The sequence below is a fragment of the Ochlerotatus camptorhynchus genome, unplaced genomic scaffold, assembly GCF_037179485.1.
Source record: "Ochlerotatus camptorhynchus isolate MF236.1 unplaced genomic scaffold, CSIRO-AGI_Acam_v1.1 ptg000158l, whole genome shotgun sequence".
Classification (NCBI taxonomy): domain Eukaryota; kingdom Metazoa; phylum Arthropoda; class Insecta; order Diptera; family Culicidae; genus Ochlerotatus; species Ochlerotatus camptorhynchus.
The window spans coordinates 590,877-662,965 of record NW_027040648.1 but is presented as its reverse complement, the minus strand read 5'-3'; the positions used below and the strand labels follow the sequence as shown (position 1 = coordinate 662,965).

General features: G+C 43.3%; 1 protein-coding gene across 1 annotated transcript; it reads right to left on the bottom strand.

The window, feature by feature from the left end:
• Positions 1-51,470: 51,470 nt before the first annotated feature.
• On the bottom strand, positions 51,471-69,450 carry LOC135701375 (protein mab-21-like). Its single transcript, XM_065222151.1, has 2 exons — positions 68,830-69,450; positions 51,471-52,803 (listed from the first exon to the last, which is right to left on the bottom strand). The coding sequence occupies exons 1-2, from the start codon at positions 69,030-69,032 to the stop codon at positions 51,909-51,911; spliced, it is 1,098 nt and encodes a 365-aa protein (XP_065078223.1). The 5' UTR covers positions 69,033-69,450; the 3' UTR covers positions 51,471-51,908.
• Positions 69,451-72,089: the final 2,639 nt, after the last annotated feature.

The following is a 72,089-nucleotide window of genomic DNA, read 5'->3' as shown; positions in this document are numbered from 1 at the left end:
TTTTGCTGTGCACATGTATAGATTTTTCTGTATTTTACAGATTTTCTGGATCATTTCAAGATCAAGAATCTGCATATATGTACAGATATACAGATTATACAGATTTTACTGAATTCCAAATCAATTTCCTGATATTTTTTACATCCTAGTACGATTTAAGTTTTCATTGAGCATACATTTTATTCAGTGTGCACAAAATACATTACCAATTTCAGAAATGTTCTCATGTTCATCCAGTAACGTGTAGCATCACTAGGGGGTTCTGAAAATTTTCTAAGTAATTTAAACAAATATTAGTTTCTGTCAAAAATTTGATGATATCAAAATGTCAGAAAGTGTCAGAAATCCAATCGTTTTGATGTAATAAGTACATTTAACTTGAAATGATTTTTGGTCACCTAGAAGAATGCAGTTATCTAGGTGAAAAGCAAATAGTTTTCAGCTGTGAAGGGATTAGTATTTGAAAAATATTGCCAATTCAGAAATTTATTGCATCTGGTTCAACAACTGCAGCATTTTTGTTGCATAGCAAAAAATAAATTTTAAATTACATCCAAGAGGATGCACTTTAATCATGTCGAAAATATGGTGTAATATTACCTGCCAAAAAGGACAAAATTATCATTAATACAGTGCACTCTATTGGTCCCAAGGAAATCGATTAACGTATACAGCAAAGCAAAAATTTTAGAATTACATTCAAGAGGATGCACTTAAATCACGTTGAAAATCTCATGTAATTTTTATGGCCACAAAAATCAATAAATGCAGTAAAAACAGCGTAATGTCAGTTCTAGTACTACACTCAAAGGGTAATCAAGTCTGCACACTGTGCCTAACCTGCCGAACAGTGTGCCAACAGCATGGCACACTGTTCGGCAGGTTAGGGCACACGTTGACAAGTAGAACAAACAAACAATATTATAAAACGGCATCGCTGTCGAGCGAAGACGTTCTGCCAATCGTTGGTAAGGATGTATACTTTGTTAGCCCAATAAGTTCGAGAATCGTGTCATGTTACATTTAAACAACTCTAAGTATTTTCGGCACCATGAATCCATTCAAACTAATAAAACTCAGTCCATCTTATCCGATTTGCAGTACAAACCCCTTGTGGTTTTGTCCAGAACCAGAAGTTGTTCTCCATAATCTGTAGGGGTGAAACTCCTCTGAACGGTGGCTAAATTGTGACGACTGCAGAAAAAATTTTGAAGAAGTCGATTTTGGTTTTCCACGGTTGTTGAGCAGACTTCCGTAAAGAGTGTCAAAGAGTAGATTCGATTCATTCTTCCGCACAGTCCTTGAAAATGAGGCTTTTCATTGCAGTGAATTTCTCACGAAATTTGATCAAATGTTGGCACAAATCCAGATACAATATGCTGAACCGAATACCACGGGCATGTAGAGAGGTATCAAATCCATAAATGATCCGAGAATGGCCGGAAGAATATCCTGCACCTTGCGATGGACACATTTTCATTTGGAATAAAGGATAGGGCAATTTACATGTTTGTTATGCAGAATAGCCGATAATTGTATATCGGCCTAACTTCTTTCAGGCCTCGTAACGTGGGGAGATCACCTTTTCGTGGTACGTTACGGGATGTAAGATCTAATACCGAGTCCTAGGCCTGACTACTTCAAACTAGGGAAACAGGATTTTTCAGTAATCCAAGAAACACATCTTAGTCCTTGTTACTTTTTATGCCTTGTTGATAGTGACAAGATCTTGAAACAAGGCAAAAAATGAGTTAGTTGTCTTCATCTATGTGATTCCTAATCTTCTATTCGTTGTTACCTAGTTTGAAGTGGTTAAGACTAGGGTTCTGAACATGGTCATTATCGGTGTCATACCTTAATTTTGTTGCCATTCTACGAATCGTGTGATTCTCTGTCACTAGTGAAGTGACAATACCCAATAAACAATGTGAACTGATTAACAGCTGAATAAGCCATTTTTTAGCTGAAGAAGGATATTTTTGCATGAATAGGCTCTTATTCAGCTTTCAATGTTTGTTGGGTAGTCACCTCATGTAACGTGACTCTCCATTTGATTTGCACGGAGGGTCACCTCACATGACATGACTTTTGTCACCTCACTAGTTCAACTTGTTCATCGCAAAAGGCCCGATGCGATGGGTGGCCTACCGATCGGCCCACTGTAAGGCCTTGCTGAATTTAGAAAATTGGACTCTCTGCAGAGTAAGTTTCGGTGCGCTCAGCGGTTTCCGATTGATGACCCTAATGGTCTGTTTACATATGTGCTGGTTCATAATGCTGATTAACAAAAATTGGTGTAAGCCAATCAAATTTGCACCATAAATTGATGCGCCAATCTTCATCAGCACCGAAAAACTGTTTACATCATACTAATAACCATAGGTTTGTGAACGACAGGCTCACTAGCACGTGAATCAGCACATGTATAAATACCCCATAAGCAATTTGCTGATTAGTCAGAGCCTTGCAAGAATCTATGGGCGTGCAGATGAACTAACTACAACTAGAGGGTGCTGGCTACAGTCGAACTACAGCTGCGAAGCATATCTGAATTGCGCTTCCAATATATGACTATATTTGTAATCAGAACCACTAGCAACATCAACACTAAATTATTAACAAGCAGGCGGTAGTATAATTGTGCATGGAGTCGAGTTTCGAACGCCTTTGGATACGGTTGTATCTAAAGTTTGCTCTCTGTTTTGTGCGTGCATTCTCTTTCATAGTTTTCGGCTGCATTTGCCGGATTAGCGCTGGCACTCTGCCTCCCGGAGGGGTATACGTGTGTGAGTGGTAGTTTTCTCGCTTTCCGAGAAGTTTTAGAATCAAGAAAGAAAACATGATTCATCATGTTTGCAAAATTGCAAGCATCAGAAGATTTGGCGCTGCGTGGTTTGATTGTTTCTCCCGGACCAAAAATTTGTGGCATCGCGAGTGAAAATTTTAATTTCTGTTTATTTACGTGGTAATGAGAACGGCGCTGATATATTGTTAGGATTTTGCGAGGTGCATTGCTTTTGTGCACGGAGTGTCTTGAAAAAGAAAAGTGATATTTGGTTGTTGTGTGGTTGGAGTGGAGAGAAAAATATGCGTGGAAACGTCGGGAATGCGCTCCCGGGTGAAGTGATTTGGTGAGTACGTTCCAGTTGAAGATTGTTGACAAGTGTATTTGTGGTGATGCAAATTATGGTTTAGATGACGCATGGCTTCAAACATTTTGTGTATCCAAATAAAACATATTACATACTAAATACGCACAGGGCATCGTCTGCTGACCATTGCCGCGGGTATATCGTGGGAGTCCCAGGTACCCGGTTCAAGCTTTAGTTGGCGGCGGTGGCTCTTCTTGACCTTCTACCCCCTGAGTAGTTAGTGTGAATAAGGGCGTCTATGTGATGTTTTGCTGTACCTGTTGTGGACAACTACCCAACAAACAATTTTAGCTACAGACTAGCTTATACAGGCAAAAATTAGCTGTATAAGCCAATTTTTGGTTGTATAAAGGGTGATACGGTCAAAATTTGGTCAAGAGAAAACGCGTGTAAATCGGTGAAATCGTTTATTTAAAAAATCAAATTAAATTTCTTTTTCAAGTTCAATTAGTATAAAATTCAGGAAAAATATTCAGTTAGGCTTCCGCTTTTCCAAATCCGAATTGCCGGGCCTTACGCTTGACCCCTGCCATCAGATTTTGTACAGCCTCCTTGTCCACCTTCTTCGCCGCAGAAAGCCAGTTTGCCTTGAACTGCTGCTCGCCCTTAGCAGTTTTTTTGGTCTTCTTTAGGTTCCGCTTGACAATAGCCCAGTATTTCTCAATTGGGCGGAGCTCTGGCGTGTTGGGAGGGTTCTTGTCCTTGGGAACCACCTGCACGTTGTTGGCGGCGTACCACTCCATGGCCTTTTTACCGTAATGGCAAGATGCCAAATCCGGCCAAAACAGTACGGAACAACCGTGTTTCTTCAGGAAAGGCAGCAGACGTTTATTCAAACACTCTTTCACGTAAATTTCTTGGTTGACAGTCCCGGAAGCTATGAAAATGCTGCTTTTCAAGCCACAGGTACAGATGGCTTGCCAAACCAGATATTTCTTTGCGAACTTTGACAGTTTCATGTGTTTGAAAACATCTGCTACCTTTCCCCTTCCTTTTGCCGTATAAAACTCCTGTCCCGGAAGCTGCTTGTAGTCGGCTTTGACGTAGGTTTCGTCGTCCATTACCACGCAGTCAAACTTCGTCAGCATCGTCGTGTACAGCCTCCGGGATCGCGCTTTGGCCGTCGTATTTTGTTTATCATCGCGATTTGGAGTCACTACCTTCTTGTAAGTCGATAGTCCGGCTCGTTTTTTGGCTCGATGCACGGTTATAGACGATACACCCAGCTTATTTGCGGCATCTCGGAGAGAGGTTAGGGTTTCGCTTGAAACTACCGGCAACTCTCTTTGTCGTCTCAGCGGCTTCCGGTTTTCGATTTCCCCCCGATCCAGACTTCCTGGCTGTCGACAAACGTTCCCCAAACACTTTAATTACATTTGTAACGGTTGATTTGGCAACTTTTAGCGATTTTGCCAACTTTGCGTGCGAGTAGCTCGGATTTTCGCGATGCGCGAGCAAAATTTTGATACGCTGCTCTTACGTCAAGTTGATATTGACCAAATTTTGACCGTATCACCCTTTAAGCTAATCTACAGCAAAAATTGTTTGTTGGGTAGTGCATCATGTTCCCTTAACTTGTTGAGGACACACTGTATTGCCTCAAAAGTTACTCTTTTTGAAGTACTAGTCTTCACAACATAAAAGGCACCATTACGGAGCATGAGATTTGATCAAATTATTCGCAGTTCTACTTGTCCAACGCCCCCGGCTGGGTGAGGGATAGAGGATGACACACACACACACAGCAGGCGGTAGTATAATTGTACAACACAAATTTCCGGATTCCAATCCGGCTCATCCAGAGATTACGAGATATCTTCTTGCAGGGATGGCTCTGAGTCCGCACTAGGTACTCGACGCGTCGTTTGGATGATCATCGTTCATTTTTTCGTCCATTCTAGTTCTTTGTTTGATTTAGTTGGAGAGGATTTCAAAGGATGCTGGTGGCATGTTTTGCCTCCATCGATCAGGTTACGACTTCGTTGCTGCACACCTGCGAGGAATCAGTAATTAAAATTGACATCGAGGCAGAATCTTGTGGAACGGTCGAGGTTTGATAACTCCGGAGAACTTCGAGATTAGGGCGTAATTGCTGTTGTAAACAAACACTTTATTTGACGATTTCTCACGAATTATAGCTCAATCTCATAAACTAACAACACAAACAGGTAGATGAATGTTTCCTCTATCATTTGGTATGGTTTGTTCACGAGATTGTTCTTTTATTCGCGAGAAATCAGCGATTGACATGTTTTTTTACAAAAGCAATTACGCCCAAATCTCCGTAACTTCCAGTTTCTCTTTCACCTCCCGCTCCAAAAATGAAAAATTAAACACAAGCACATATGTCATTAAAACTTCACGGTTGCCAAACTCATGGTATATTGACACTTTAATGGGCTCACTTCGGCCTACTTCGGCACGGTTGGCATAGCACTTGGCACAGCTTTCGGCACAGTTAAATCTCTCGTCACAGATTAAGGTGTGCAGAGTTGAATGCCACTTGTCAGTTCGCCATCTGCGAATCAACCGTTACTTTGATTCCTTAATTTGTTTGATACTTTTGTGATTGGGTGCGTTCTTTGGAAGCCTTTCATCAGAGACGTATTTTCTCTAGGATACTTTAAAACTTTTCTCTTTCACCCATTTTCTGGAAGAAAAAAAAACAAACGTTATTTGAACCATGGTCCTATATTACAATTGAAGACCAACAATTGAAATGGCCTTAACTCCATTTTGCAAACAAACCTTGTAAACCCATTTCCCCGCGAACCGAAGTCCGCAAAGGCAAACCAACATAATGAACAGGTAGGGGAAATTATCCTCTACCCGATTGTGGTTTAGGTTTGTGAATGAAGGTTTCGGTTCGCGAGAAAATGGCCTTACAAGGTTTGTTTACAAAATGGAGTTAAGGCCATTTCAATTGTTGGTCTTGAATTGCCATAATTTGGCAATTTTTCTTAATTTAAAATTTTTGCGAAGGGTTTTTTTTTTATTTGGTGTCAGTCATCTGCAGTCTCAATTACGTAGTTGCCAAATCCATATCGTCTATAAAGGGCATGTTTCACGAAAATCTTTACTCATGTAAAGGCTGACTAACAGTAAATTGGTACGCACAAAAAAGTCCTGTTATTTGGGATTCAATAAGTTTAAAAATCCCATTAATGGTGGCTTTATAGTACGTTCAGACTACAGAGTTATAACACCGCTATCCATCATCAAGTTTCTGTGTTACAATTATTTGACAATTGTTATAACATGTTATAACTGCTCAGTCTGGCCAGCGCATTACAGTACTTTTATTAAAGCTTCAAAGTTACAGCATTAGATGATTACATTTCTCCAGTTTGAACGAAATCTCGAACCTTCCTCTTGATGGCGCCCAAACAGTGGAAACGGACACGGAATCAGTGTATTTCTTCCATTTAGCCCGCATTTGCTGGATGTCCTTGACTGTCCCTCTGCTTCGTCGAAGTCGGTGCTTTGAAATTGCCCAGTATTTTTCGATTGGTCGAAATTGGGGGAAATTCGGAGGATTCTTTAGCTTGAGGACAAAACCGATCTTGTTGGCAGTATACCACTCCAGAACCACTTTGTAGTTGTGGCAGCTGGTCAAATCGGGCCAAAAGATGACTTTGCCCCTATGCTTGCGGATGAACGGCAATAAACGCTTTTTCAGGCATTCTACGATGTAAACTTGGGATGTCATCGTCGAGGATGTGACGAATGGTTCCATTTTCAGGCCACAGCTGTAAAACGCTTGGCAAATCATGACCTTCTTCGCGAAATTGTCGGCAAACACGAACTTGAATCTTCCCGGCACATCCCCACGTCCAGTCGCGATGTAAAACTTTTGACCGGGAAGCTGCTTAAAATCGAGTTTGACGTATGTTTCGTCATCGATCAAAGTGCAGCCCTTGTGTTTCGTCAAAACACGGTCTGCTTCATGTGCCGGTTCGGATGTTTACTGGCTTTGTACGACTTGTATCCTTCCCTGGCAAGGATGTTCCGCACCGTTTAAAAGTTGGCGTTGTACCTTCTGGCCACATCTCGGATCGAAAGACCGGGATTGGCTTTAACGCACCTCAACACCTTTCTGCGCAGCTAACGATCCCTGGTTCCAGTTTTTTCGTAGGTCCACTGATTCCTTTCCACACTCAGGGTTTCCTTGTAGGTTTTGAGCACTCGACAAACTGTTGTTTTCGGCATCTTCAGCACTTTAGCCAGCTTGGAACCGGACCACTCCGGATTTTCCAGGTGTTTGTGCACAATATTTTTTGACGTTATTTCTGAACGCGATCGACTACTTTGATCAAACTTGCACCAGTTGTTCTCTATAAAAGTGTAAACAAACCACTGTCAAAGATTTTCGATTCCCAACACTAGAGGCGTGTTAGCAGCCCGCGAGGGGCTTACCAATTTACTTTTAGCCAGCATTTATATTCACCAATGTCTCAAGCTGAAAGTCTCTTTAATAAAGTAACCTATAGCCTAACCTAATTAAAATTAACCAATATCTCAGGGGTAAAATTAACATTCCAGCTGGTTTTATAGCTGTTACAAGCAATGCATAAATCTGAACAATAGAACATTTTACTCAGATTCAACTCATGAATGAACTTTCACAGGAAGCGGTTACCTAACGGTTGTGAGCGGCAGCATCAATATCATCAAATTCTGTCAGACAAACCAGCTCCTGTCATTTCGTAAAATTGACTATTGCAATGTAAACTACCGCTCAAAAGACGGGGAATGTCACGTGCTCACTATAACTGATTAGTTTGAGCAAATACATACATTTGTGGGAGTCTGTCACCCTTCGATCAAAGTCAGTAATCTCTCAGTCCTCAGTCGTGTTCCCATGTTTTGTTCCTCAAGCTTACAATAACCCACTGAGAGCCCAGCTCTCCCACTCTTTTCCTTTCTCGCAAGCCCATAAACTTGTTTAGATGAGCTGTAAATCTCAGCTGAAATTTGATCCGCACAATAATTTTCCCCTCTCCATACTTCTCCCGGGTGTTTCCTGGCTGTGGCACAATACTGAAATTTTGAAACAAAAGCTAGTAGGTTCGCAAGCTACAGCTACACGCGCGCCATAGCGATGTCGTGTTGTTCTCATTATGGGGAACGCAGCAATATATTCGTTTTCGTCTTACTCTTGCTCTCGCTCAAAGTTTTCCAAATTTTTACACCCATTCGTATAAACGGACAGCCCACATTTCATTTCCTTGATCACTCAAAGTATTATTTTCTTCCTTGAATTCCTGTTACTTCACAGCATGTCAGAACTTTATAAAACCAACAACAAACCAAGTCTCACGTCGGAGCAATAAATTCATACTTGAGGATATAGCAGGCGTGAGCATAACCTCAAAAATACAAGAACACGTTGTCGAAGCTCGCTCGTCGTGTTGGTTCCACGCATATCAAATTGCAGTTGGCTGATTCGGAATGAACGGCAGAGCAAATAAACAAAGCCCACAATTATTTTGTGTTCCATCAAAAAAAAGTTCTCAACTATCGTGCCGGGCACGTTTCTATAATCTGACAGCTGGTTAAGGTGCACCTGTAGTAAGGAGGAATTGCACTGCAATCATGGCTGCGGGCATTTACTAGATCGCTTGCTGCGTTATGCTGTCGAAAATCATTTCGTCACTGCTACCGGATTATTGGAAAATTTTCTCCCGCTCGCCTAATCGATGATTGCTATTTGCTTAAGAAATTTTGCCAGCAAACTTCGTGGACGAAACTAAAGCACACGTGAAAGTATTTAGTGGCACGAACAGTTGTATGTGCCTTCCCGTTCCCGTGGTGGTACGACGGGCGATAAAACAAACCTGACGCGATTTTACCCGTCACCTGTCACTATCGTTCTGCTTCCACTCCGTACGATGGGAATGAATGAATGTAAAATTAAAGTTTTTCTTCTGGGTTTCGTCTGAGCCATAACGGAAGCAATAATGTTTGCTTTCCATATATTTTTTTTTTTGGGATGAGTTCTAGATTCGTAAATGCTTCAACTTAAATCACATCATGGTGCAAAATGGCCGCCCCAAACAACGAACAGCCCACAAATTATAATTTCATTAAAATCCATCATTCATTCTGCACTCTAAGGGAATTCGACGGTCGTTCATCATAATCCTCCATTTATTATTTGTGCCCAGAAGAGGAGCAGAGGAAACGAGTATTGACTCATACTTTAACAAGTTAATCTACCGTGTATGAAAGGCTGTGTTTGAACCCCGAAAGGGTGAGACATCTTTCTGACGTTGTTGATGTTGCCGTTGTTGCGCAAGGAAGAAGGCAGGCAAAAAATGCTAATTATTTACAACTCAATGAATTTATGAATGTATAATGTACCTTCGTTTGATAACAGAAATATTAAATAGTGGATTTTTTTTCTTCATCTGCTCATTTGACTTGTTTTTTGAGTTCCGACGACCTCCCGCTGGTAGAGTGAGTTTTCCTGCATTTTGATATCATTATTATTGTAAATATGTGGCGTTAATTAATATCCGTTACGGTTCGCCGAGTTTAGCCCGGTTGGTGGTTATCGGTCTGCTCCGGTAAGAAACGCCAGTTTGCCGGAAAGAAGTGTGCAGATTGCACTAATTAGATCTGCACAGCTAATTTGGAGAACGTTCCGCATTGCGATCTGACGGCAACTTCAGAGATCCACGGATCTTCGTGGAATAAGAGAGAACCTTACGGAATATTTGACGACTTAATAGAAGTTCTCGGAACTTCCGAAACTTTACAGAAATTCACGAAACTTCAGATATTTTTTCGGAACTTCTGGTAAGATCACGGATCTTCATACATTTAGAGATAACCTTATAGAGTTACATAGTTGAAGATGCTAATTTCGAATAACTGACTGAAGTGGTAATTTTTATACGATAGATGAGGAGGAGGTAGGTTTGGAAATTGCAGCTATTGTATCTCCATCGAGATCGTCAAGTCGACGATGACAGGAGCACATACCGTGGTAGGGGTAAACAATAGCTGCAATTTCCAAACCTACGACTGGATGCCTTTCTTCGAATAACAACTGGAGTGCGGTTAAAATCGGTAGAACTGTTTCAAACACATCGTTGGTACATGAGCAGTCGGCGATCATCTCTTTTTGCCAGTGGTGGCGGGGGGGGAAACCCCTCACCATCCCCCAAAGGGGGAGTTTGGTAAAGAGAGATGATAAAACCGATTTGTACCTTGCTTAAAAGTTGTCCTAGCTCGCTATCTACTCTTCTATATGCAATTTTCACACTGCCGTAATCTAAACGGAACTATCAATTCTATACTTTCATCTCCTCCTCATCTATCGTATAAAAATTACCACTTCAGTCAGTTATTCAAAATTAGCATCTTCAACTATGTAAATCGTTGACTTCACGCATAAGTAATGTTAAACATATAATCAAAGTGCTTATAGAGTTGTTTGGAGTATAGTTCACAGAACTTCCGAGAAGTTTATGAAATTTCCGAGAAGTTTACGGAATTCCCCAGAAGTTCATGTCACGGAACATCCGAGAAATATACGAAGTTTCCGAGAAGATCACGGATCTTCAGAGAATTCTAATTTTAGGCAAATTAACAGAAGTTTCCGGATCTTTGACAAAGTTGAAGGAACATCCTAGAAGGATCCCAAGACTAAGCACTTGTTATGTTTTCATACACAAATCAACGTTTCTGTACACACTGGCTTCCGCACCTGAACAGACTGGCAGCACTGAGTGTTTTTGACACATGTACCTCTCTTTACCCTTCAGTTTAAAACATGTGCTTTTATCGAATAAACGTAATTTTCCTAATCAGTAATAAACGTTAGCATTAACATTATTCAATATTTGAAAGTGGTGTCAGAAGTTGGATAAAATGTCCATTCCAGCGGAGGTGCTACAGAGCCTTACTACTGTTTTCACCAATGCGCTAAAAGCAGCAGTTCAGGAAGTTTCAGCAGCAGCAGCCGGCGGTGCCAATGCAGCACAAGAAGGAGGCTCAAAACCAGCAGCTTTCGCAATCGGAGAATTCAAGACATCGGACGGTTCATCAGTGGAGGACTATTTCAAGCGTTTCGACTGGGCGCTCAACCTCAGCAGAATCCGGGAGGCGGACCATGCCGCATATGCTCGCGTTCATATGGGAATTGAACTGAACAACGCACTCAAATTTCTCGTCAGCCCAAGGCAACCGGAGGATTTGACATACGCTGCGATAAAAACAACATTGGTGGAACACTTCGACCGGCCGAAAAATAAGTATGCTGAAAGCATTAAATTTCGCCAACTGCGCCAGGAGCCGGAAGAGAGTATTGCGAGTTTTGCTTTGCGACTACGACAGACTGCTGCTCATTGCGCATACAGAGATTTTTTGGACCGTACACACTAAGATTACTTTACAGATTTCTGTAAAATTTTACCGAAATCTCAACAGCTGAACGTTTGGTAAACAATTTTACAGTTTTCCTGTAATTATTTACAGATATCTGTAGAAAATTCACAGATATTTGTAAAAAATTACAGAAAATCTGCGAAACTGTTTACCGAACGTTCAGCTGTTGAGATTTCGGTAAAATTTTACAGATTTCTGTAAAAATTTCTAAGTGTGTATGCTCATCGAACAGTTACTCTTTGGCTTGGAATCTCGCGGAATGTGCGATGAAATTATTGCGAAAAACCCGGAGACATTTGACGCTGCCTACAAGGTTGCGCACACAATGGAAGCTACACACAAGACATCTGTAGAAGTGACAACGGATCCGGCCGGAACGACAATAACAACAAACAAGTTGGGTTATGTGTCAACGGGTGTAAAGAAAGGAAGCTTTCGTCAAGGCTCGAGCAACCAGGATCGTGCTCCAACATGCCATGGCTGTGGAGGCCGCCATGAGCGAAAATATTGCAAATTCCGGGATGCGGTTTGTTTTGCTTGCAACAGAAAGGGACATTTGTCGAAGGTATGTAGATCGAAGACGGCTCAAGTCAAGGAAGAACTGTCTCCATTATCGGATGAGGGATCCGATTACGCCGATCACACGGAGGCTTTGCAGAAAGTTGATGTCATCTCGTCAGTTGAACCTCTGGAAGATGCTAGAAGTTCAGATTGATGGAAAGGCTGTGAAGATGGAATTAGACACAGGGGCGCCGTGTGCAATCGTGAGCCTGTGTACGCTTCGCAAGATCAAAGCTAGTTTTCACCTGCACAAATCGGAAAGACAGTTTGCCAGTTACACGCGGCATAGAATCCACTGCATCGGCCGCTTGCCAGTGAATGTTACGTTGGGTAGGACCTCCCGGCGTCTAAACTTGTACGTCGTAGACGGAGATTTCGATTCACTCTTCGGTAGAGAATGGATTGCGCAATTTGCATACGACATTGACTTTGTGCAGTTGTTTGGCACGGATGAGCAAGTGAACACACTTACCGCAGCGGAACCAGTAATCACCAAGCAACAGCAGCAACGGCTGTCGCATCTCATCTCACGTTTCGATGGTGTATTCGGCGAGACTGCTGGCAAGCTGGCTGGCCCTCCGGCTACTCTACATCTGAAACCAGGAGCATCTCCAGTCTTCTCAAAGGCACGGGAAATTCCATTCGCTTTACGAGATGCGTACGCCAGAGAAATAGACAAGAAAATTTCATCCGGTCTTTACAAGCGTGTGGAATCATCTGAATGGGCACCTACTACTCACGTCGTCGCCAAGAAGAATGGAACGATTCGGATTACAGGTAACTACAAGCCAACTTTGAATGCCCGAATGATAATTGATGAGCATCCAATTCCCCGTGCAGACTATCTTTTTCACAAAATGAAAGGTGCGGCGGTTTTCTGTCATCTCGATATAACCGATGCGTATTCCCATTTGACGGTTGACGATGATTTTGGTCATGCTCTAACGCTGAATACACCTACGCACGGGTTGATTCGACCCACACGAGCTGTATATGGTGCTGCCAATATTCCTGCAATTTGGCAACGGCGAATGGAAACGGTTCTACAAGGACTTTCGAATGTTGTGAATTTCTACGACGACATTTTGATACATGCGGCAAGCTTCGAGGAGATGTTGGATGTGCTAGAGAAAACGTTGGAGCGGCTGAGAACTAATGGACTTCGCCTAAATCGTTCAAAGTGCGTGTTCGGGGCTCCTGCTGTGGAGTTCCTGGGACATAAAATCGACGCTGCAGGAGTACATAAGTCGGACAGGCATATTGAAGCAATACGGGATGCAAAAAAGCCGTCGAGCCCCGCACTGTAACAGGCGAGTACCCATTAATGGGTGAAAAAGTACCCATTTTGTGGTAGTGTATGGACCTGTCAAAAAATGCGTAAATGAAAATTTCAAATAGTGGGTACTTTTTCACCCATTTCCGAAACCTGTTCAGGGATCAAAAATGGGTACATATTTACCCATTATTGGGTGAAAAATATCTTTGTTGCACCATAACGTTGCTGACATACTTGGTTTACATTTTCGAGTGCATTTGTTCCGAAAACTACAAAAAGTGATATATATGAATAGTTTAAAGAATGGTGATCGCTTCAAAAAGCTTCAAGGTAAGAAATGCTATATGATTTGAATGATTTCTTAGCTTATAACGTTGTTAAAAGCATATTTGTTTCATTCCACAAATTTGAGTCCCATAAATACATTTTAAAAAATGGGTACTTTTTTACCCAGTTACGGAAAACAATGCGTTCTGGAAATGGGTAAAAAGTACCCCATGATTTGACGTATAAGCTCTTTACCCATTAGTGGGTAACGACGTTTTACCCATTTTATGAGTTTACCTACTTTACCGCGAAATGGGCACTTTTTCACCCATTAATGGGTACTTTCCAGTTACAGTGCGAAGAACTACAGCTGTTTCTGGGAAAGGCAACTTATTACAGCGCATTTATTCCTAACCTTTCCACACGGGACAGGCCTCTCCGAGATATGTTACTCCACGACAGTTTCAAGTGGACAGCAAGCGCCGAGACAGCGTACGCAGAAATCAAAAGTGCATTGATTTCACCACAGGTGCTAATGCAGTACGATCCGGAGCTTCCATTACTGCTAGCAACGGATGCCAGTAGTACAGGACTGGGGGCGGTGTTGTCGCATCGTCTGAGTGATGGAGTGATAGCTTATGCCAGTCGAACGTTAAGCACGACAGAGCAGCGCTACCCACAAATGGATAAGGAGGCCCTTGCGATAGTTTGGGCTGTGCAGAAATTTTTCATGTACCTGTATGCACACGGAAACCGCAAAATACGCAAAAATGACTATAAAGGACTCAATTTTGACTATAAAGTGTGCATATTCGGCTAAAACGGGACAACACCTAAAATGTGTGTATTTTTTACACATTTTATGAGTATCTGGAACTCATAAATGCATAAAATTTATTCATTTTTGTACTAGTAATTACTCATAAATGTGTAAAATTTTACTCATTTTGTGGGTAGTCCCGTTTTCATTCAAATATGTGTACTTTATAGTCATAAAAGAGTTTTTTGCGATTACCGTGCACATCACTGGACATTAATAACTAACCACAAGCCGCTGTCACAGATACTACATCCAGAAAAATCGCTTCCGACGCTTTGCATTAGCCGTATGGCCAACTACGCCGATTTTCTGGGAAACTTCGATTTAGACGTTGTTTTCAAACGAACGAAGGAAAATGTCAACGCAGACTACTGTTCCCGTGTTGTTCCAGGGTGTGGAGTAAACCTATTGAGAGAGATGACTATCGGACGAGACGAACAGTTCGATGCATTCGATTGTTTTATGTTTTATGTTATCCAACAGCTACCAATCCATGCTCAACGAATCGCCCAGGAAACACGGCGAGATGACGTCTTGGGCAAGATTCTTCGCGCTCTCGAGGAGGGCCAATCTTTGGAACGTGTAGGCTTCAAGTCCCCCGAAATCAACTACAAAACTGCAGCTGGATGTCTAGTATATGAACACAGGGTGGTAGTACCGCGCTCTTTGCAGGAAGCTGTACTGAAGGATTTACACGTCGGACATCTAGGAATAGTGAAGATGAAGGGGCTGGCGCGATCGTTTATTTATTGGCCCGGAATCGATGCGGACATCGAGCGCGCTGCAAAGGAGTGTCATGAATGTGCCAAAAATGCCAACGATCCTCCAAAGTTTCACGATCACGTGTGGGAGTACCCGAAGGCGCCGTGGGAGCGCATTCATCTGGATTATGCTGGGCCGTATCTTGGAGTGATGTTACTCATAATCACGGACGCGTATAGTAAGTGGATCGAGGTGAAGGTTACCATCAGCATGACCGCTAGTGCTACAATTGCTCTCCTAGATGAACTTTTTGCAGCGTATGGAGTACCCACAACTATTGTTTCAGATAATGGAACTAATTTTACATCTACTGAGTTCAAGACTTATCTTCGGATGGTAGGCGTAAGGTATAACAAGTTAACTGCTCCGTACTACCCATCAACCAATGGACAGGCCGAGCGTTGTGTCCAGACAGTGAAGAATGCTTTGAAAGCAATGGATACAACGAGAAGCAACATTCAACTCAATTTGAACGAGTTTCTTCGACAATACAGAAGAGCACCTCATTCTACTACTGGTCAACCGCCATGTCAACTGTTTCTCGGTAGGAACATTCGAACTCGCCTGAATCTACTGCTGCCAGCGGATCTCACTACAAGAATCTGCCAACAACAGAAAAATAAGTTGGATTCATCGTTTCGTGAGTTTGGCGTCTCCCAGCCAGTTTATTTTCGGTCTTTCAACCCACGGATGGATAAATGGGTCTCCGGTGTAATTTCGGCTCGCTTAGGAGACTTGCACTATCAGGTTGACTATAATGGCAAAAAGTGTAAACGGCATATCGATCAGCTCCAGAATCGCGTACCTGGTTTGCCGAGAAATGGCTGTGGTATGAGTGACAAACCAGATCCATATTCTTCACGATTTGCGTTGGAATCAACACCAATCGACGGTTCCACTACAGCCGGTCTTCAGGAACAGCCACCATCACCCCAGGTATCAACAAACAGTGGTGGTGAGCAGTACACCACCCCGAGCATCACCCGCGATGCTAGCGGAGTGGTAACACCTCCAGCAGCTCCACGAAGGTCGACAAGAGCCAGGAAGCCACGAATCATCTTCTCGCCAGATGGCCGTTAAAGGAGGGAAATGTGTTATGTTTTCATACACAAATCAACGTTTCTGTACACACTGGCTTCCGCACCTGAACAGACTGGCAGCACTGAGTGTTTTTGACATATGTGCCTCTCTTTACCCTTCAGTTTAAAACATGTGCTTTTATCGAATAAACGTAATTTTCCTAATCAGTAGTAAACGTTAGCATTACCATTATTCAATATTTGAAAGCACTTAAATCATAAATCAGGTTTTCCAATGTAATTAAACCTGGTTTTAGGCTAACAAAATTAGCACAGTCAATCGCAACTAGCGCTACAGACGGATCTGTCAGATGCATTGATAAGCAACAACAGGAAATGATCTGAAATGATAAGTAATGAAAATGATGAATAATACCAAATTTCATCATCCAAAAGGCGTGCAGATCGGAAAATATAACTCATAGCAAGGGGTATAGAGATTTTCACGTCCGGTTGTATTGGTGCGATATGTGAGAGCGTGTTAGTGAAAATCCGAGGAAAATACATAACAAATCGCTGTCAAACTCATGTTGGCAGATCTAATTTCATACATATTTTAGGTTAGCCAGAGGAAAATAATAAACAAACTTTACACGTCAGTGCACCCACTAGTGTGCGTGCGTTAAACGTCACTAATCTTTATTCAACTCTGCACATCCCAATCTGTGCCGAAAGATAGGTCAAGCGTTTTGCTGAACGTGTCGAACGTGAGATTGTGTGTTTACATTTTCAAGTCAAGAACGAAAAAAGTCGTGATCATATTAAACGAGCAACGAGACCGTGCCGGTCATACGCTTCAACGAAGTGGCACTCGAAGATTAGCCCCTCCGCGAGAAGAAGAAGGGTGACTCATGGCAGAAGCTGTCCATCCAAGAGAAGACAGTTCTCAACCATGCGTTATTCTGGCAGACGTTTTCCAAAACCAAGTACCCAATCGGCAAGTGGAAAATGAATCTTGTCTACAATATCATCATGCTACTCGGGCAATGCTACAATCTGAAAAATAGGAAGGACTCGACCTAAAATGCCCACCGGCCGTAGTAGTACCAGCAATAGACCTACAGTAGCTTCCCAGTGTCACCAGTCGTGGTTAGGTACTAAATTAGTCCATGGTTTATCCAAATGTCGGTCCAGAATCTCGATACTGGTTGCAGTAGATTACCGCCTCATTGTATCTGCCTGTTCTTCCTTCATATTTTCCATCCTTGGTCATGCCGGAATCGCATATGGATCTCCCTGAAACTGCTGCCGGTTCCGATTGCGTTCATTATGACCGCGATTCAGATTGGCTCTGTTACCTTCACAATTCTGTTAGCAGCATCTTTCTTAATGTTGCTGTTGCCATCGGTGATGCGAACAGTTGCGAAAGAGCGTAAAGAGACCTCCACAGTCAATCGAATCCGAGTTCAGTCCATAGAATGAGCTGTACGGCTGACTGATTGGTGAACCATCAATCGTACCGGGGTGTTCTGCGGGAGAAACAGCTGCGATTGCAAATACATCTGAAGAATGGTAGGATCGTTCGGCACCGGGGTGTTGATGACACCGTACATTATCGCTGCAATGCTCTTTATCCATACAATTGACTCTCGGTCCGGATCCTATGGCCATCGAGTTAATACTTAATTCTAGTTAATTCTAGCCTATTCTGCGGGGTTTGGTGACTGACTAGTTTGTTTGGACTTCCCTGAAACCACAGACAAACAGACGTAACTCTTCATTGTGTATCTTCGTTCACGCATTTAAAGGTTGATTTGAATATTATCAGTTCCGCGAACTACTCGCCGCAGCGCTGGCATCGGATCACTTTGACGTTTCTATACATTCTATAGAACTTTTATGCAATATTGTTTGCGAGTTAGCGAGCAAGCTTGTTTTCCGCGAGAAGCCCGAGAGATGTCGTTACTGAGGTCCTATGTTTTGAGAAACTATGTTTTCAAGAAAAACTTTTTCAAAGAGCTACGTCTGTTTGTCTGTGCTGAAACTATGGACATCTCAAAAGCTGAACTTTCTGTAGAGGTTCATCCCCCAGAATGCATAAGGACAAAGAGAGTCTCGTCAATTATACAATCTAAAAAAATCCTTTTCCCCCTTACTTTGAAGAAAATGAAGAAGTAAACCTTGGCAACGATTGGCAAAATGTCAACGCAAAACAGTGATGCCATTTTACATATTATTTTGTGTCGTACTTGTCATCGTGTGCCATGACGCGCCGATCAGTATGCCACGATGTGTTACGGTGGCACGATGTGTGTTGTGCAGAGTTGATTACTCCTTGATTCATAGCTTATTTCTCCGCAGCAAGCACTAACCTAATTTGTTTATTTTTTTATCAGGTGGATCGGATCGGGTAGAGTCTGTCAAGAGAAAAACAGTGGAACTCGCATCACAGTTTTCGAAACATTCCCTTCCCATTTCACTTGGCAACAGAGGACTTCAGCATAAACTTCTAATAACCTAAACTTCAAATGACTTGCATCGAGTAAGTAAATTAGCGGCTGTAGTGAATGGGCATACCTAGCCGAGCAAACAACCCACGCAGGAAGCTGATGGTCGCAGCAGAGGTGGCCACTTGGAGAACAAATCGATAGCGAGCAGAAACTATTCACCTTCGATCAGACCAGCGAAGCTGACGTGGACGCGTTGCCACGGAGCGGTCAGTTTGGGCCACGGCACCAGTGGAGAGTGAGGAGGTGATCTAGCTACGGACGCACACTGTTGGCATGCTTTGACGATGGAATGCCTGAATGACAACGATGGAGTTTGTCGAGGCACCGCTTTGGATGCAGCGACGGAATGATGAGTCGTTCGGCAAATATAATGCACCCATCCACCACGGAGAACGATTTCTGTCTCGATTGGAACCGACGAAGGCCTGACCCCTCGAGTTTAGACTTGGGCCAGCCGTTTTGGACGTAGCGGTGGACTTGGCTTCGCACGACGACTCTGAAATTGAGAGGCAACACTTTAACCACAGACAAACAGGCATAACACTCGCAAGTTGTTCATCGAACAAGCATTTAACGTTTAATTTATAAGTATCGTAGTTGGTAGTACCGCCACCTGTGGCGCGCATAGTCATTTTCCTTGAGTTTGACGTTTACACACTACCGCCATCTGTTCAGTGTACTACCCACCACAGTGTACTCAACAGAGGGCGGTAATGTTTTAGCGACGATGTTTTACATTGAGAAATATTCAATGTGTTATGTCTGTTTGTCTGTGCTTTAACTGTATTAGATATAACTGACCTGCCAGGTTGAGGCTCGCGATGACGTAGTCCTCTTCTGGCTTGACGTGCTGGTTGATCAACCGCGATAGCAGGTCTGCGATGTTGAACTTCTCGGTGGAAACGTACTCGATGTCGAAATCGTAGAGCAGCAAGTTGAGAGCGAAGCGTTGGAGGCGGTTCGCAGTGTACATTGGAATTCCCTTCTTGGAACCAAAGATATGAAGCAGAGGGCGATCGGTCTGAAGCCACAAGTGCCGTCCGAAGAGCATCTTGTGGAACTTCATAACGGCGAAGATGATGGCCAAACCTTCACGGTCGGGCTGAATGTAACCTTGCTCTGCCTTCTTGAGTGCCCTGGATGCGTGTTGGACGACCTTTATGGTAACGTCGGGAAACTTCTTGATGGTTGCCCCGGGTCCAACGGAATCTCCCGCTTCGAATCGTAGGGTGTGAGTAGAAGATCCGAAGAGAGAATCTGTTTAAACTGCTCGAACGCTTTCTGTCACTCTGGATTCCAGTGAAACTTCGTTTTGTGCCTTGAGGAAATTAGTAAGCGGGTAGCGTACCATACGCATGTTGGGAACCAACTTGCCATAGTAGTTGATGGCCCCCAAGAACGATCGCACACCAGATACATCGGTTGGATGCAGCAGCTTGGATAATGCATCGATCTTGGCGGGATCCGTGCCCCGTGGATGTGCCCCAAGTAACGGATTTGCTGTCTTCGAAACGTGCACTTCTCAACTCGGACGTAAATCCGAAATCTTGGATACGCTGTAGAACTTCCCGTAGACTGCGGTCGCGCAACATCGTGTCCGGCTAACATCGTGTCGATGAGTTGCTGAAACGCAACAGGCGCGATCTTCACACCCGACGGGTGGTGGTTTTACAAGTAGAGGCCACGATGAGTGTTGATCGTGACCAAACTACGGTACTGTTCATCGACTTTCACCTGCAAGAAGGCATCGGACAAATCTATCTGGCTGATGATCTTGCAATTAGCCAGCTTGGCGAAGATGTCGTCCGGAAGTGGAAGTGGATACTGCTGTGATTAGAGAGCTGCATTCAGACCCATTGAGTAGTCTCCGCAAATACTGATGGAGCCATTGGTTTTGCGAAATACGACGATCGAAGCGGCCACCTCCAAATAATCGACAGGGGTGATGATCTTCAGCTTCTCCAAAGTCGGTCAAGCTCGCGGTCAACGGTGTCGTACAGTGCGTAAGCTACCGGACGCTTCGGACAGAAGCCGGTTCGAACGCGTTTTTTCAGCTCCTACCTCACTTTCGTTTTGCTACACAAGCCGAGCTGCTCGCTGAAGACCTTCGGAATATTCTTCGGTGATCCTGACACGTGAAAGCATAAGGTGTTCATCGGCACGGACCAAAGATTGAAATTGTCGACCAAATCGGATCCGAGTAACTGCAGTTGCTTCTCGGTGACACGGATGAGTGAAGTCGCACTTGAATTCTCCTTCAAGCAATAGTATGCTGCCAGATGCCGTTTTCACTTTCACCCTTGCCATATGTAACGCAATCTCCCTGATGGTGATGTCGGAGGCGGTGTCAAGTTGCAGGCAAATATTCATTCCGGAAAGACCAACGGAAACAAATCTGCGTAACTGCTGCACACTGCACACGACGACCTCCTTCCAGATTTTCGGGACTTGGCACTGTTGCAGTACCCATCACGATATCCAAACTGGCCAAAGTCGGAACATTTGTGGTTGTTGTAGCTGCAATCCCGAACGTAGTGAAATCAGTGGATTCTTTGCTCGACTGTCGAGCTGTTCAGTCCGTATTTTCGCTCGAGTTCTCGATTCGATTTTGTTTCGTTTTGTGCTGTCGCCGTGGAAGTGTCGCCTCCTTCTCGCGTTCTGGCAAGTTTAATTGAACTTGCAAACACGAAACAGCCTGGAGGAGTACAAACAAATAGGAAGTTTCCTGAAGAACAACAACGTGGACTTCTTCACGCATGATCTGCCATCGAGCAAGCCACTGAAGGTGGTTTTGCGTGGATTACCGTCGTTCGAGGTTGCTGCGGTGAAGTCCGAGCTGGAGCGGTTTGGGCTCAAGCCTGAGGCAGTGTACCCGATGAACCGGCGTCCCAACCACAACACCAGCTTGTAACAAGTGTAAGTGTTGCGTCCAAGATTGGTGAGATTAATCGCGTGTAGTTTTCGTATATTTTGTTGATTTAAATCCAAGAAAAGGTTTAACTGTTTGTAAAAGGCAAAACGTCCCAGAATCCCCACGAACGCAGCCAGTAGGAGACACTTCCCTATAAATTGTAGGACAATGCCACTAGCCACCACCAGAGGACGCTGTGTGAAGTCATGAATGGACGGCCATAGGGGTGGCGTAATGGGGGCCATTGCGTGGAGAATTCGTGGCACGTACGACGGTTCAACGGCCACGGTTCGGGGTCAACGTTCACCAAGAGGCACAGTCATTAGCCTGGTGATCTTTGCTGACGATAGTCGCAAGAAAGCTAAATATAGTAATCAAGTGGAAGTAAACGATAAATAGAGTCAAGTGAGAGTAATCTTCGTGGAGTGGAGTTGTGGAGTTAAACAGAGTAGAGGAAGTTGCCACGTACTGTTACATCCAGGACCTCGCGGTTTTACCGTAATATCTGCGTACTCAACGTATTTCTCCGGAGTCGACCACGCCAATCGCCAAGGTAGTGTGTCCGAATCGCAGTTCGAGAACCTGATCCCACAGCTACAGTGTGCGCCACCAATCCAGGCAAGCCAACTTACCCTTGTGGTTCGTTGAAGCCTCGAGTCCGTCACCATACTCGAGGGGCGTACGGGACAGGTAGAGGCGTCCACCCCTGGACCAAGAAGCTGTTGCGGTACCAGACGAAGGAGAGGAACGACGACGACGGCAGTGGCAGGTGAAGGGGCCCCGAAGACAAACAAAGAGTAGTGCTAGCACAAGGTAGGAGTAGTCATCTAAGGAAGTGGGAGACCGTCCGTGCAGTGAGTGTCAGCGAATAAAGTGGGAGTTTGTCTTGAGTGAACTTTGAGTGTTTTCTTGGTTCGCGGAATTATCACGAGCGTGTGCCGACCCTGAGGCTTGGAGACGGGTGTCTCATCAGTGCTGGGAGTAACACCGCACTGGCACGTTACAAGCTTCCGTGATCAGTTGTTCCTGGTGCATTTCACGAAGTCTTGCGGCTCTGAGATCCAAAATCCGGGACCTGTTTCAGGTCATCATCAGTTGGGAGCATTACAAACCCCAACATCGTGATGTAACGCAGAGTATGAACTGCCTCTCATATGGCCATGGCACCAAAAACTGCCACATGAAGACAAACTGCGGCAAGTGTGCTGGAACTCACTCAACTGGGTCCTGTGAGCAGGTCGATGACATCGAGCCAACGTGTGTCAACTGCGGTGGAAACCACCAAGCCTCCAATCGCGGATGTCCCAAGCGAGTGGAGTTCATTAATATCCGTCGGAAGGCCACAATCAACAACCAGCTCGGTCGCCTTCGTAATCATCGTTCGCCTCCTGTACTAACGGAAGTCCAGTACCCAGCTATCCAGCCCCGTCGACATGTTCCGAACCTAGCCCGCTTACGCTCAACAACCAACAAGCCAATCGTGCGAGTATCCAAATGGTTCCCAACAGTCGGACAGTTCAGCATCGTCTCGCTGTTGCTGCGGCCCAGCCAATTCCAGGTTCATCCACCGCCCCTGGTTTATCATACGCTGGTGCTGTCTCAGGTGAATCTGTCGACGATTCTCCATTCACCTCGGAGGAACTTGTGACGCTTGTGGCCGAGGTCATCATCATCATGCGTACCTGCAAGACTCAATCTGAACAGCTTCATGCTGCCTTGTCACTCGTCACCAAGTATGGACCGTGAAGCTATAAAAATTGCAAATTGGAACGCTTGCTCACTGACGAACAAGCATAGAGAGCTACTCGATTTCCTCAACACCAAGGAGGTCGACATTGCTATCATCACCGAGACGCATTTGAAGCCCGAACTGAACATATTCCTTCCCGACTTTCGGCTCGTCAGACTTGATCGCACCTGCTCTGGAGGTGGAGGAGTGGCCATCGCTGCAAGACGGAACATCAGTTGCCGGCTGCTACCAAACTTCCAGCTGAAAACAATTGAAGCCATCGGAGTGGAGGTGAGCACATCACTTGGCCCCATCACCATCATCGCGGCCTACTGCCCCAAGCAAACCAACATCAGGGACGGGTCGTCAGTGGCCCTCCGGAAAGACATCCTCAAACTCACCCGGAGGAGCGGGAACTTTATCATCGCTGGCGATCTGAACGCAAAACACCAAGCTTGGGGCAACGGTCAGAGCAATAGAAACGGCATCATCCTCAATGAAGACCTGCAAGAGGGCCACTATACCATCTTGGCCCCGGACTCTCCCACCCGGTTCAGTCAGTCTGGGGTCCATGCGACCATCAACATCTTCGTTAGCAACATGGGACACAACATCTCGCAACCTGTGGCATTCCAGGAGCTGAGCTCGGACCACTACCCGGTGGTAGCCGAAGTTGGATCCTCTGTAAACCGATTCGAAGCTTCCCGGCGCAACTACCATCGAGTCAACTGGGCGCAATATCAACACTGCGTCGACACAACCATCGACTACGATGTCCAACCGGGGACGTCCGAAGATGTTGACCGGTGACTACAGGTTTTTCGGGCCAGGGAACAACACGTGCCAGTATCCAGACAGGTGAGTAACACTCTGAGCCTTGACAGCCCTACCAAAGATCTCATAAGACTCCGTAACACCATTCGTAGGCAGTACCAGCGTACTGGCCTGCCGAACTTGAAGACCAATTGTAATCGATTAACAAAGATCATTCAGGCCAGGATAGTGGATCTCAGAAATAACGATTTTGCTAGTAAGATCCGCTCTCTCCCAGATTGTGCTAAGCCCTTCTGGAAACTTACAAAAATTCTTAAAAACAAGCCTAGGCCCATTCCACCACTGACCCCACTTGATCGTCCCGGCGACCCAGTGGTTCATCTGATAACTCCTGAAGAGAAGGCTGCCGCGATAGGTCAACACTTCGTCAGCTCCCATAATCTCGGACAAAACATCGTCAGCCCTCATGAATCTGAGGTTGCTGAAAATGCAACCGATCTTCTTCAGATTCCTAACATTTTTCCAGAGGAATCCGAGGTTACGGCTGACGAACTGTTGGCCTATATAAAATCATCTAAAAACATGAAGGCCTCAAACACTTGAGTTCCAGATTCTACAACCATCTGGCACTGATTTTTAATCTCGACATCTCGAAATCTCGTGTTGGAAGTCAGCTAAAGTCATACCCATCCGGAAACCTGGGAAGGATCCGTCCTCTCCTTCAAGTTATCGACCAATCAGCCTTCTCTCAGGGTTATCAAAACTGTTCGAAAGAGCAGTGTACCACCGGCTCCTAACATCTGCCGATGAAAACAACTTGTTACTTGAGGAACAGTTTGGTTTTCGGAAAGGTCGTTCGACCGTCCACCAGCTGACTCGAGTAAAAAACATTCTCAGACGGAACAAATCTGTTTCGAAAACATCTGCCATGGCATTGTTGGACGTTGAAAAAGCGTTCGACAATGTCTGGCATGATGGCCTGGTGTTCAAATTGCAGCAGTACGGTCTTCCAATCTTCCTAGTAAAGTTAATAAACAACTATCTATCAGACAGGACGTTCCGAGTCTCTCTGAATGGCATCACATCGGATGCTTTCAACATCGGTGCCGGGGTTCCACAAGGAAGCATCCTTGGCCCCATCCTGTTCAACCTGTTCACCTCCGATATGCCGGCTCTCCCTGATGGTGGATCGTTGTCTCTGTTCGCAGATGACACATCCATCGTCTACAAGGGTAGGGTCATCGAAGCTCTGACTGCCAAACTTCAGAGAGGCCTTGACGTCCTGTCTGAATACTTCAACAGCTGGAAGATCCGTATCAACGCGGCAAAGACCCAGGTCATTATCTTTCCACACTCTAAATCTCCCAGACTTGTTCCGTCGGAGAATAACAAGATCTTCCTGAACGACACAGTGGTGGAATGGTCCAAAGAGGTCGTGTACCTCGGGCTAACACTAGACAGCAAGCTTCTTTTCAGGGAGCACGTTGACAAAACGAAAACCAAGTGCAACATCTTGATAAGATCGTTGTATCCACTTATCAACAGGAAGTCAACCCTGTCCCTGAAAAATAAGCTTGCTGTCTACAAACAAATCATCCTTCTTGTAATCGAGTACGGTATGCCAATCTGGGAGAGTTGCACAAAATGCCATCACCTTAAACTCCAAATGATCCAAAACAAGATCCTTAGGATGGTCCTAAACAGTCCCCCGCGGACTAGAAATTCTGAGATCCACCTCCTGGCTGGAATTCAGACATTAGAAGAACGGAGAGTATTCATCCTGGAAAGGTTCAGAGACACCTGTCTGAAATCAAATCATCAGATCATACGTGATTTAGCACGTTAGGTTAAGTTAAACTCGTAGTTAGGTAGGTTATCACTTTTTTCAATTCAAATAAAACTAGTTGAAAAACGCAAATATTAAATTAGAATATCAAATTAAACAAAGATGAAGAGCCAGATAGGCTAATCAATTAATATGATAAATCAATGTACTACCATAATCAACAGAAATAAACATAATTTTACTACTTACTACTACTACTATACGTAGTGAAATGCCCCGTAGAACCAGCAAGGCGAATTTGGTTCCCTGACGGTGTCACGGAAGGAGGTTTCAGTGACTCGTGGTCACGCTTTTTGTACCGCTTTCCATCAAATTTGCGAATCGCTTGTACTTGGTCATACGTGGACGGAGACTCGACGAGGTTGCACTGACATTCCATTGTAAATCTCAACGTCGCTCTCCGATTTTAGGCCACACACGTAGACCAAGCACTTGAATTGTTCCTCTGAGAGCTTGCAAAGCTCAAACCACACGCAAACCTTGTTCACTCTGCAAGCCAACGCCACATGGTACTCTGCAGGGTTCTTCTCTATCTGCAGGCATCGGTAATGTCGACTTATCACCGATTCTTTGGAACCGAACAGACTCTTGAGCTAGGTCACGAAGCTAAAATCTTTCGGAAATTTCGGTTGTATCTTGAGTAACAGGCAGCGAACGTTACGTTGGATTCGGTCTCGAACCGGAATTCCTTGATGTTACTAGCTAGCGAGCCAAGGATTTGTTCCTGATTTGGAACCTGAACGTTGATAGACGACACAATGCTGCGAAGGAAACGTTCCTGCTGTTCGTTAACTTATGTCATGCACTGCGGGATCGGCCGTTGAACCGTTCAGCCACAACGTTCTGTTTCCACCTAAATGACCTTCTTCTAATAGAAAACCTTCTGCATGATACATACCTATGTGTGGTGAATGTTGAACAGACAGCTCAGTAGGCCTAGCATTTACAATATTAAGAACCAGTTAGTCTTTCATAACGTTGCTAAGTAACAGTGTGGCTAACAAAAACGAACCTAAAATAAGCGTCTTTCTCAAAGATCTCCCAAAGTTTGTAAAGGTATTTAAGTAAATTAAATAGGTATTTACCAAATCGATTAATCGTTTTCCACAGACATGGAGGACCAAATACTCAAACTTCCACCGTTTGAATGCGAAAATGTTCCGATGACGGAACTCAGGCAAAGAAGAAGCTAAAGAATATTTTCTTGGCTGTAGCAGGACGTCATCTTCAAAGAGTATATGAAAATCTACCCGAACGTGACGAAAATAATCCTGAAATCGGTGAGGACGGAGAGGACGATTTCAATAAGGTCATTTGTAGACTTGACAGCTACTTTGCTCCTAAGCGCCTATTGCGGGCTAAAATCTTGGCCAATAAGTGCCAATTCGGAACCACGGAGAGAGAAAGTAAGGATGCAGCTGTAATCGACAAAATATTAATGCTTGCACCACCAGAACTCCGGCGGAAGATTCTGGAGAAACCCAACATCAACTTAGACGATCTAACAAACCTCGTCAACACTTATCTATCCGTTCAGCATCAAATCCGTGAACTTAACCAACATCCCCCCGGTACAGAAAATGTCCTGGACGCTAGTCGTGGGAACGTATTCGTGAATAAACTACCCAGCGACAATAGCTCTTGTTGGCCGCAAAATCGTCTGGCAGGCGATTGTGGCAGATGTGGTTACAAGCAGCATAAATCTGAAGAACATTGCCCCGCTAAGAATGTCAAATGTCGCATCTGCAACCATATCGGACATTTCGCCAAGAAATGTAGATCAGTTCTCAAGAAGCAGAATGTAGAAACGCCAGAGTCACATAAGCGGAAGATTGGAATTCCCGCTGATTACCAACATCAACATCGCTCTAAGGTACCAAGAATCAACGCCATCGGGAATCAAGAATCATCCGTGCAGATTTCAGAGAAGTTTCGAGGATCAAGTTTTAGATTCGTTCATCTATGCTATCAGTGACAACCATGACGAAATGATTTGGTGCAAGGCAGGTCATGTACTAATTGAGATGATGATCGACTCAGGAAGCAAGCACAACATCATTGACGAACTAACGTGGGGCTACATGAGGAATAAGAATGCTGCCATCAGAAACGTAAGGCCATCTACAAAACGTCTGTCGGCTTATGCTCAACGTGGCACCTTGGATATTGTGTGCACTTTTGATGCTGAAATCGCAGTTGTAGAAGGCAAGGAGCACAGTTTCGTAACCAGTTTCTACGTAGTCAAAGGTGGAGAGCAAAACTTGCTAGGACGGGACACAGCTAAACAGTTGGGAGTCCTGTTGATCGGGTTGCCAAGCGCCACTTACACGGAATCTGTTCAACATGTCGCCGAGAATGCTGTCGAAAAGTTCCCTGTAATAAAAGGTAGTTAAAAAAAATATAAAAAAATAACATAATAAACATATTGATTAATAATTTACTCATGTCTAGGCGTTAAAATACGCATCAATATAGACGACAGTGTCACACCTGTAGCTCAACACGTCCGCCGCGTTCCCATAGCTCTTCGTCAACAGGTTAAAGACCAACTGAACAAACTTCTGAAGTTAGGCATCATCGAGAGGGTCAATGGACCAAGCTAGTGGGTATCTCCCATTGTAATTGTTATCAAAGATAACGGTGATGTGCGTTTATGCATTGATATGCGACGTCAAACACTGCAATCAGGAGTGAATATCACATGATACCGACGCTTGATGATCTCCTTGCAAGGTTAAACGGTTCCAAATGGTTCTCCCGACTCGACATCAAAGATGCTTACCACCAAGTGGAGTTACATGAATCAAGCTTGTACATAACGACATTTATCATGCATCTTGGAATGTTCAGATATACTCGTCTAATGTTCGGAATCTGCAGTGCCTCAGAGCATTTTCAAAGGAACATTGAACAAATTCTGAGCAGTTGCCCGAACACTTTCAATTACCAAGATGACAACACTAGAATCACACAATGTTGTGCTGAATAGGAAAAAAAAATGCAAATTCAAGGTTACTGAAACTGAATTGTTGGGTCATCACATTTCTGAACATGGTGTCAGACCAATGGATAACAAAGTAACAGCTGTTGAGCAATTCAGATCTCCTAAAAGCGCAGAAGAAGTCCGAAGCTTCCTGGGACTCGTGGGATATGTAGGAAGATTCATTCCAAATTTGCCCACAAAAACCTTCGACCTACGACAGTTGATCATTGGCGGGCAAAAACTCGAATGGACAACAAAGCACGAGGTAGCTTTCAACAATCTGAAGCGAGCTGTTTGTTCCGCGCCAGTGCTTGGGTTTTTCGACAATAGTCGGCGAACTAGAGTGGTTGCAGATGCCTCACCTGTCTTAATTTCGTATGCCAGTAAGAGTCTATCTCCAACAGAAAGTCGTTACTGTCAAACAGAGAAAGAAGCTCTTGCAATTGTTTAGAGCAATGAAAAATTCAGGTTATATCTAATCGGAAGAGATTTCGAGCTCGAAACCGACCGCCGACCGTTAACGGCAATTTTCAAATCAACCTCTCAGCCTCCTGGTCGTATTGAAAGGTGGGTACTCAGATTACAACCATTCAAATTTCGAACCATTTATAAGCCAGGAAAAGAAAATGTAGCAGACCCACTGTCCCGCCTTTCTTTATCTATGGATGATAGAGATGTAGACGATTGTGACGACAAAATTTACATTAGTGCTATCACCGAATCAGTGGCCATTGATGTATCAGAGATAAAAAACGCCCTAAGTACGGATCCTGAATTGCTACTAGTCAAAGATGCATTGGAGACAGTAGACTGGAGCAACGAAACGATTAGGAGCGGTGCTAAAAAGTACATACCTTTCCAAAATGATCTCAGTCTTCTTGAAGGTTACGTCATCCGTGGATGTAGAATCGTTATTCCTCAAAGTCTACGAACAAGAATGTTGCAGCTTGCTCACGAAGGCCATCCAGGCGAAACATTGATAGTTTCCCGTTTACGTGATAGAGTATGATGGTCCGGAATAGATAACGATGCAAGAAAAGCTTTGAAAAACTGTGAAGCATGCCGTTTGGTTAGCAGGCCGTCGCCACCGGAACCAATACGTCGTCGTACAATGCCGAGTGAACCGTGGGTAGACGTAGCTATGGACTGCCTAGGACCTCTTCCATCCAACGAATACTTGCTAGTGATCGTAGACTATTAAAGTCGCTACAAAGAGGTGTGTATTATGAAGAGGATCACATCAGAGGAAACAATCAAGCGAATCGAACCCATTTTCGTGCGGCAAGGATACCCAAGAACAATTACTTTGGACAACGGCCGTCAATTTATCAGCACAGAATTCAATGAATATTGTCGTTTGAAAAACATCACGCTCAACCATACTGCTCCATACTAGCCTCAAGCGAATGGAGAAGTTGAGAGGCAGAACAGTTCACTCCTAAGGCGGCTTAAAATCAGTAATTCAATGAATCGTGAATGGAAGACAGACTTGCTTCAATATCTGTTAATGTTTAATACAACCCCGCATAGTGTCACAGGTAAAGCTCCCTGCAAAACAAGTTAATCCGTTCCAAGATTCCGTCATTAGTAGAAATAGAAACAGCACCGGCAGTGAGTTCCGGTGTTCAAGATAGAGACACTATTCTGAAATACAGAGGAAAAGAAAGAGAAGATTTAAAGCGTCACGCACAGTTTTCAAATATTCAAAAAGGAGACCGTGTCCTGTTGCAAAATCTCGTCTCAACCGGAAAACTTACTCCAACTTTTGGAAGAAAGGAATATAACGTCATAGAAAGCTTCTGCTTACTGAGCAGAAAATCATGGATTTAACCCCAAGCTCTTCCACAGCACAATAAGTCGCCACCATCATTTGTATATTTGATATTGAACATTAATCTCGGAAACTATTTGCATATTAAGCGAAAACGCAGTCCTGTATTGTCGCGAAGCGTTATAGTTCTGAGATGCTCGATGACCCTGGAGGGATCGTTTTTGCTTACTGAGCAGAAAATCATGGGTTTAATCCCAAGCTCTCCGTCATGACTCTTAAAATCCATGATCACTAAACAAAATGAATATGTTCTTTCGATAGCCGGCTATCGAGAGATTAAATAAACAACAAATAAACAATACATCCTTTTGGTTGCATCGCCAACTTGAGGTGAATCCTAACCGAATACCCTACCCAACCCTCCAACTCCGTAGCACTTATGAGGGTGTCGCTAAGTCGGTGGCCTCTCGTTAAGTAAGTACTACATCAACATTTCCTTCCATATCCCTAGTTATGGTAAAGATGGGCGTGGCCGGGAATAGCGACAGTCATGCTTCTGTTACTCTTGTTTAGATTGGAACCAATGTTTACTCCCCAGCATTATTCCTGAAAGTAGTCTAACTGAGGATTTCAGAAGACACGTTAGTGTCGCTAGTATCCAATCTACGAAGTATACCATAACAACGCTAACGCTAAAGGAATATAACGTCATAGAAAGGAATGGAAACCGAGTGAAGATTCAAGATCCTGCGTCGGGCAGTGTTCTAGAAAGGAGCACCGCTCACCTCAAGAAAATCTCCAGTTCTCGTACTATTTCTATAACACCATCGAACTCTGAAGACAATGTCATAAATCCTAATAAACATGCGGAACCATTGCAGCCAGCTCGTCCTTCTCGCTTGGTGCGCAGACCATCATGGCAGCAAGATTATGTTAAAACAGTTGCCCCGTAACGTGGGTAGATCACCTTTTCGTGGTACGTTACAAGATGTAATATCTACCACCGATTTCTAGTCCTGACTACTTCAAACTAGAGGAACAGGATTTTTCAGTAATCAAAGGAACACATCTTAGTCCTTGTTACTTTTTATGCCTTGTTGATAGTGACAAGACTCGGCTTTGTCCACCGAGGATGATCTTGAAACAAGGAAAAAATGAGTTAGTTAGTCTTCATCTATGTGATTCCTAATCTTCTATTCGATTTTCTCTAGTTTGAAGTGGTTAAGACTAGGGTTCTGATGCATGGTCATTATCGGTGTCATTCCTTAATTTTGTTGCTAAGGAATCCAATTTTGACTGACAAAGGGGCGCGCCTTTGGAGGGTGTTCCAACTCCGAAGGGTATAAATAGCGGAACCTTTCAGTTAGAATCGATTCCTTGCGATGAAGGCAAGAATGACAACTGTATCAAAACCGAATACTTCATCATTTCTCAATAGTGATGGAGTAATACGACATGCACTAAACTAAGGACACGGGATATACTACAATAGATCAAATTACTGGTTGCAGTGGTGTTATGTCCCGAACAGAGGAAAAAAAAATCTGTTGGAAAAAGGAGCAGGCCTAGCATTTACAATATTAAGAACCAGTTAGTCTTTCATAACCAACGATCGAGTCTAGATCAACCGTCCCTCGGAGCGATAGAAAGTCATACAGTAAAGATCCATATAATAATTGAATAACAAGTTCTCATTAAATACCACACTATGTATTGCTGACCTTGATGTACACTGAGAAAAAAAAATTAAAAGTAAAAGTAAAAGTGGTACGGTCTTCGAAATGGGCCGAGGTGGTCACCCTGCCAGCAAATTTCAACTGTAGTATGAGTTTTGTCAAAAAACGTACACCGAAGAATTGCAGCACAGAAAAGAAGCGAAGCCAATCGAAACCATTAATCAACGAATTCGTCGCGAAGACCGAATCCACAAAAGACCGAAAACAGTCCACAATCAACATCAACACGTCTATTCTTCTCTCATAGTGTGCCATGATTCTACCATCCTATAAGTCCTACTGCGTTACTGCTCAAAATCGTTGGTTGCCACGGGAGATCCCATATATTTTATTCCGTAATAAATAAAGTGTCATAAATTTCACCCCATCCGAGCTCACCACGCACAGGAACCAGCACACTACGATGGACACCAAAACCCAAACTTCAAAACTAGACACAGACTGAGGACTGGACCAACATTTGCATCGATTCTCACGGGTACCCCGCTCAGCAAAATACGAACCAACAAACCATACGGGGAGATATTAGATGGCAGAAACAAAACAGAACAAGCATAAAATTTATCATCTATTAAGGAAGATGAGTTTGTCTGGCTCGCGAGAGCAAGGAAGGGGAGCTCCTATATTTCTCACACGCAGGTATCTCACGTCGTTTAAACTAATTTTCACGAGAGCTCATCGAATAAATTTCTACGATTTTCTTCCAGGGACACCGGGGGTTGGGGAAGAAATGTCAACCATTTGGGATGATGGTTAATTCTTGGAAATTTTTACTATGTGGTCGTCCGTCCGTTCGAGAGCAGCTCGGAGGGGAAGGCAGTAAACACGGACAGCGAGGGCAGCAGCAGGTCGCGCATAAATATAAATTAATGATGTGAAACACGAGAATGGAGCAGAGCGAATATAAAATCAATAACGAGACGGGGCTGCAGCAGCAAACAGCGGGCGAAGCCAAACCTAACGTAACCTCTAGCTGCTCTGCTACGACGGACGATCAACGAGCGACAAGAAGCTGCTGCGCGAGGTGGAAATCTTATCTCGCAGTCAAGGCAGGGAATAAAGAGGTGATCGCGATACAAAATATCCCCCACTCGCGTTTGGCTGATGGCCCAAAACAAAGATGATAATTTTCTAATTTATTGGCAGTATAAATTTAATGTTATTATAAACATACAATGGGAAAATGAATATTGAAATAGACACGAAGCATGAATTAATTATCGCTCGGCAGTGCGCCCGCTGAGACGAGCGGAACAACGGCCGACGACGGTCGAGGTGGATGCGCTATACTTTTGGAGGATTTTTTTATGGTGTGTTTTGATAGGAGTCAATTGGGATGATCTTTGGGCAGTTAGCATTTAAAGATGATTTCGAACATCAACATTATTTTTTAACTGCCCATAATCGCATCTTTGCTCTTTCCTATTCATATCGGACTGATCTACGATTATGGGTAGTAAACACCCCTAATATCGCGATAAAGGCCATATTGCCGGAGATAAATGCGATCAAAGATTTGTTTAAAAAATCATGATTTTGGATTTTCTGAGGCGAAAAACTTCATTTTCAAATTTTGAACATCCAAACACCCCAACGGGTGGTCACTCTAAGTCTGCACACTTATTTTGCGCCAACTTTATTCTCAGTTTGTCTCATTTACGGATCAGGCAAGCGTCCAAACGTCCAAACGGGAAAACTCTATCATCTCCATAAAATCACAGACACGATAATCAGTCAGTCAGTGAGAGCTCACCCATACCTTAAGACCTCTGGGTATATTTCGTGACGGGTGTTCCAATATTATTTAACCTACGTAGATTTATTTACATATTCTTTTTATCGATTTCCTCTACTTGTGTGTGTTTTCGTCCCTCTCTCTTATGTATGTGAGATTTATCTCTCCTTAACTAAAGTGCTCATGACAACTCTGCACACCTCAATCTGTGCCGAATGATTTAGCGGTGCCGAAAGCTGTGCCGTAGCGTGCCAATCAAGTATCCCATGAGTTTGGCTGCACTGAAGTTTTAATGACTTTTGAAAAAGAAGCGTGATGAATTGATGCATTAACCTAAAACCACTGCTGCAGTATGGAAATTCCATCCGAATAAGCAAACTGTCCAAAGTACACCAAATCTGTTTCATGATTCGGGCCGCTAATCACCAACAAAGCACTGATTGTAGCCTTGGCGGAAGCTGGTTCTGAAGGAAGGTGCCTGATTTTATGACGCTGTGTGTCTGGTCACCCTGGGCATTGACCCATGTGAACCGTGATTACCGATATTGTCACTACCGGAAACGCCAAGCAAGTGTTGGTTGCAAAAGTGGATGACCCTGAGGGTGACCTAGTTACTGCTGTTGTTGATGATTTTAGCGCTGGTATTTATCAGCCAAACTTAATCAACTCTTGCAGGGTATTAAACGAAGTACTGGCTGCAGGAGAGATCCAAGCAAAGTATATGTTTGTCTTCTAATCCGGAATCTGATCGTATAGATCGTCTAGATGGATTTATTAATTTCACCTAAAATCAACGGCTGTCAACAAAGTGCGAAACCTTTCCAAGTATTGGAAAAAAGTTCAACAAAAAAACAGTGATGCCTATGTATATTATATTTTGTTCCATACTTGTCAAAGTGTGCCCAAACCATGTGCCGATCAGTGTGCCGTGATTTGTTTCGGCACAGTGTACAGAGTTCATTACCCCTTGGCTCATCCCAAGTAGCATTGCATGTTTTATCAAGGTTTTAAAGCGTTCTACAACTCCAATTCATGGTCTACAGAACCCTCATAAAACCAAAATTGTTACTTGGGATGTACTCTTATATGTTCTTGTGTGTGACGTCACTTAATCGGCAACTCATCTCCAAACGAGTCTGCGCTCCTGGTGACAACAAAGTTGGCGTCGCAAACCGTTACGTGCGCATATTTTAACGGCGAGAATGCCACATTACAAGTTCCGGGAAAGCATGTCACGGAAACTCGGCGATGATACTGGAATTCTTGCGGATGGTGCTGGAGTCGCTACCGGAAGGCTTCGAGATCGGAGAACCTCCACTTAAGACTACATTGCGAAAAAGAAGGTCATAAACTTCGAGAATGTCAGGCGTTTAGAACGCTCTCCATCGACGATCGCTGGCGACGGATTCGGGCTCTGAGCGTGTGTCAAATCTGCTTATTCGGACATGGAAGAAGAGCTTGCCGCAGTAACAACCGATGCAACGTAAGCGTTATTGCATGGCAAGTCAACAGCTCCAACAACGCAAGTTTGACACCCATCGCCTCCTGGATTCTGGTGTCTTGTTCCGGATTGTAACCGTGACATTGCACGGAAAGTCGGGAAAAGTTAATACCTTCGCTTTTCTGGACGAGGGCTCGTCATTGACCCTAGTCGAAGGTGATCTGGTAGCCCAGCTTGGTTTGGCAGGAAATTTGAATCCACTCTGTCTTAGATGGACCGGAAACACGTCGCGAGTAGAGAAGGAGTCACAGACCGTGACGATTACAATTTCAGGACCGGATCAGAAGCGACATTACAAGCTTGTAAATGCTCGAACGGTACAGAATTTGGATCTACCGATGCAATCCTTCGACCTAGAAGAGGCAGCAAGAAAGTTCGCTTATTTGAAGCAGTTGCCAATTCACAGCTATCACAACGCTAAGCCGGAGCTCTTAATTGAGCTAGACAACCTCAAACTTGCTGTACCGTTGAAGACAAAAGAGAGAGATGGATCTGGGCCGACTGCCGTCAAAACTCGATTGGGATGGTGTGTCTATGGGCGACAGGATTCACGGGTCAATGGCGGATTCAGTTTTCACATTTGCGGATGTACGAGAGATGTCGAGTTACACGAGACAGTCAAACAGTTCTTCGCCGTGGAAGAGAATGGAGTCAAGCCTCTCGAGAACACTTACAGCGCGGAAGAAAAACGAGCTCAAGAATTGTTGGAGAAAACCACAAAGCGTGTTGGCAGGCACTTCGAGACGGGTCTACTGCGGAAGAAGGACGATATTGATTTACCTGATAGCTACGGTATGGCGTTGCGACGACATCAGTGTCTCCAACGAAGAATGGAACGCAACCCAGCTCTACGAGAGAATATCAGCCGTCAAATACAAGAATACTTCAAAAAAGGTTACGCTCATCGGGCGACTCCAGCCGACTTTGAGAATGCGGATCCCAGGAGAGTTTGGTTCTTGCCGTTGGGAGCTGTTACGAACCCAAACAAGCCTGGAAAGGTGCGTCTTGTATGGGACGCGGCGGCGAAAGTTTCCGGAGTATCGCTGAATAGTGTCTTGCTGAAAGGACCGGACCAGCTAACCCACTTGCCTGCAGTACTGTTCCGTTTCCGTCTGTACTTCGTCGCTGTCAGTGCAGATATCGAACAAATGTTCCATCAGTTAGGCATTCGATCAGTCGATTGAAATTCACTACGTTTCCTGCGGAGTGAAAACCCCGATGATCCAGCGGCGGTTTATCTGATGGACGTTGCGACGTTTGGTGCTACTTGCTCCCCTGCTTCGGCGCAGTATGTGAAGAATATGAACGCCAAGGAACACATCCAGCAGTATCCCAGGGCCGTCGAAGGAATATTGAAGAGTCACTACGTCGACGATTACCTCGACAGCTTCAGCAGAAGTACGACAGGTTCATCACAATGGAGGATTTCATCTACGAAATTGGAGGTCAAACAGCAGAAATGTCTTAGCGGAACTCGGCGAAGCAGCGGTGGTAGACAGCAAAAACCTATATCTTGATTGCGACGAACAAGTTGATCGAGTACTCGGCATGTTGTGGTCGTCAAATTCGGATGAATTGAGCTTCTCCACTCGCATGGGAGAAGAAGTCAGGAATCTCCTCGACAGCGGCACTCGGCCGACGAAACGACAAGTACTACGGTGCGTAATGTCATTGTTTGACCCGCTAGGATTACTCGCACCGTTCATAATTCACGGGAAAGTGCTGATCGAGGATTTGTGGAGGGCTGGAACTGAGTGGGATGAAGCGATAGGCAATGAAGTATTCTAACACTGGAATCGCAGGACAAGGTTGATCGCGTTCATTTCAACCGTCAGCCACGACAGAAACGTACAAGGAAGCTCAACTACACGTATTCGTCGACGCTAGTGAGATTGCTTACTCGTGTGCAGCTTATATTCGCACAACCGTAGGCGATGAATCACCCGATTGCGATTGCGATCCAGCAGATGAGGCAACCAAGTGGGGTCGAGGACCTTACTTCAAACAAGATAGCCAGTGGTTCAACGGACCAGAATTCCTGCGACTTCCTGAAGATGCATGGCCCAGGGCAGTCGAACCAACAGATTCTACTTCCGAAGATATCAGGCCATCAGTGTTATTCCACTTCACAGTTGAACCGGTACTCGAGTTTGAGCGATTTTCGGTGTGGAAAAGGATGCTGCACACCACTGCACACGTCAAACGTTTCATCCACAACATGGTCAAACCAGAACAGAAGCTGCGTGGGCCTCTTACCCAAGCCGAGCTTCTCAGCGCAAAGTGTGTGATCTGGACACTCGTACAGCAGGAAAGTTTTCCGGATGAAAAAGCTATCCTCGAACGAAATAGGTCAGAACCTAACAAGAACCAGATGCCCATCGATCGGAAAAGCAAGCTGTTTACGTTAATTCCGGTGCTTGATGAAACTGGTTTGCTGCGACAACGAAGTCGTATAGATGCTGCTATGGATGTGACTTACGATACCCGGTTCCCGATAATCCTGCCTTCGAAGCATCGGGCAGTGAACCTCCTGATTGCAGATTTCCATCGTCGTTACCGACATGCGAACAACGAAACCGTCGTTACGAACTTCGTCAGCGCTACACCATCCCAAACTTACGTCAGCTCGTAAAGAAGGTAGCGTATACCTGCCAGCTATGCAAGATCCGCAAGGCCCTTCCTCGTATTGCACCGATGGCTGCACTTCCTCCAGCCCGCCTAGCGTTGAATATTCGTCCGTTTAGCTACGTAGGTGTGGATTACTTTGGCCCGCTTCTAACGAAGGTGGGAAGGTCGAATGTGAAGAGCTGGGTCGCCCTCTTTACCTGCCTCACAGTACGAGCCGTACACCTCGAGGTTGCCTACAGTTTGTCAACGGCCTCCTGCATCTCCTGTGTCCGACGGTTCATCGGTCGTCGAGGGTCTCCGATCGAAATCTTCAGCGACAACGGAACGAACTTTCAAGGAGCGGAACGCATACTACGAGAGCAGATCGACAAGAAGCTGTCCGAGACGTTCACCAGCACCATGACGAAGTGGAGTTTCATTCCTCCTGGGGCTCCACATATGAGGGGTGCTTGGGAAAGGTTGGTACAGTCTGTTAAGTCGTCTATGAGGGATGCGTACTCAGAGGGAAAGTTAAGCGATGAGGAGTTGCTAACGCTGGTTGTAGAGGCAGAGAGCATTGTGAACTCGAGGCCTCTGACATACCTACCGTTGGACTCTGAAGAGTCCGAAGCCTTGACACCAAATCACTTCCTACTGGGAACCTCTAGTGGAGCGAAGCAGGCTGGTGTCGACGTTGGTGAGTCCCAAAGGAACCTTCGTGAAACCTGGGGAGGAATTCAACAACAGCTGGACAAGTTTTGGCAACGTTTCCTGGTGGAGTATCTACCTGTCATCAGAAGGCAACCGAAGTGGTTCAACGAGTCCAAACCATTGCAAGTTGGAGACCTTGTGCTGGTTGTGGACAGCGGAAAGCGAAACGAGTGGGTCCGAGGTAAAGTAGTCCAGATCTTCCAAGGGGCTGACGGTAAGGTTCGACAAGCTGCCGTGCACACTCGACAAGGAACCTTCAGGAGACCGACGTCTAGGCTTGCCGTACTCGACGTACATGAGCAAGGTGCTGTCCCAGAAGACGGTGGGAAGCACCGGGGGGAGACTGTTAACACCGGTACCGTCGAGTTGGTCACTCTATCCCAACCGGTTCCACCGCTTGACTGATAAGCCGTCGCTATTGATAATATAAGATAAGATAAGATAAGAGTGCTATTCTATTAATTCTACTAATTAGTGTCTAAAATCTAGTGTTTTATTTAACTAAGAACTAGTGAAGGTAAGAAAGGTTATTGAATTAAAACTAGAACTAGAATATAAATATAATGCAAATCTTACAAACTACGTAGGACCTAAACCTAACCAGAAGTTGGACAATGAAAGTGAAAGGCCGATAGAATTGCAAGGGCCACTGAAATGTAAGTGATTATCCTAATGTTAAAACTAATCATAAACTAAACTAAACCTACTGTTGCAGATTGAAGCGTGAATAAATCTAGCTACAGAAGTCGGTGCCTTGGTTTTCATTTATAGCTGTCGCAACACTCCTTCTAATGTTGTCAAAAACGGAAGAGCAGCTACTTTTGGCTTCCTGAACTACAGTGCCGAGATGAGTGAAAAGAACTTAAGGCCCAAGCGCAATGATAGCGGGAGGGGAACGACAGCGGCAGCGGAAAAACCCGATCTGAGTAAGCGAATTTGTCGGATTGAAAACTAGTTAGAACCAACTCGACCTCGGTTAGGAATCTTGATGTAATTTGTGATAACTGTCAAACTTTCCGTTTCCGTTTACTTTTGAGTACTTTTTTCTTACCGTGTAGCAAGCTAGGGGTAAGACAACTGTACTCAGAGTTAATATATTTGCAGTGAGTAAATTTGAGTTACTCATATTTACTCAAAAACAAACAAAGTAGTCTAATATTTTTCATCAAATAATGTTCAAACAATCCCAGTCTGACAGAATGTTTTGATTTCAAGATTTAGTTTTCATTCATTAAAAGATCCAATTTGTCCAAGCCAAGGGATGTTTGGGTCTCATTTGCTTTCTAGGATGGATGGCTAAAGTGTAATGTCTTTGAAGTTTTTGGTGATTTGGTGGTGTTAGTGTTTCCATATCCCAGCCTTTTATGATTACCCGGGAATCTTAAAATAGCTGAAGACTCTTGCCGGAAATCGGGAAATATTTTTGGTAGTTATTTATTAATATTTGAGAACTTCGTCAGGATTTCTCCCGGAAGATTTTTCCGACAATTTCTAGAAGTTTCTTCGAACTTACCCTTGAATATTTCGACCAGCTTCTTCGGAAGGATTCTTATGATTGCTCTAGGAGGTTTCATCTGACTTTGCACGAAAGTTTCTGTTGGAGTAAATCGGTAACGCAGTGTGCTGATCACCTCCTTGGAGACCGAACGTCACCCCTAGCAACCTAAGTTTTCTTAAATAAACAACGGTGAAAAACTATTCTTTCCTGTTCAAGACTCCACTCAAGCTAGTCGTTAAATAAAATCCATTCTACTTTTAAACTTTGCTGTTCCGGTTCTTTCTAACCATCAAGAGGTTATGGGCGACTCACGCAAGGATTTGGTCCACGGGATCCCGCAGTTCTCGGGCACCGGTTTCGACAATTGGCAATTTCGAGTGGAGAAGTATCTGAAGTCCGTGAAGCTGTTGGATATCATCAAGAAGGATCCTCCGATGGAAGCGGCCGAGCTCACGAAGTTCCAGGAAGATGACGGTAAGGCGGCGTTCCTGCTGACGTCATTTGTTCATGACGATTTGCTGCATTTGGTGCGGGACAAGGAGACGTCCAAGGAGATGTGGATGAGCCTTGAATCCGCCTACGCCAAGAAGTCCGTCTCGTCGCAGACATTCGTCAGGAAGCAACTTGCGAAGCTACGAATGATGGAAGGTTCGTCTGTGAAAGATCACCTGAAAACCTTCGAAGAGCTGATCCGACAACTGAAGCTGGCCGGAGCGAAGCTTGAAGAGAACGATATTGTGTCCCAGCTGTTTGCTACCCTTCCCGAGTCGTTCGATCCGTTGGTTACGGCACTGGAAAATCTAGGTGAGGAAAACCTAAAACTGGATGTTGTTCGCGAGCGCCTTCTTGCCGAGGAGCTCAAGAAAACCGACCGGGCAGCGGATTCCTGCCAAGAGAAACCTGCAGCATTCCAAGGATCGAAGCAGAAGCCTGGTAAGTTCACCGGAAAGTGTAACCGTTGCCAGAAGAAGGGGCACAAGGCCAAGGACTGTCGTGTGAAGTTGAAGACAGATGGGCGCGCTGAAGCTAACACTGCTGCTGGAGGTAAGGCGGTGGCTTTTATGACCGGGAGATGCTCCCAAACAAAGGACGAGGGAGCAGTTTCCTTTAAGCTGGATTTTTTTTTATTTATTTATTTCGTCAACCAACGTAGACTAGTGTAATTAATTAATACAGTTTTGTTTTCTTAAATATATATTTATATAAAAAAGTAGTGTCAGCTTTCTTGTCTTTTCTTTTATGAGTTGTTATTTCTTATGGAATAAAAATATTGCTTTAGTTTATGCCGAGACATTGTAAAGTCAATGGTTTCGCAGTGTTTATTGTAAGAGGCCATCATGCGGTTTAATGGCCCATATTTTGCATAATTTGTGCGATGATGTTTTATGGCAAATAAATTTCGATTTCGGAGTTGCCGAGTGGGTGCATGGAAATTTAATTTTGATAAAAGTTCTGTTGAGTCAATTCGCTGCGAAACGATATCATTTACAAATGAAACCATTGCATATTCACGACGCTCTTTTAATGTTTGTATGTTTATAAGCATGCAGCGTGCTTCATATGATGGAAGAGGAAATGAAGTCCAACCTAATTTACGAAGAGCGTATAATAGAAATTGTTTTTGTACTGATTCTAATCTTTCTTCGTGCGTGATTGAAAATGGAGACCATGGGGCTTATTACGGATGTCACATCACGGTGAAAAGTTGTCACTTGTCGTCACGGTGAAGTGATTCCCATTTGATTTGTACGGTAATCACGGCTCTTATTCTGAGTATCACTTGCTTATCACCGTGTAGTGACACCCGTAATAAGGCCCCATACAATGCTGCAATATTCCAGTATTGACCTCACATAGGCAATATATAGTGTTTTAATTGTGTAAGGGTCCTGAAAGTTATAGCAAAAGCGCTTGATAAAGCCTAGCATGTTATTTGCCCTGTGAATAATTGTATTGTAATGGTCTATGAAAGTTAGCTTAGAGTCTAAGATAATTCCTAAGTCCCTAACTCTTTCACATTTGTCTACAGTTTGATTTCCTAATGCAATTGAAATATTTGAAGTTGTTCTTTTTCTACTAAATGATATTAAGTTACATTTTTTTACATTCAATTCTAGTAGACTTTTGTTGCACCATATGTAGAATATGTGTATTTCATTCCGGAATATATTGATGTCTTCTTCATTTCTTATTTCCAAAAAGAGCTAAATGTCGTCGGCATAAATAAGCAATTTAAGTTTTTTGAGAATGTAAGATATGTCGTTTACGTATAGAATAAAAAGGAGAGGTCCCAAATGAGAGCCTTGGGGGACGCCTGAAGTGACTTGAATTGGGCTCGATTTCTTTCCGTTGAATTTAATTATTTGTTGGCGGTTAGTTAAATATGATTCAAGCCATTTCAGGAGCCCTGACTTAATTCCAATTTTTTGCAGTTTAAAGAGTAACATTGGTATGTCAATGCGGTCAAATGCCTTGCTAAAGTCTGTATAGAGAGCTTCTACGTGGTTTCCATTATCCATTGCATTCAATGAATAGTCTATAAATTCAAGTAAGTTGGTCGAGGTCGAACGACCCTTGAAAAAGCCGTGTTGCATGTCAGTAATTCTATTTTTGATTTGGAGAAATAATTTTTCGTTGATAATTGACTCGAAAAGCTTAGGAATGCAAGAGATAATGGCTATACCACGATAATTACGTACGTCAGATTTTCGACCAGATTTAAAGATAGGTACTAGAAATGAGCTTTTCCAAATTTTAGGGAAGGTTCCGGATTCTAGGGACATATTAAAAAGCCAAAACAATGGAGCAGTGAGTTCCATTGCTAGACATTTAATAAATACTGGAGGAATTCCGTCAGGTCCAGGACCTTTTGAAGCATCTAAATTTTTTAAAGCCTGCAAAATGTCCTGCACTTGAAGTTGATTGAGGCCAATGTCCCTTGAAAATTCTGGATAAAATGCAAAATAATCGCGGTCACGATCTTCTTCAGAAAATGTCGTATAAATTTCTTGAAAAAATTTTGCGAATAGATTACAGTTTTTTTCCGAACTATCACCGACATTTTCGTCTAGATGCATTATTGAAGGAAAATTGTCAGATTTTAATTTCGTTTTTACGTAATTAAAGAAGTTCTTAAAGAAGCCTTTCCGGATTCCGGAGCCTCGGACCACCTTGTGAATGTGAAGCACTGTTTCGCCGACCTCACGAAGCTGAAGCACCCTGTCGTCATAAACGTGGCGAAGGATGATCAATCCCTGATTTCCCGGCACAGTGGCACGATCAACGGCGTCAACAAGGAAGGTAACTATATCAGCTTGAAGAACGTCCTCTTCGTACCAGATCTTCGAGCGAACTTGCTATCTGTGAAGAAGATGGCAAAAGCGGATCTTGATGTCACATTCACGAAAAAGGAAGCGATCATGAAGCAAGGTCGTGACCTGATTGCGAGATGTCCCATGCGGGGCGATTTTTACGAGCTCGATCTCCGTGTCGATACGGTGGCGGCCAACATGTGTGGAGCTGTGACTGGTAACCTGTGGCATCGTCGACTGGCTCATTTGGGGAGCAAGAGTTTGCAGACACTCGCGAAGCATGGCATGGTAACAGGTATTCCCGAGAAACCAGATAAATTGGATTTTTGTGATGTTTGTGTTCTCGGAAAGCAGTGCCGAGAACCATTCACGGGTACTAGAGTCCGTGCTACAAGACCTCTAGAACGAGTGCACTCTGATGTGTGCGGTCCAATTACACCAGCGGCTTGGGATGATTCTCGGTACTTCGTCACCTTTATTGATGATTACACGCACTTTGCAGTAGTATATCCCATCAAGAAGAAGTCCGAGGTGTTCCAGAAGTTTCGAGAGTACGAGGCCATGGCGAGTGCCGCTCTGGGACATTCGATTTCGAAGCTGACTGTCGACCAAGGGCGCGAGTATTGCTCCAATGACCAGCGTGATTGGTACGTTTCCAAGGGGATCCAAGTCGAGCCAACCGCAGCGTACACACCACAGCAGAATGGAGTGTCCGAACGGTTCAATCGGACAATCGTCGAAAAGGTGCGTGCGATGCTGATTGAAGCCCAAACTCCGAAGAATCTGTGGAATGAAGCGGTTCTAGCGGCGGTATACCTGACGAACAGAAGTCCAACCACCGCGGTATCTGATTGGAAGACTCCTGCGGAAATGTGGACTGGTCACAAGCCGGACGTTAGTAAACTACGTGTGTTCGGCTGTAAAGCATTTGCTTGGGTGTCCACGGCACAGAGGAAGAAACTGGATCCGAAAAGCAAGCCTGCTGTGATGATCGGCTATGCGCCGAACGCCTACCGCCTGTGGAACAAAGAGAAGAAGCAGTTATTCCTAGCCAGAGATGTCAAGTTCGATGAAAACAGTTTTCCGTTTGCCACCCAGATCCGTGACGCAACTCCTTTGGTTGTTGCTCCGTACGGGTTCGAGGATCAAGATGAGGAAGACGTGCAAACCCCTGAACAGTCCGTTCAACCCGATGAGCCGCTGGTGGCTCAACATGACGACATCCTGACTGATGATGAAGAAGGCGAGGTTGAAGACGACGGTGTTGAAGAAACCGGAGCGCTCCCTTCGCAACTAGACCGTGGTTCAAACCTCGAAATGGAAACCCCGAGGCGCAGCGAACGGGAGCGCAGACTCCCCGGTAAGTTGAAAGAATTTCTGGTTGGAAAAATTTTCACTGCCGCGCAATCCCATTCTGCAGATGTTCCCCATAACGTTTCCGATGTACTATTTGACGGTTCCGTTGGACGAGATGAGGCCGAGCGTTCGATCTTCGATGTCCCGGAGGCGTACAAGGAGATCGCTGGACGAGCCGACGAAGCTCTTTGGCAGCAAGCGGTCCGTGAGGAACTGCAGTCGCTAGCGGACAACCATGCTTGGCGATTGGTGAGATGCCCTGCTGGTGTGGTTCCGCTCAAATCGAAATGGGTCTTCCGAATCAAGCCGGACGAGCATGGCGAACCGATCCGTTACAAGGCGCGCTTGGTGGCGAAGGGATTCCAACAGAAGCCCGGAGTCGACTACAACGAAACATATTCCCCCGTAGCAAAGTTAGCCACGATACGAACCGTTCTTGCTGTAGCAACCCACCGAAGGATGCACGTTCACCAACTCGATGTGAAGACCGCATTCCTCTACGGTGAGCTTGAAGAAGACGTCTACATGGCCATACCCGAAGGAGTTGCAGCATCGCCGAACTTCGTTTGCAAGCTGGATCGATCGCTGTACGGACTCAAGCAAAGCCCCCGCTGTTGGAACAACAAGCTAAACGACCTTCTACTGGATTTCGGCTTTACCCGTTCCCGGCATGATTACTGTCTATATACCAGGATCGACGATCGAGGGGGGGTATACATAATCATCTACGTGGACGATTTGCTCATTGCTGGCGATCGACTGGACCTGGTGAAGGAGATCAAGCGTGCTCTTTCCAAGAAGCTCCAGATGACGGATTGCGGCGTGGTTAATCATTTCCTTGAAATGAAGATCCGATACGACCGCGCCACCGGATACATGTACCTGGCGCAAGAAGCTGCTGTGGACCGTGTGCTGACGAAGTTCGGCATGCAAGACTGTAACCATGTCAAAACCCCAATGGAGAAAGGCTGTTTCCTGCCACCACAAGCTGCGAATCCTGTGTCGCATCCATACCGTCAATTGCTGGGCAGCCTGATGTATACGATGCTGTGTGTTCGACCGGACATATGCTACGCTGTTGGATACCTAGGGCGCTTCCAAGTTCAACCTGATGAGGCCCACTGGCAAGCCCTGAAGAGAGTGGTCCGTTACGTGAAGGGGACGAAGAACTTGAAGCTCCAGTACAAGCAAAACGACGACGCCGAGGCACTTGTCGGGTACGCAGACGCTGACTGGGCATCGGATGCTGAGGATAGGAAATCCGTTAGTGGCTTCGTCTTTAAGGTCTTTGGGAACACCGTGTCTTGGGCAAGCCGCAAGCAACAAACCGTTGCACTGTCGTCGTGTGAAGCCGAGTATGCAGCTTTAAGTGCCGCGGCCTCCGAAGGGCTGTGGCTGCACGGAATCCTTGAAAACCTGAAGCAAGTTCGACCGGACACGGCATTCAAGGTGTACGAAGACAACCGTGGGTGCATTGCAATGGCCACAAACACCGAAAGCAAGCGTGTCAAGCACATCGATGTAAAGCACCATTTTTTGCGCGACCATGTGGCACAAGGAAGACTTCAAATCGAAGCAATTGATACAGCAAACCAAATAGCGGACACGTTCACCAAGCCCCTGGAACCTGGACGTTTCCGCGAACTGAGGACCCTCCTAGGACTGACCGATTCAGGGGGGGTGTTGGAGTAAATCGGTAACGCAGTGTGCTGATCACCTCCTTGGAGACCGAACGTCACCCCTAGCAACCTAAGTTTTCTTAAATAAACAACGGTGAAAAACTTTTCATTCCTGTTCAAGACTCCACTCAAGCTAGTCGTTAAATAAAATCCATTCTACTTTTAAACTTTGCTGTTCCGGTTCTTTCTAACCATCAAGAGTTTCGTACAACATCTCCTGGAAGTTTTTTTTTTTAAATTGCCCTGGAAGAATCTTCCACCTTTGTCCATTGTTCAACGGAAGTTTCATCATCTATTCATTCCAACAGTATCAGATTACAATCAGAATTTCTACCGCTGGAAGTGGAAACTATTGCCCATTTCATCCGGACTTCCCACGGAAAACTTTTCTGAATTATTCTGAAAGTTTCATCCGGCTGCCTAAATTTGCATGGAAGTCTCTTCTAACTTCGCCCGGGAGTTTCTCACAGATTGTGTCAGAAGCGTCTACCGGTTTCGTTGGAAAGATTCTTCGCCAGGATTCATCAAACTTTCTCCGGAAATTTCTATCAATTTTTCCCAAAAGTTGTGTGGTCATTTTTAATATAACATATATTTAACATGGTTTTCGTACAAAAAAAAACTGCTTCTCGGGAAGTCAAACTAGTTTTCTGGGAATCGGGAAGTGATAATTCTGGTAAATTTCCCGGGAAGGAAACACTAGATGGTGTGATTTAAAGACAAAGGAAGTAAGAATTTTGCCAAATGTTGTCAGGAGATTAACTTAGCTCATGAAATTTAAAGAGGTTTCATATTTTGTTGCACTACATGCCTGAAATGAGGAAACTCATAATTAATAATTATTATTAATCATTACGGTCTTTCGTGATAAGCAACATTTTATTTACCAGCATTCGTTAAGAAAGAGGGGTTTAAATCTCTGAGAATATTTAGCTGGAAAATGTCAGAGTTAGAGTCAACTATCTCCAGAAGCGTTCGTTGTTTTCCCTGATACTAGTGCAAAAAGACATCAATAGACACGAGTTGAAAAAGGTTGAACAGGAACAGGTTGAATTTTCATCGTCTGATGTTGTTGTGTTGATCGATATTTAACACAAAAGGAGCATTGTTGAATGCAGTCTTTTATTTAATTGTTCATCCCAGGTCCAAATAGGTTAGTTCTGGCCAACTTCATAGTTAATTCTATTCTGAAACTTATAAGAAGTTTGTCAATGAGCGATCGTCGAAATGATGTAGGAACCATCACATACCATTTTTTAATACTGGGACTGTCCAGAATTTACCTTTGGATTGACTGGATTATATGGAATCCCCCCCTGGACAGTCATTAATCCCCCTCAATATTGAGTGCATTTCTTCCTGTGATTGTCCGGAATCCTCCCTGGGATAGTTTATATTCCTTTTTTTTTATTTTCCGAAGTTACCTTTGATATTGTTGGAAAACCGAACTGGGATTGTCTGAAATTCGCCCTAGGCTTGTTCGGAATCTCTACTAAGACTGTCATAAATCCCCTTTGCGATTGACTGGAACCCTCCTAAAGATTGTACAAAATCCTCCTAATAAAACGTCATCGGCATGGCAGTAAAGCAAGACAGCTCTGACTATTCCGTAAGGTCACCATAGAAATCTTCCATCGATTTTGAGGGGACAGCTTGTAGTTCCTTTCATACACGTGCAATTGCCTTTTCATTGCAGAAAGATGCTCCTAGTAAAGCATTGCAAGCGCACCGTTTAAAATGTTGTTGCTTTGCTTTGCTTGACAGTATCGGTTGCTATATGTATTTTATGTTGAGCAACGCGAGTTACTCAGAAGTTACTCAAAATTAACTCCGATTTTACTCATGATCAAAAGCTGTCTTGCCCCAAGGTAGCAAGCGATTGCCCTGATTTCTTCATGCTAGGTGGTCGGAATGATTGTACGCAGTCCGGTGCGAAATGATGACCTACTTCTTTGGACAGGCATCAGGATGTGCGCTGACAATTGGATTTAGGATAATCCATGGTGAATCTTTGCGGAGATTCAAGTTCGTGGTTTGAAAATATTGTATTGTAGCAACATCAATAACAAATTTTGACACATGCACACTGCGCAGGCGCGGAAAAAGCTCAGTGTTACCACAGGTGCCGAACAGTGCCAATTACTGTGCCCACGTGTGTCCAATCTTGTTTTTGGCACACTGTGCGGAGTGATCATCCTCTAAAATCGCGATTAAATAATTATTATTTGAATTTTCTAAGGGGAAAAAATACATTTCAATTTCGAAAATCCAAACACCACTAAAACCGCGAATAAGGCCATATTTCCGGAGATGAATGCGATTAAACCTTTGGTTGAAATCAATCTTGATTTAGCGTTTTTTAACGCGAAAAAATATATTTTTAATTTTGATTATGTACACACCCCTGAAATCACGATAAAGAACATTTTTTCGGAGACAATGGGATCTGGATGCGATATTTGAAAAATCCCAAAAAAAAAATCCCAATAAAAAAAGCTTACTTTTCTCCAACTAATGTATTTGGGAGGCTCAATCAAGAGAGTTTTACGAAGCCATGATTCTTTAATTCCGTTAGACAAATTTATTCTAATTTCACGGTTTACAAAATAAACTAATTAAGTTTGAAGACCTTCATTCCGATAGAAGTCCTCCAACACAATACTCTCCAGTCACATTTGAAAAAATCAATCCTAAAAATCCCATTCGACAATCGCAGTAAAAAAAAAAATCTCAACATGTGGAAATATAATATTAAACATCATATTACATTACAATATTATCAACGTCGTCCGATCGTCGTCAACGTACCTTGATGATCCCAAATAAACAAAAAAAAAAGTGGTTGAAAAGACGCAGAGTAAAAACGAAAAGACAAAGATATTCAAATGATACGATCTCCTGGCAGTGGCAGCAGCAAAAGCAACAGGCTGCTGCAAGCTACGTCTGGCACGCGGGATCGATCGGAGGACCGATATCGAGAACGATCCCTTCCTCTTTTCCCCTCCGTTCCTCCGACTGATGATGATGATGATGGGAGAAAAGGAGTCTCACTCGATGGGCGACGGCCCCGAGGGAAGCCAGAAGAACCCCCCGATCATCGACTATCTCGTGTCGAAAGCGAGGAAAAAAATCAATAAATTTTAATATTCAATAAATGTCGTTCGTTCCCAGTCAGAGAATGGACGCACAGAGCGGGAGGAAAAAACAATAACGAGGTAGGTTGCGTTTAAAAAGGAATAACGAAATGCAAATTTGTCTGGGAACTGGGGGCGCATAGCGCAGCAGTGTGTCTTTACCATCCGCGTGGACACGTTTATGTTTATGGTTAATTTTACGGCCATGATTCGACTTTGGCAACTTTCTTAATTAAGTTTTGACAGGTTCGTTGTATTTTTGTTTCGTTAGGTTCTTTCCAAAACATTGAGCCCAGAATGCAAACGGAAAGTGTCAAATGCAAACACATCAGAAACAAAGCAAACGTTGACCCCATACTGCAAGTGGCTGCGTGCGCTTATCTTCAATCTGTCATCGCGTTCACGTTTTGCGGCTGAGTTATGGTTGCTTAATAAGATTGTGTCTCGTTTTCTAGTGAAAAATAACGCTGAATCGTCGACGAAATTCATAAATAAATATAAATTCAAGTCAATACCGTCCGAACGAACGGCCGCAAAGCTCGCGTGCTTCATTATTCTTGTCGCAGCCATTTGAGCAAGTTTTGAAATTAATCAAAACTTCAACGCTTGCCTTTGCTTTTGTCCCCGATCTGGTTGCACGTCCGAAGCCGCACGGCGTACGACGAGAGTTGATGCTCATCAAAGGCTCATAAATTTAGCATAATTTTTCCTCTAAACTTCAGAACCCAATGGGAATATCAATTTTTGGTTCCCGGCCAACGAGGATCGTTTAGGGAGAAAGAGAGAGCCAGTTTAGTATGCGTAGCGAAGCGCCGGTAAAAACACGTGTTGGCCATGTCAACGTTGGGTTCTAATATAGGATGTGACGCGACGACGAATGCGCTTTCTTGTTCGTTCCAATGCAGGCGTTGGGCTGTGCTGTGCCGTGGCGAACGGAAGGCGAAGAATTGGCTAATTTGTAGAGTGCGGAATGGCACGTCTAGAACAAAAAACCGACCGACCGACGCGCGATGTCGGAATGTGCCCAAATGTATTACGTACAAATGAATGAAGATATATCAGGTTGTCAACGGACGAACGAGTGCTGGCAGAAAAATAAGATGAACGTGTCTGACGAAAATACCGATCCGCGAGAAAATATTCATAAAAATAATTAAATTAAACGAAAATGAGAATGACAGCGATGGCAAACGAAAGACGAGATGTTTGATGATTGCGAAGCTTATAAAATATACGAGTAGAATAACAATTAAGAGGTTTGATGATACAAAGTAAATAGAATAATGATTATTCATACATTAGGAAACAAACTGATTATAAAAATCAACAAGAGTTAGTTGCCATGACGACAACTGCTTGCACATCAACTGCAAAGACAATAATAGAAGGACATTTCACAATATGTTTGCAACAACAAAAAACAACAATCTCTATCACTCCTGAAAGTTGAACTTTCCCGAAAAGCTAATATTATTTCCGTTAATTGTTATATATTATCATTGAACAAGCTTCGTTTGCACTATTAAATATGTGTAAATAAAGGTAATAAACTGTAAGAATAACTCAAAAACAATACATTAAATATTATCAACCGCTATTTGCACCTTCATTTCGCATATAAACGCGTAATTTCGATCTCTAACTTCACGTTAAAGTAAAAGCTGAACGCATTACACTTGCCCCATCCGAATAACTCTTCTCACAAAGAAAAAAAAACACATGTCCAATAACACTTAAATATTAGTTAAAAAATTTCACCTACTTAGTAAAAAAGAGAAAATTGTTGTCTCAATATCGTATACATTCGTTACTCAGCATTTGCTTCTTCTATTCTCAGATATGACTTACCGACTTCGAGCTCCCTCTTACAACCGGTCGAACGCCTTCGTGCTGGTCAGAATATCCCGGCACAGCTTCCACACGTGCTTGGACGCATTGTCCAGTGCCGTCGGGGACTTGCCCTTGAACAGATCCAAACTCGGCAGAAAGTAGTGCGGACAGCGTCGATTCTGCAGGCAGGAAATCATCTGCAAAAATATCCCATTCAGCCGATCCCCGATGCAGTTGGCATCCCATTCGGCCTCCCGCGGGTGCTTCTCGCACTCGTACAGCAGCAGCGTCTTCAGATGGTAGTACGTGATGGGGACACCCGGCAGGTCCAGGTGCCGGTCGCAGAGCGTCTTCAGTATGCTCAAGCACCGCTTCCGGTAGCCTCCCTGCAGCAGTCGATTCTCCGCTTCCGTGAAGTGCAGAATCCACGCATCCCCTTCGATGTTGGCGTTCTTCCCCTGCAGGATAACGCTTTCTTTGGACAAAAGATCGAACCCCTCGGACTTCACCTCCGCCACCAGGGCCGGATGGGGCCACGGGATGTGCGGAATCGGCCAGTGGGCTGCCGACCGCGGCCAAATCCCGGTGCACTTGAATGCTGGCGTTATCTGGACGATGTACCGTTCGCGAATCTTCAGCTTAACCTCGGTCGTGTCCGGGATCAGTTTGACCATTTCACGGTAGGGACACTTTTCGACCGCCTGTGCGACTAGAGTATGAAATCGGGAACGGATTTTCCGCGCCGAGAGGTACCCGGACGCGGTGATGAATTCCACCCACAGCGACATGGAACGCTTGCGGCCATCGCTCAGCTTCAGGACAGCCGCTCCCGGGAGGGATCCATCGTCAACGAAGTTGAACACGCCCATCTGGTTCAGGTAGAGGACCACCTCGAACGAGGTCGGAGTAACTACCTCTATGCCTTCGAATCTGTTGAATGGAAGACGGATAAACAAGGTTTCGTTAGTAATATTCTCAGAAAAGTCTTCTTTACTCGTTTTGGGAAGGTCTGCACATTTCTTAAATGCTCCTATGTTACTCTATGTCAGTTGCTATTGGACCCTATTCGGCGTTGCGAGTGAGGTGAGGTGACTCACAGTCACTAGTGAGGTGACAATAGCCGCCCCGAGTAAGGTGACTCTCCATTTGATTCTCACAATAAGGGGGATTTACTTTACGCTATTTACGGTCCTTAAAAACAATTATTATGTAAAAATCCGAATTTACCAATTTTACTTTTGGGAAAAAAATGCTCAAGCCTGCATTCTGCGAAGAAAAGAAAAATTGGATGTTCCTTTGTGATCGTAGCCACTTGATATATCCACAGTTGCACTTGTTTTTGAGTTCGCATGTGATTTGCGGAACATGCGCGGATGTGTCCAATGTGGTACTGGGAGCTTGATATTTAACACGATTCAGATTCCGGAACCAGATGGCCAGTTCCATGTTCTATAAGACCACAATACCTTCCATTTGGCGGTTGTTGCGACCACTTCAGTCCAAGCAACCAGAACCACGGCTAAATTTAATTCATCCCTAGGGGCATCCCACTCTAAACTATAGCTCTAGTATCAATTAAGTATTTCCATGTATCTGATAAGTATTCTTAAGTATTTTAAGTTTTTGATTTTTTTTAATCGTAGTAACCGTTTTCTAATGTAGTTATTTGTTGTTGTGTATTCCGTCAATGTATTACTTCAATCCGTTAAAAATAAACGAAGTAGTGTAATCATGTTTATGAGAAAGTACTAAGTAGAATATGAAATAGATCATCAAAATACCATTTTTTTTCTGAGCGAACCGGTTGGAGCAGGGACTGCTATTGGATCGAGAATTTTTCCGATCCGAATTATTTATGATTTCGACCTGGCTTTCAGTACGATATCCAAGTTTTGAATTCTATTGCTTAGCTGGAGGCTAATGGTGCCGTTGTCGTCCAGACTCGCAACCAAATTCCAAACTGAGCTTCCTAACCTACCAGTCTGAACTGCCATAATAAAAGCGTATGTTGGACGGAATTTCGGCTAAGAATTACTGCAAGCTGCATGAGTATGGAATTCTTGACTAGGATACTAGGACTATGCTAGTTGTTTGTCAGAGAGCAATAAAAATACAATGAAGCATAACATAATTGCCTTTAAATTGAACTGATTTAAATTGCCACTGGTAGCCGTATCGTGCCGCGTTTTGAGAAACTTACATTGGTTACGACGAGAAACTTACATCGGTTACGACGGACTGGTGAGGGAGTTGAGTGAGTATCCTGATAGTAGCCGAAATATTTATGTGAAATCAACTTGATTATCAATCTTTTAGGCTTTGAAACCAGTAAAGAAGAGAAGAGCTTTGAGTGGGTTGGTTTATTTCCTTTAAATTCCGTTATAAATGCTTATCTTTTGACAGATACACGTATTTCGTCTACTACTTGCAGACTTCATCAGTGCCAAGTACTCAACACCACTAACTTGGCACTGATGAAGTCTGCAAGTAGTACACGAAATACGCGTATCTGTCAAAAGATAAGCAATTATAACGGAATTTAAAGGAAATAAACCAACCCACTCAAAGCTCTTCATGAAGGGATTCCGTTAAGAGGTTCGACAAATTTAAAGGATTAATGAAAAGAAGGAAAATATAAATCTGTTCTGTAATATTAATTAATTTCAAACCATTGATATTCCAAATAGAACGATAACTTATTTTTTCTCATTTTGTGTAAGATTATAAAATAAAATATATGAATTTATTTCAAACAATTTCCCAAACAATGTTTAAAGCGATTCCGAGATTAACACAAAGCGGATATGTGGTTCGTCATGTTAAGCCTTAACACCAGGAGAGCATCGAAGGTTCCAATTCCGAGGAAATGTGATTCACTTCTACAATAAAGTCATTCGGCGGCAATCTAGGAGATGTGGCTTTCTGGATGCCATAAGGACTTATGATACGGAAAGCTTTCACAACTTCGTATTCAGCTTCAATCAGCGTAAATGTTTGAAGTTATCGTCCCACGGTCAAGATCCTAATGAACGAAAAATTCATCTTTATCAATAGATGGTTTTGGGATGGACAAATTTGTTTCGAGGATTTTTTTCTAAACGCACTTTCTTTTACAATAACTTTCCAAATAGCTCCTTATTCTTTCTTTGAATGGAAGGTGAACCAGTTTGGCAATGTAATATTCCTTGAATCAAAGTGGTCTCCTCCTCGATTCCTATACAAAAGGAATAAATAAAAAAATAATTGTTGAATTTCTAAATACGCACACACAAAATCCCAGATGACACCGGGTACGAATGAAATCTGTCTAGCAACGGTGGTAACACACTAGCGCTAAATATTTCTTACGTATTTTTAAGTATTTTCAGGTATCTTAGATATCAGTAAGAACTTTCTGAGTATAATGCGAGAAATACAAAGTTTAGAGTGGGATGCCCCTAGATTCATCCCATACGCGGTAATCGAAGTGTGCTCTGCTTCTGTCCTGACGTGGAAAAATTACGAATGTCAAATTTACGGATTTATTTTTTTCTGGAATTGATTTTTTCATCGTGTTTAGCTTGAAACAATGTGCCAACATAGTTCTAGAAAAGAACTTTACTGCAAAGTATTCCAACATCCTTTGCGTAAGAACTGTTATTAGACGATTGGAAGATGTTTCTGATTGGAGGCGGATTGTGCAAGAGTTTCTTTGAAGATCCGATGGAATGTTTTGAAATGTTGAGCTAGAATTAGGAGATGCAACAGTCTTTCAAGTTTTTGCTTCACGGGTAGTTCATTTGGTGAGTTCGTTCTTTTTTATCAGTTGTCTAGAACTTAGACATCATTTCGAAGAGCCACTTTCGTGCTGTAATGTGTTAAGGAATGTCGAGCGCGCTATTTTCAAAGGCTGGGAACGAGTGAAAAAGGCTAAGTTCTAGCACAGATTTGCCCATTGGTTCATACGAAAAGAGAGTCGTCCAAGTGCTTTTGTTTCTGGTTTTAGACGTTTGATATCTTCAATGATGTTTGTGCACTTGAAAGTACCCTTATTTGTTATCATGATGTGATCATCTGAACAGTTTTTGAACTAGTTTGGAAATAGCCCGGAAAAGTCTTGGAACAGTCTTTGGTTCAACAGGACAGGAGTAAAAAATTATTAAATTGTTTGAGATCTTAACTTAGTTGGCATTTGTATGTACTTAAATTTATAATGTATTCTCGTTCTATTTCTCTCTACTCAAATCTAGTTCTCATCTCTTTGTGTAGCGTTGGAAAATTTCACTAGATTTTATGAAGCTCCCAAAAAGAAAAGTTCGCGAGTCTTTGTGAGTTTTCGCGAACTTTTCCTGTAGATTGATTAGAAATCCGCTTTTTCTTAGTCTTTTGTTCCATTCTTTTCTTTTCCGAAAGTGAGTAATGGCGCTATAACCATAACTCTTGTCCTAGGAGTTAGTGCTCATACCCCGACCACTAGAGGAAAATGGAGCATCACTTTTTAGACCTTTTTAGACTAGAGGATGCCAACGGCCAAGCATTTAAAAATAACAATAAAGGGTGATACGGTCAAAATTTGGTCAATATCAACTTGACGTATTTCTTTCAATTTTGCATTTAAAAAACCTGAACACCTCTCATTTTGAAGGTGTGTGTGTGTGTAGAATGTTGCTCCTATTTTGATTTTGGAATTCACTCTTCAGTTGTCAAAATGCCGTCCAAGCAAGAAGAGCAGCGTATCAAAATTTTGCTCGCGCATCGCGAAAATCCGAGCTACTCGCACGCAAAGTTGGCAAAATCGCTAAAAGTTGCCAAATCAACCGTTACAAATGTAATTAATGTGTTTGGGGAACGTTTGTCGACAGCCAGGAAGTCTGGATCGGGGGGAAATCGAAAACCGGAAGCCGCTGAGACGACAAAGAGAGTTGCCGGTAGTTTCAAGCGAAACCCTAACCTCTCTCTCCGAGATGCCGCAAATAAGCTGGGTGTATCGTCTACAACCGTGCATCGAGCCAAAAAACGAGCCGGACTATCGACTTACAAGAAGGTAGTGACTCCAAATCGCGATGATAAACAAAATACGACGGCCAAAGCGCGATCCCGGAGGCTGTACACGACGATGCTGACGAAGTTTGACTGCGTGGTAATGGACGACGAAACCTACGTCAAAGCCGACTACAAGCAGCTTCCGGGACAGGAGTTTTATACGGCAAAAGGAAGGGGAAAGGTAGCAGATGTTTTCAAGCACATGAAACTGTCAAAGTTCACAAAGACATATCTGGTTTGGCAAGCCATCTGTACCTGTGGCTTGAAAAGCAGCATTTTCATAGCTTCCGGGACTGTCAACCAAGAAATTTACGTGAAATAGTGTTTGAATAAACGTCTGCTGCCTTTCCTGAAGAAACACGGTTGTTCCGTACTGTTTTGGCCGGATTTGGCATCTTGCCATTACGGTAAAAAGGCCATGGAGTGGTACGCCGCCAACAACGTGCAGGTGGTTCCCAAGGACAAGAACCCTCCCAACACGCCAGAGCTCCGCCTAATTGAGAAATACTGGGCTATTGTCAAGCGGAACCTAAAGAAGACCAAAAAACTGCTAAGGGCGAGCAGCAGTTCAAGGCAAACTGGCTTTCTGCGGCGAAGAAGATGGACAAGGTGGCTGTACAAAATCTGATGGCAGGGGTCAAGCGTAAGGCCCGGCAATTCGGATTTGGAAAAGCGGAAGCCTAACTGAATATTTTTCCTGAATTTTATACTAATTGAACTTGAAAAAGAAATTTAATTTGATTTTTTAAATAAACGATTTCACCGATTTACACGCGTTTTCCCTTGACCAAATTTTGACCGTATCACCCTTTAAGGTACCAGGCGATAATCAGGGTAGTTGATCGATAGCTCGATGACGTCATTTCGTTGGCGTCTGCAATGGGCAATTCTCATAGTAGGCGTTGACGATGGGACGTTGTCGAGTTGTTGAATAGCAACTATCGTGGTAACTCACCGATTACCTGTCGATCTGCCAAATTTGGAAAGACGTCTGCATTGAATTATCTCAAATAATAATATTCCGCCCACTATATCACAAGAAATTGCGAGTAGCTGAGTGGAATGGAGATAAGTTAAGCATTGGGTACAGGACCAAGTCTCCCCTGGGTGGTGCCAGAAGATGAGCGCAATAGAATCATCAAGTTGCCATAAGGCACGGAATGAGACTTATGCATGGCTGGGTAGTCAAAGTCTTCCATTCGTTAGTCATTTCAGGTGGATTAGAACAGGTTTAGGTTTAGGGTCGGCGTTGGCCAGATTTGGATTGTTCAGATGTAATCCTGGATAGGACCCTGTCATTGAACGTCGCGTGAAAGTGGAACTTAATGAAGGCCTAAGTACTTTTTCGTAGTTGTTAGTTTTTGGATTTGAAAGATCGTCGGTTACAGTGGCCTGCTTACTGAACAGAAAAACGCGGTCCCAGGTCCTTACATATCAAAGAGATTTAAAATCGCTTGTGTATCGTGTATTTTGCGAAACTCGTTGTTGTCGTTGGTTCCGGGTTTGAATGGATACACAAATTTGAGCAACGGTATTATGTGATATGAGGGGCTCGGTGGCCTTAGAGCAACCGTTTCTGCTTACTAAGCAGAACATCATAAGTTTAATCTCAAGCCCATCCACATTCAAGATTCGTCAATCGTTTTATTTGTTAATATGACTACATAGTAATAACAGCAACTCGGTGATTAAAAAGGTGCTCGTCTGCCTAGTGGCAAACGTTTTTGCTTACTGAGCAGAAGACCGTAGGTTTAGTCCCAAGCTCCTTCGCGTTATATGATCGTTAGGACATCAATTCAGCTTATCGTTTACCAAAACGAACCCTGCTGCAAACCCAACCCTCTTATCCAACATCCCAGTGATTCCTCGTGGAAGTGCAGAGGTGTTCTCGGTTTCCATCAAAGCGAGTGTCATGTCAACACAATCCTTCCCATTCCTTTTTTGACCTGTGTTCGGGCGCGGCCGGCGCTGGTATTGCCTAATTTAAGATCACCAGTTTTTACACATTGATGATGATTGCTAATCCCAAGCATCGTCTATTGGTTCTCTGTGTAATTACAGCGGATCTGACAATAACAGAGTAGCAACCGTGGGTGGTCAATCAAGCTCAAGCTCAAGCTCAAGCTCCGATGAAATGTTTTGAAATGTTGAGCTAGAATTAGGAGATGTAACAGTTTTTCAAATTTTTCCTTCACGGGTAGTTCATTCGATGAGTTCGTTCTTTTTTATCAGTTGTCTAGAACTTAGACATCATTTCGAAGAGCCACTTTCGTGCTGTAAGTGTTAAGGAATGTCGAGCGCGCTATTTTCAAAGGCTGGGAACGAGTGAAAATGGATAAGTTCTAGCACAGATTTGCCCATTGGTTCATGCGACAAGAGAGTCGTCCAAGGGCATTTGTTTCTGGTTTTAGACGTTTGATGTCTTCAATGATGTTTGTGCACTTGAAAGTACCCTTATTTGTTATCATGATGTGATCATCTGAACAGTTTTTGAACTAGTTTGGAAATAGCCCGGAAAAGTCTTGGAATAGTCTTTGGTTCAACAGGACAGGAGTACAAAATTATTAATTTGGTTGAGATCTTTCCTTAGTTTTCATTTGCATGTACTTAAATTTATAATGTATTCTCATTCTATTTTTCTCTACTCAAATCTAGTTCTCATCTCTTTCTGTAGAGTTGGGAAATTTCGCTAGATTTTATGAAGCTCACAAAAGGAAAAGTTTGCGAACTTTTCCTGTAGATTGATTAGAAAACCGCTGTTTCTTAGTTTAGGGAGGATACAACTAGGAACCCTTTCTCCTTTTCCATTCTCCTACGTCCTTTTCTTCTATTCTTTTCTTTTCTGAAAGTGAGGAATGGCGCTGTAACCATAAGCTAGGAGAAGAGCTAGTGCTCATGCCCCGACCACAAGAGGAAAATGGAGCATCACTTAACCTTTTTAGACTAGAGGCTGCCAACGACCAAGCATTTGAAAATAACAATGCAACGTAACGTACGGTACGAGATGTCCACCATTCTCCTATTTATTGGTTCTGAAGCATCGTGTTTAAATCTTTGATTTAACAGGCCGAAGCTTCTGAATCATCTTGCCCCTTAAATGCTGCACTGTAGGCCTGGCCGTTTTGATATATTTTGCGCATCTCTGATGTGAAACAGACAAGAAGAATGACGGACGTATTCTGTCATTTTCCAGGATGATTTCATGATTTCAATGTTGGTGTTAGATTAGATTAGATTACTTTATTTCATCACATACGCACATAAACACACACAGACATTCTTCGATCTCGTCGAGCTGATTTGATTGGTATATGACACTCGGCGCTCTGGGCTTTGGATCAAAAGTCGGTATCCCAAGCGATATGTATGTATACCCTTCTTTGTAAGAAGGATAAAAATCTCGACACATCGATTGGTGAGTCGGTTTCATCGACGGCTGATGACGGAAGTTGTTGATTACATCTCATTTCCTCTAAATTTAAAATTGATCTGAGGAAACCCTCGTAAAATGTACCGTTCGTCAAATCTTCATAGGTAATTTAAAGCATTTCATGAATGAAACATTTCTGGGTAATTGAAGTAACTGTATAGAAAACTATTGCAATACGTACAATTGAATACCAAACTGCACCTTTCTGGAATTAAAACATAAGGAGACTCAAGTGCCTCTTGTTTAAAATCTCGAAAAAGGTTATTTTTCCCAAATTATGCTGTATTCAAATAAAATAACTGCATAAAACAAATATGAATCTCGGAAAATAAATGTATCCTACACAGCAAAAAAATAATTTTGATATCACGTCAAAGTGGATGCACTACCATTAGAAGAGGTAGAAGATATAGTGAAGATACTAAAAGTAGAATTAGAAAAAGTAGGATTAGAAATAAATAATAGTAAAAGTCAAGTTATGATTAGAGAACCAAAGTCAGACAGAAATATTCCAAATATTGTTAAGATAGATGGAGAAGATTATGGTGTTACAAATAATATGAAATATCTTGGAACATATCTATCGGATACATTAAACAGACCACAGACAACAAGAAAAAGATGTAAATTAGCGGTAGGAAGCAGCAAAATAATGATAGAATTTTTAAGAAGATATAAACCACCATGGAGCCTAGCAAAGCTAATGTATAAAACTGTTATTTCTCCCGCAATAACGTACGGTCTTAAAGTAGCAGCGTTAGTTAAAAGAAATAGGAGGTCAATCACTAGGTATGAAATGCAGATTTTAAAAGAAATGATCAAGTATTGTAGGGAGAAACCCAAAGGTAGAGTAACAGCTTCAAAGTTGTTAGATGGTAAGACGGCAGTCAAAAAAGTTAGAGTCATGAGAATAAGTTATTGGGGACACATACAGAGAAGACCAGAAGGACATCCATTAAAAATAATAGAAAAAAATAGATGTAGTAAGAAAAAGGTAGGGAGACCAGCAAAAACATGGAATGATTCTATTAGTGAAGATAAAGCTAAACTACCAAATGTAACAGATGAAGAATGGAATAGAATAGTGAAAGATAAGGGTAAACTAAAAAAACAAGCTGAGGATATATATAAAACAATAGGCAGTGAAGAAGAATCAGAGTCAGGGGTAGAAGATTAATGAAATTATTGAAAAATGAAGAATCAGTCAATTTGCAGGCGTGTGTGTGTGTGTGTGGGTGTTAGGTATGTATGTGCGGAAAAATTGCGGCGAATACATTTGTATGGTAGACTATGGGAGTGAGCATTTGTTGTGTACGGGGTTATGAGGACACACAAGGTCACGCTTGTATAGTGTTGTACATGATCATAATTTATTATGTAGATGGTGCTCATGCGCGCGGTTTGTCATACAAATGTGCGCATATGTGTGAGCATGTATGTGAGTGAGTGGTTGATTCGTCTTTTTTATTTTTTTCTTTTTGTTATTACTCTCTTATTATTTATATTTACATGAGACCGGCACACTATGATTTTGATTGCAAAACAGACAAATATTTTACGATCGACAATCACCAGATTGAGCTACCGGGTCCGACATAGGTTGACGTTCATGTTAGGCGAAGATTGGTGCCAATACAGTATCAACCTTAGATGACAACGCACCATGCTGAGTAGGAATCGGGTTAAGTGAACCATTGGCTCCCTCCCACTGGTATATACCACCGTAGAAGTCCCACATCACTTGCCTCGAGAACCCTGGACAGCTATTACCATCAATTGGCGATCTACAAAGAGGGAGTTTATTGAAGACAGCGTTTTTCATCGACAGCGAACTTCCACAGACGATGTTCCAATTGTCCTGATACCGGTTCAACGATTGGAATCTACCACCGAGTACGAAGACAACAGACAAGAAGTCGTTCGACTCAATAGACTCATAGTCAGATAAACAAGGACTATTCTTGAAACATACAGTATTGTACTATGGAGTGATAAATATATAATACAAAAACCATTACAACAATGTTATTAAATAGAAACTAATTACAAATATTTACATTAAACATTGTAGATTAAATCGAAATCTACACATTAGATAATGTAACGGCGAGACTACTCATATGATTTATTTTGATTACTTCTAGGTGAATTACGAAATGAGATACAGAGCGTAGAGAAAAATAAAACTGCGGAACCCATGGATTGGAGGATCGAATTAACATGGTGAGACCGACCCAAATACTTTTTACTTTTTACTATTAAATAAAAAATAAAAACTATAATAAACTAAATACGTGCCAGGATTCAAAAGAACATTTTGAAACTGGAAGTGTGTGTGTAATACTAATATCCAATTGATAGAGGTAATACATACATGCGGGGCTTATTGTAAGTGAAAGTAACCTCGGAATGGGCGTGACTCTCCAGACATTCTGAAATGGGTTGCTGGATCTGCAATAGAGCTATCACCGTCTAACTCCCGGACTAAAGCTGTCTACAATGGCCATAAAAGCGACATTGTAGAGAGAGTTCTTCCATAATAACACCGCCGGACGGTGGGTGTTAGAGGGAATACACACACACACACACACACGTCAAAGTGGATGCACTACAATCATGTCGAAAATATGGTGTAATATTACTTGCTAAAAAGGACAAAATTATCATTAATACAATGCATGAACTGACATTACGCTGCTTTTACTGCATTTGTTTATTTATGTGGTCATAAAAATTACATGAAATTTTCGACATGATTGTAGTGCATCCACTTTGATGTGATATCAAAAATTATTTTTTGCTGTGTACACTTTTCTCTTGATACAAGATTTGGAGAATCGAATCCCACTTGGAAAAAGGTCCACCTTGTCCGAATTCCCACTGTTTTATTGGAAAATAAAATAACTGTACATAAACCTAATATGACTCAAGGAAAATATATTTATTCTAAATTTTCCTGTTGATAAAAGATTTGGAGAATCAGATGTTTCCCGTCTTCATGCAATCTAAAATAAGTTAATTCTACACATTTTTCTTCTTATGTTCTTAGATTTTTTAAAGTTTTTCAAAATACTGAGGCTTGTATCAAGGGGTTGGTCACTCCACTCAGTGTGCCAAAACTACAGATGGGCACACCTGGGCACTTTCATTGGCACACATGGTTAGACATTTTCATGATATTTAAAGTTACTGGCAACACTGTACTATACCTGCGCCTGCTCTGTGCATGTGTCAAACTGTTAATAATTGTTGTTGACTGACACAATCCAATTTTTGGTTTCATAACTGCAACCGTGAATTTCTGGCGAATTTCGGCTGCCATTCACAGCGCACATATTTTCAAAACAATAACTAAAAACCGGTCAAAAGTCAACACGGTATGCTTGCGGGATGAGCGAGGTCATCAAGGCGATGACCGTTTCCAAGTACAACTGTAATCTGGGGGTGATACTGGAATTCTTGCAGATGATGCTGGAGTCGCTACCAGATGACTTCGAGATCGGAGAACCTCCACTCAAGACGATTGAACTGTTCAAGGATCTGGTGCGGAAGGCTTTGGTGTTTCAGAACAGTTTGATCGAAGTTGAAAAGGGGGTGTCATCGTTCCGGAAGCTGATTGAAAAGATGACCATGAAGGGACTGCTACTGGTCATAATGCCGATTCGGAATGTGATTAGTGAGTTGGTTAGTGGGGAGACCGGACCCTGAAAGAGGAAGTGAAGAGAACGTTGAAGACGTTGGTAGATCGATTTGGGCGGGGAGATTCGTGATGGAGCTGAAGGAGGTTAAGTGGAATTGTCAGATGTTGATTGGTCAGTTGTTGGGCTTGAAGGTAAGCTCCTGAAAGTCGACATCGGTGAGTTGGTTGAAGGATATGTTTAGCTCTCGGACACGGGAAGTCCCGGTGAAGTGTAAAGTGATTGGAACAGTTCGGTAAGCATTTCAACATCGCGATGCAATAATCCTCGTAGAACTGATCCGAACGCAGCTTTTCGAACTCTATGACGTACGAATTGATAATGGAATCCGAGCCACACAGAGGGTCGTAAGGGGATCGGTATCCATACAAAGGCCACCATTTGGCCATGCAAGCTTTATCCGTGGTCGTTTACCATGTTTGATTCCGTGACGCTTCACCACTTCGTTGATCAGCCAACCGACATTCAGTTCCATGATTCGTTCCTCATCGTAACTGACATCGATGAATTCGCCTCACTCGGACCATGTTTGGAGGTAGAATCTTCACTGGTGTTTGCTTTTCTACCATCAACGGCGCCCCAGCTTTTACAGGTGTTCTATGGCCGGCACTGCTTTTCGCCAGAGACATCATACATCTCTCCATTGGTCCGATCGTTGGACTGTCTGACCGTGTGGACATATTAAACTCAACCTCCACCAGGGAAGTCTGATTCCGGTTGAAACTCCCACTATAACGCTGGCGACGCATCTTTGACAGAGTAGATGGCTTTCGGAAGAAACTCATCCCGGAAGCGTTCATCAGAATCTGAAGAGCATGTGGACCAGTTTCCTCTGATGATGCACACTCGCTTCGTCTACTGACCATCGTCACCTGTGGTTCATCCGAGTCCTCATCATACTCCAATCGAGCAGAAGTTATTGTCCTGTCGGAAATTGGAAGTGCCTCCTCCGGAGAACGCTCTCGCTCGAAGCTTCGATTCGGTGGCCGAGGCCGTTGCTTATTAGGTTCAGTATAGTCCTTTTCCGAGAGAATTTGGGGGCAACGAACCGAGAGTCACGACAGTTAGGATTTGGGATACGATTCCACTGCTTGTTGTTTTGTTTTTTCAAAACAACACATGTGAGCTGTTAAATTAACCGGGTTGCCAAACATACCATTATACAAACAAAAAATTCAGTTTGATGACACTCTTGGCACTGCCGGCACAGCTGTGGCACACGTGAGGCACACTGAGAAAAAAAGTTGGCGCAAAATAAGTGTGTAGAGTGACACCCCCTTGGCTTGTATAGATACTGATTCTTGGAAATTTGATTGTGACTGGAATTAGAATAAGAAAGTCTCCTGATGAGAATATATAAGCAATCCTAAAAGGAATCTATAGAAAATCCTGATAAATAAAAAAATATACAGAGAAGAAATCCAAGAGAATCGAATTCTGATGATAGCTATAAAAGAGTTCTGGTGAAGATGGAGATTTTTGGGAGAATTTCATGGAATTTCAGGGGACATCTCTAAAGAGTATTCCATTAGAATTCCAAAGGGGATGGTTCTATCTAGAATGCAGGGAAAATTTTGGTTTTGCTTTCGTGAGATGCACGTGTATCGTATGCGTGATAATGTGTGCACCATCGTACTAATAAGGTTCCCGTTTCACCTGTGCATACAATGCCTTGGTTTTCTTTGCATGCACGTAACCTATAGCTCATACCGTAGTAGGCTGTCTATAAAAGAAAATGACTTACTTACTTACAAAAAGACATTTCAATCGCCGTGGGAATGTCCCGATGGACCGTCAAAAGGGTTTTAGACCGAGAAAAGAAAGGACAACTATCCGCGAAGACGGCCACAGGTCGTCCGAGGTCAACTCGGGTTCCGAGGGTTATCGCTGCTATCAAAAGGAAGATTCTGGTGAATCCAGTGCGTTCAATAAGGAAAATGGCAAAGCAACACGGGATCAGTGACTTTACGACACGGAAGATCGTAAAGGAAGATTGCGGGGCGAAGTCGAGGGCATGGAAAAAAACTCACATGATTACCAACCGCATCCGGGAGCTACGAGTCGAACGATGCAAGAAAATCTTGAACTTCCTTAAGCGAAAAAATCCGGTAATCCTGTTCACCGACTAGAGCATGTTTACCGTCGATCCCGTATCAAATTCCAGAACCGACCGGTATATTACCCAAGTAACATTGTAAGTTTTATCGAGGTTTTAAAGAACTGTTCAAGCCTAAACCATGGTCTTCAAGAGCGTTATAAAACCAAAATTGTTGCTTGGGTAGTTCTCTTCCGGTAAAAGACGTGGTCGACGAGCACAAGAACGTGTATCTGACCAAGCATCCTGCTAGGGTTATGGTGTTTGAATTGGTGGCTTCCGATGGCAAAAAAAATTGACCCGGTGTTCATTCCAGAAAGCCACAAGGTCAACACGGAGGTCTACATCTGGATTTTAAGTAAGTAAGTTCTTCCGTGGATCAAAGAACAGTACGGTCCGAAGCCAAATGTTGTATTTCAACAAGATGGGGCTCCGTGCCACACCTCGAACCGCACTCAGAAGTGGTTGCAGGAACATCTTCCGTTCTGGGCGAAGGATATGTGGCCGCCATCCAGCCCCGATCTTAATCCGCTGGATTACTCAACATGGCGCGTCATGAAGGCCAAGGTCTGTTCTAAACGCCACCCGAGTACAGCAAGCCTCAGACAAACATTGACCCGTACCTGGAGAGAAATGGATCCAGACTATATTATTAGAACCTGCCGTGCATTCCGGAAGCGTGGCGAGGTCGTAATTGCAGCAAGTGAAAACTCGATCGATGATTAACATAGTTTAAGACTCTGAGAAACATCCCCCCTTTGAATAAATTAAAAACTCGAAAACGAAATTTTTGAGATTTTTTTTTATTTTGACATTGCTCAATGGTGCAAACATTATCACGCATACGGTAGTCAGTAGATAGAATGAAACTTGATGAAGTTTTTTGTAGATTTTATGCAAAAAGATAGAGCGCGATGCGAGGAAATAGATTTAGATGCGTTAAATTACAATGCTTTTTTGTAGATAGATTCGATTGCGTGAGAATTTCGAACATGTCAGGATTAAGATTTAGATGAGACGGGGAGGATATAAGGATACCGTGGACCCTCGTTAATCTGAACGACACTTCTTGCATATTAACGGGGTTCATTTTGTAATTTGAACTTCTAGTAACCCTGCGACCATCAGAAAAGCGAGTTTCTGGTAACCTTATTTTCTGTTTTGTTGCGTTTCGTTTCGCATCGTTCCATTTCGCTTTACGCTATTTCCATGTGCTAGATGAAGTTTGAGCCATTTTTGTTTTGCACGGCGTACAGATTAGTGGGGTGTGTTCAGATTAAAAACGGTAAGATTAACCGGTGGAAACTAACGATTCAAACTTCGCTCACTTCGCTCGCTTCACTCGACTAGCCTATTGGTCCCAAGTACATCTATGAGCGTACCCCATTCTAGTCGAAATTCTAGTACTACACTATGTTTGTTTTGATTCGGTATGAAAGTTTGACAGATTAAATGAGGGGTTCGTGGATTTTTTTCTATGTTTCGAGGGGTGCATCTATTAGCGTGGGACCGAAGAGAGTACCAGAGCTGAGCCAAAAAGTCGAGCACGTTTCTTCGGGACCTTCCGGTCTTAAAGTTACCTCTATGGTAAGATTGCCGGGGGTCCACGGTAGTTCAAAAGAAGAGTTTCAAGGGAATTCTGAGAAAAGTTCCAAGAGAGCTTGGAGGAATATTACTAGAAAATCCTGATTAGAATTTCATGGATTTTACTGAAAAATAATGGTAGAAAATGTTGAGCAGAATTTGAAGGGACATTTCAGGAGAATTCCATGACATTCATGATTAAGATTCCAGAACCATTTCCAAAAGGTATTGAGTTCAGGTGAGTTGAAGTGAGAAGAAATAAAGTGAGATGAGATGTGGTAAGGTTAATTGAGGTGAGTTGTGGTAAGGTGAGGTGAAGCTTGATTAGGTGAGGTGAGCTGAGATGAAGTTTGATTGGGTGAGATGAGGTAAGGTGAGGTGAGCTGAGGTGAGTTGAGGTGAGGTTGAATCTTTAATTCAAACGTGAAATCTGTGTTGTTATACCCCAGCGAAACGTGTATCAGCGGAGAACACTCAAACGCTCCAGGTCTTCAACCGATACCTGCGGCATATAATTGAATACATTTTTTATCATATCTTTAACTACTATTTTTAATGAGATAAAATTCGAATTTAAATTACTGAAAATCAAAATGCTTGATTTTAAATTAAAAATATTTCGCTTTTAATTTCAACACTGCCACGCTTTTCATTTGACAGTACATTATACAATAAATTTTGAAAGTTTAATATTTTAAAAGTAGGTAGCGGCTGATTTTCATTTTGTAAGCCAACCGCTTGCTACCAAAACTAACCAACGCAAACTTTTAATTCTACCATGGTGATGGTTCTTTTTTTAATTGTATTAACGATTATTTTTTGAGTACAGCATCTTATCATGAATCAAGATCATGCAACCCGATCTAATACTACTAATATGTCACATTCACAATCATGTCATTTATACTAAACACAGCGATAGAATAATCCAACCTGTAAACAAACTATTCCATAAGGATATTGGATATGAACCTGCTAGTCCCGACGGGTTTTCGCAATTGCAAATGCTCCGTATCTTGAGCACCACTAATAATGTTCCTACTAAGTTCCTTGCATCAAATTATGGAACTAGCATTACAAAGCATCACAAATACAAATTGATCCTACCCGCACTTCTGCTCACTCACCTGCCATTGCACTCCACCAGGCTGGAGATAAATCTCGGCTCCTGCACTTCCACCTCCCGTAGCACCTCCTGAACGATCTTGCAAATCTCCCGAATCACCCGGGAAATGTTGCCCATCCGCAGCTGGACCTTCTCGGCGTAGTATTTATTGATTTGGAAAATGGTTTTCGACTGGACCGCAATCATCTCCGCTGGGACCAACATGGTTGTTGCTCGCTCTGTTCAGCGAAATTTTTTACGCGCCCGCTAATCCCCAATTACTGGGTCTGCACTGTCGCACTCACCTCAGCCTGAGAGGTGTCTTAATTCACTTCACGACACGAAACGTGATAACCGATGCACCGCCAGTCGGACAACTGGTACATGATCCGCCGCACCACCTCGTACCGACCGTTCGAAGAGAGAGAGAGCGAGTTTGGTTCCAGTGAACCCTCCCCGCGTCCCGAGGACCGATCCGGATACGATTACCGAATTAGCCTACACTATAACGCGAAATAAATCCCACGGGCCTGGGCTTCCGCCAGAATTATTCCGGACTAGCGCCAACCACCGAAACGAAAATCGTCGGATGCGGAAGATGACTCGGACACGGTTGGAGAAAAACAAATGAAAGATGTACATTCCTTCCCTTCCATAACACACAGAGAGAAGCGAACACGCGACTTGCACTTTTCTCGCCGCGCACATACACCAGCTACGCACACCGACACCCACACGGCACACATACACATAGTGCCCACCATCAGAAGAAAGTTGCAACAGCAGTCACCACATATCGTACCCACATCCCCGTCAAAGGGGTGGTCAGCGAGGGGCAACGAGGACGCCTTAAACAAACATAAAATCGGTTGATTTACGACTACAGCATTGAGCATTCCCATTACCCACCACCGTCGTCCACCCACTTGCGGTCCTTATGCTCGTTTTTGCACACTACACCATCAACAACAATAACAACAACATACAGAGCACACTCTACGCACTGCACCACGTGCTGAGCGAACCAACACAACGAAAAGGCGCGCGGGATATGTGATGTGGGTGTTCGCCGCATAGCGGCGCTGCTGCTCAAACCAGCGTGCGCGCCAAGTACACAAACAAACGAAAAGAAACAAATGTGAGAGGGGCGTGGCCTATACGGCGTTGGTTGAGTGTGAGTGAAGCACAACTTCAGCACTCGCACACTAGCAACCGAGAGAAGAACAAAAAAATGGAAAAGCGTAGGGAGGGTTACCAAAATTGGTAGCCCAGCAGCATGATATCGGAGCATAAAACCTACACTCGGGGGGGTTTGAGGGAGAATGAATTTATTGCTACGACTTTCGCTCCCCGTTATGGAGACTTGATGGGGCCATAAAATGAAGGTTTTCATGCTGGCAAGTGTCGCTCGCTCGCTTGCCTATAGATATGGGGATAGGTAGCAAATTGCTGATGGTTATTGCTGCATGTTTTTTTTTCGGATGGTTTCAACATGGATAACGATGGCGAAGAAATATGACCGGACCATATCGGGCACGAGAATCGTTGAACAAAAAAAATAACGTAATACCATAGTATCATGGTTTTTTTTTTCTCAATAGTATTAATTGATCTACTCGGAAAGAAAAATCGTTTAACATCCAAAAAATCAGTAAAGTAGGATTGCATTTGAAGACTGTACACAGCAAAACCTGTTTGAAAAGGGGGATGGCCACGACGTAGTGGTTAACAGTCATACCTCATCCCCAGATAAGTCACGCATGACCCAAGAGTGTTAAAGTGACTATTGCTGAGTGACTGTGCTGAAGTTCACGTAACTGCCCTAAAACTCTGTAAATATTTGTGAAATTCTTGTGAAAGATTCCCTTACATCCTCTGGACATCCTTACTTGAAGTTCACTGGAAGTCCTTAGAACTTCTTAAAACCGACACATTTTTTCTGAAGTTAATGGAGCTGCCTTGAAGTTCTTCCGAAATTTTCGAAAAAATCTAAAAATCTCTGTTGCTCAAATTTCCCTGAACTTCTTTGGACTTCCCTAAATTTCCTTAACAATTACGTATCATCTTCAAAGTTCCCGAAATTTTTCTGGAATTTTAGGAACGTCCTGAAGTCTTAAAAATTCCCATGAAGTTCTCGAAACTTCTTTCAATTTTTTTTAAATTCCCCTGAAATTGCTGGCACTGTCCCAAGGTTCTCTGGTCTTCCCTGAAGTTCTCGGAATTTCTACAAAGTTCTTGAAATTCTCGTTTTTTTGAGTTCTCTGAGTTTGTCACCCCCATTTGAAATTTTAGGCTGACACAATCGGGAAATTTTCTTTTTCAATATTTTAACCAGCAACATGATTTTTAAATCAAGTTTAACCTATAATGGAATTACTGATCAATGTTTACTATTCTTACAACAAAGGGTACACCAAATGTCTGGAAAAGTTTGCGCACGGTTTGTTGAGCCGGTACGTACTGTTCGGTTTCCTTAAATTCCGCTTGGTTTTCAGCGCTGCAACCAAGGCTGAATCTCCATATCTCAATATCAACGTAAAGACAATAGACAGGAGCCGTCCCGAGGTGTTCGGTATGATTCTGGCTACCGCGTTGATGGCCTTCGCTGTCTTCTCATAGGCTATTGAAGCCAAACGTCGACCATCACTCCTAGGCATTTCAACACCCAACGGTAATTTCTGACCGCTGCACCGCTTTAAAGTTACTGATCAATACCATCTCGCTTTTGTTGTGGGCTATCTGCAGCTTCGCTCCATGCATTAGACTTCCAATCATGTCGACCGGCTCGGTCGCCAACATTTCCATCTATTTCAGCGGCTTGCCTGTTACCGTAAGACGACGTCGTCCGCAAAGCCAACGATCTCAACTCGTTTGGGTAGCTTCAGCGTTAGACCAACCGGTGGAAACTAGCGATTTTTAATTGGCTCACTACTTGACTAGCCTATTGGTCTGTTAAAAGCGGTCAGACGGACCACTTCGCTAAGCCCTCGATCCCTGGTCTAGCCAACGGGGATCACTGAGGGTGGGTTCTACAACAACCTCTTTTTTTACTGGCTTTAGCTCGAGCATGAAAGAGGAACCTTCAGGGTCGGCTGTAGGTAGGATTGTTCGATCAAGGAATTGAAAGCACTTTCTCTCTTGTTAATTAGCTTTTTATTTCGACTTACTGTGTGTGTGTGTATGTGGGTAGTGTCTCACGATGCGGCCGGATGCAAGCATGAAATGCGGGAATGTCGCCTTTGCCTTGACGCTCGGGGTAATGCCTACGCCGAATCCAAGAGG

What these genes read in the sequence shown, in the direction of transcription:
- LOC135701375 (XM_065222151.1), bottom strand. Translation starts at nt 69,032, where the DNA reads ATGTTGGTCCCAGCGGAGATGATTGCGGTCCAGTCGAAAACCATTTTC. An exon ending in CTGGTGGAGTGCAATGGCAG is followed by an intron (nt 52,804 to 68,829) that starts GTGAGTGAGCAG and finishes TCCATTCAACAG; the next exon opens with ATTCGAAGGCATAGAGGTAG.